Source organism: Humulus lupulus, chromosome 9 (assembly GCF_963169125.1).
Source record: "Humulus lupulus chromosome 9, drHumLupu1.1, whole genome shotgun sequence".
In the NCBI taxonomy this organism is placed as follows: domain Eukaryota; kingdom Viridiplantae; phylum Streptophyta; class Magnoliopsida; order Rosales; family Cannabaceae; genus Humulus; species Humulus lupulus.
The window spans coordinates 177,335,404-177,407,492 of NC_084801.1; the positions used below are offsets into that span (position 1 = coordinate 177,335,404).

Sequence of the window (72,089 nt, forward strand, 5' to 3'; positions counted from 1 at the left end):
CTTTGTCCCCCGCGTTCGGTTTGAATCACATTAACCCCTCTGACCTCATGGGAAAGTTTCAGTCTCCAGAGGCCGAACCCGTTCCGATCAGACCACTATAAAACTCCCTACGCATAAGAAGGTCTGCCACTCAACAATAATGACAACGTCGCAGAAGTACAACACTTTTATCACTGTAACTTAAATTGGAAGATGCTAAGCATGGGCACACATGTTTGCTCAATTCCTTTCTTAATAAAGAAAAATGAATATTTGTACTATGCACGATCAGAAGGCGACGTGTACTCAAAAATGGCAATAAATCAGAAGTTGTTATTTATAAATTATGTTACATTAACGACAATATTAATTCCTGATTTCATAATTGATCTATTCTCTATGCACAAATATTTTCTTGCCCATAATTATTCCCATTCAATACGACGCATGTACTCTGCCATCGCACTCTCTAGCTTCGGATGGCCTAACCCATAGTGTTCACACGATATATAGTACGGGATGCCACTTCTGATAAGCTCTTCCATAGCCCACGTTGAGTACAGGCACTATGGGTTATCAAAGATTCTCCTCAAAAAGGGAACCTTCGTCCACTCACGGTGCTCACCTGCAACAACAATGTTGTCAGCTCCAACCCATCACCAAAACACTAAGACGGACCGTTCACACAACACTTAACTGGGCATTCTCTCCCACCATCTGTATGATCTTTCGCAGTATCTCGCACACAATGGCCTAAAGGGTCTATGAAGCTTCTGATCCAAATAAACCATATGACTCTCACCTGTCATCACGCCTTCAATTAAGTCCTAAACAAAAACGAACACATCCAATACACACACCAAGACAGCCAACAGGAAACAAAGCTCAATTTGTATTAATAATTTGCTCTATTACAATCATCTACTTACTAGCGGCCAAAAAAGCCCAAAGAATGCATATAAAAAAATTAATTCAAAGCAAAACATAATAGAATTTAACAAAATGATAGTGTTTCTTTCATTCTACGGCATCTCTTTCACCATCTGGCTTGGCCTCTGCACCAGGCGCAAGTTCTGCTGCCTTCTGATCAGAAGCCTCATTGACAACACTGTCTTCAACAGCTGCCCCGTTGGCATTATACATCGACCCCAGCGCGTCACCCCTCAACTTCAACTTCTCCAGATGACACGGCGAATAGGAAATCTGCAGATCCCCAAGTTCATTCAAATACTTGTCGACATCATACTCTCCTATTTTCACATCGACGCTTTTACAATACATCTCCAGTTTTACCCATTTCTCCTCTGGGGCCTGCTTCTTATTGTGTAATGCAAGATCCAGATACTTCGCAGTATCTACCTCAACCATCCTCACAAGTTTGCGTTCAGTGATCTCGCGATCTCGAATGCCCTGCCTTGTGGCTTCAATCGCCGCCTCTGCTGCCCTCTGCAAAACCAAAACCATTATGAAATCAACACACATGTGTTATGGGCCCATTAATTTTCCAATACATAAATAACAAAAGAAGAGTCGCATACCTCTGCCATCCCCTCCAACTGCTTCTTGGCTTCGGTCACCGCCTCTTCTGCTTTCTTCAACTTCTTCCCTAGATGAAGTTCAGCCTCCAACATCTGCTTCCTGGCATCCGCTGCGCTAGCCTCAAGATCTTTTGAATTTCGCTCCAGCTCATTTTTCTCTTTTTCTAAGATCTCCTTATCCGTCTGCAACGACACTATATCCTCTTCAAGGTCGTTCGTCATACTGCTAAGCTTCTCCATGCGGGCTTCATGCTGAACGCAGACTTGATTTTTCTCCGTCCACTTATTGGTCATATCCACCAAGTCAGCTTTCAGTTTGTCTCGCTCTACTTCGAGTCCGACAGTGCCTACCAGCTTCTCCTCTGTGGCAGTCACCCTCCTTTTTGCCTCTGCCAGCTCTGCCTCTAACTTCTTGATAGCTTCCACAAGCACGTCCCGATTTGCCTCGGCCATCATTCTCCCCGCCCGCTCCTCTTCTAATTTCGCCATCTACTCCAATAGTTTAGAGTCATTCTATATAGCCGCCGCATATTCCCGCCTTGCAGCAGACGTGCATACATAGCTCTGTGACAAATCAATTACGCCCATTAAAAATAACATCATACACATATCACGAAATATACACAAGGCCTGATTTTTTAACTAACTTACCATCCAGATGTGGTCTGATACTTGCTGCAGCAAATCACCTTGCCCGCTCAAGGATCCAATTGCTTCTGTAGGTAGATGGGGCCTGCTTATGCGTAGCATTTCATCCATAACTTCAGTAGACGCAGAAGGGCCATATTCTGACACTACCCCTGCTCTGCCAATTGCTTCTCCCCCTGCAAATACAGCCGCAGAAGCAACGGGGGCAACTGGCTTCCCACCTTCTGCTAACGTCAATACCATAATGTTATCAGACGCCACCGCAATTGTCCCAACGCCAGAAGAATACGTCTTCGAAGGGCGTATAAATAAGCTATCATCTTCACCCAAATCACTTGGGAGGTACACCGGTGTCTGTACAGCAGAAGACGTTAGTTGCTCCAAAAAAGCACTAGGAGATTCAAAAGTGCTAGTACCCTTCGGACACACAACAATGACATCTCCTAGATGAGACTCAGAAGCAGCAGGCGATAATAAGGAAATGTCAACACTGAGAGTGTCAACACCTGTTGCTTCGACAGCCCCTGATTCCTGACACCTAGGGGTAGTTTTAGATACAATGGTCTTACTTGGCTCAACTGGCAGAGGAGGGGCATCCGCAGACTCAAAACCCTCTCCGAAGGCATCCTCTAGAAGCTTATTCTTATGAGAGGCAGAAGAAGGGCGTCTCCCCTCTGAGCCATGCTTATGACCAATGTCAGACCCTTCAGCCAAAGCAAAAGCAGAGGGTAATGCCTCTGATGGCTTCATACAGACAACAGGAGACTTCGCCTCAACTGGTAAGCCACCCTGCACTCTATCTCCAGTCACCACTCCTGATAATTTGGGCGGAGAAGAGGAAACGCCCTCTGCGTGAGCCACCCCTTCTGAGCCTGCCGCCAAGGAAGACCCAATTGCGTGTGGAGTAGGAGACACCCCAGGTAAATGTCCAACGGGGGTAGATCCTCGTGGCTTCTTGCACAACGAGAGAGCCTGGCCCGTTGGTAATTTTCCTGGGGTAAGTTTGGGGATTGCGAAGGGAGATCCTTGAGCAGTGGAGACATAACCTTTTGGGATCCGAAGCTTGGACGAAATGCACTTCCCGTCGTCCGAATCTTCGCCAGAGGATTCCTCACGCTCCTTTCTTTTTCCTAAGGCATCTGCAGGCAAAGGCACTTGTTGGAGAGGCTGAATTGGGAGAGCGTCAGAAGGCGTGGACGATCGCCCTTGAATGCGAGAAGATCTGCGCGATAAGCTAGACTTATCAGGGGATGACTCTGCAGCAGGAGCTAGACCAGAACCCTCTTTCTTTTTGCCTTCTGGGACCCCTTGACGTTTGGTACATGCGGCGTAAGTCTCGAAACACACCCTTTCACACTCGGTCTTCGACAGAGACAGAGTTGAGGGAGTGGGAGGAGATTTCTTCATAAAAGCCCCCAGCTGCTTCGCACATGCTGCTGTGATTTTGCTAAGGGCCATATCCCCCTATTGTGATCTAACTCGCACAGCGCCAGGATCGACTCGATCCACGAAGCAAAGTCGAGTCATAAATTGCATGCAGTAGGAGTTCGGCACACCCCTGATACTAATGGTGTTCTCCTTAGATTCATGCAGAAGCCCCTTCTCTGTCAACATGCCCTGCCGTTCAGGACTCATGCTAACCTGAGGCCAAGAAAAATCTGATGCAAAGAACCAAAACAGTAATACATAGAGTTAGACTAACAGATAATCATCCAGATATGATTGATTCACATTAAAGCTAATAATGAACAGAATGAAAAATGTGACTCACCTTTTATAAACACCCTGGCCAAAGGAAAAATTTCCTGAGGCAGGTATTCAGGATACCACGCTCCTCCAACAGCAAAGAAATATTTATCCCAATTTCGATGGGAGCTGTCGAAATCGGTGAAGATTGTCCGAACCTTTTTGAGAGAGAGGTAGAAGGTTTTCCAAAGCTTTCCCTCTATCGCCTTGTTCGTAGACTTGGTGAAGCATGCATAAATGTCGTCTGATTGAATGTTGACATTCCTGAGGCTCCCTATCATCTGAGCCCCGACTATTGACTGAATAACATTTGGGAGAAATTGAGAAATGTGAGCCCCGGAGTTTGAAATTATCTGAACAAGCAGAGCCGGGAGAGGGAAGCGGAGCCATTCGATATGTCTCAGACTCATGACGATCTCGGAAGGCTTCACTACGTCCTTAAATCGCCATTCTCAAAGCTCAGTTTCTGAGAGCATCCTCACTGTGACATTGTCAGGAATGTCGAATGATTTGCGCATGTGTTCATACGCATTCTTGTATCCATCGCGATCCAAAGGCTCGGGAGATGAACAAGAAGACATTACTACACAGAATGAGATGATTTTCGAAGGATTGAACTGAAGGAAATCTCTAGGGTTTCTTCGGAACTTCTCTCTGGAAGTTGGAATAAAGTTTGGAAATTTGAATGAAAATTATTTTAAAATAAAACTATTTAAGTGAAAGGAAAAATTCTGAACCAAATGCTTCACTCGATAACTGTGCTTGCATTAAGTGTAGCTTGTCAGGAAATCAAATGATCATGCACCTACGGATTACCTCGGTTTACGGAGAGTGACGGCTCTAGGCGAAATTTTTGGTGTTGAAGAGTCGGCCCAAGATTCGAACAGATTGGCACGCCTCGCCTGTTCGAAGCTTGGGCCAGGGGGAATCTGTTAGGCCCAAAATGTTCGGCCCAAAAACCCTTTCCTCATTTATCGAATATTCAAAACAGAATGTTTTGGCGTATAGAGGCTCCGAAGGCAGAAGCTGTGGGTCAGAGGCGGTCCGCACCTCTGACCCTTTAACGAGACATTCAAAGTCGGTGTTTTTGGAGGGAAATTCAGTTATTTCTTCCCCCCATTCCAGGGTTCGCTTGAACCAACTAACTGCTTTATATATTTTGTCCTATAAATATAAGATCCATAGGAGGGAAATGGGATCGAACTTTGAACTGACTTAAGCATAGGAGTGTCTTTCTTGCAGGTGATCCCGACAAGTCAAAGGCAAATTTCATCACCGAAATAGTGACTGAGCATCGTCCATTGTTGAAAGGAGCCTCCAGATATAGAATGACAAATTGTTGCTCCAACAATAACCATAAGCCCCTAGTTTGAAGTAACCTCGCCATGCCTCTTAACTGGATAAGGTTACTCTGAACTACAGGGCTTATGGATAACGTCAAAATTCAAGGCAAGCATTCAAGATGGAAAATGGATTAACATGGGTTCTACTGTAATTGGAGAATAACATGATTATGCTTATCTGCTATGTAACCGTTACAAATTTTAGTTATAAATTGAATGTCAACAGGTTTGAGTAATCCTATTTATAGGGGAAATTCTGCTAAATATTTTGAAAAATATTTAATACTTGAGAAATTTCAATATTTTAAATTATTACTTAGGTGAACTTCACATGTTTAGTTGTATGAACACTTTAGATATTTATGTGGTACCTAAGTTTTATTTATGTATGAATGTGTATATATATGTACATTAAGTCTATATAGTTTGTGAATTTTATTTAATTTTAAATTTATTGGAATGTTTAAATATATTTATTAATAATAAAATAATAGCAAATTAGAATTAAAAAATAATTGTTAAAATATTTTATAAAAAACCAAAATAATAATACAAATAAAATAAATATATTTTTTTTAGGAAAAAATACATTTAACTTCTGTTATTATGTAAAAATCGAGGTTAAATACCCTTTAACTTCAATTTTTGCATAATAATCGAAGTTAAAGGGTAACATTTAACTTCAGTTTTTAAATACTTTTAACTTCGCTCGGATTGACTTCGATTAATATTTTCCCGAGATTCAAAGAATAACAAGCGAAAAAATCGAAGTTAAAGTTTATGTTTATAGTAGTGGCAGTAGAGACTTCTACATAATTTAATCATAATTAGGATTTAAACAACTTTGAGTCCCACTATTTTTTAATATTGGTTTGTACATTTGGTTTTAAAAAATTACAAACATATTTGTTTTGTAAATTGAAAAAATAGTTGTCTCAGCTCGAAATTGGTCAGCAATAAACTTAAAATTAGGGGAATTTTAAAAAATATATGGCTTTTATGCCATCACTGTGCAAAAATATGGGGATTATACTTTTGATAATTTGTATGAGAAAATTTATTAAAGAAAAAAAAAACTATGGGAAACACAATTACAAGCTAACTAAATATGGAAACTAAATTTAAAACCAAAACACATCAGCCAAACAGGGATACTATTGTAAAATTAGCATTCCACTCTTCTCTCTCTCAAACCCCAACCACACAAACCCTTTCTCTCTCCAAACCCATCCACACAAACCCTTTCTCTCTCCAAACCCATGCACACAAACCCATTCTCTCTCCAAAATCGAGCTACACCATCCTCTCCAGCTCCAGTTGGCGCAATCCCTTCCAACTTCGGCGACCTCATCCAGCACCAGCGACCCTTCGTTCGAGAGCTCCAACCGTTCGAGACCCCAGCTTCACCCGAGCCCCACCATTCGAACCCAGGTGCGAATTCGAACCTCCTTCGCAGTGTAACTCTGAGCCCATCTCCACGGAAACCCACACCTAGATGTGAACGACCCTCCTCATATCCATCTTCGTCGTCGATCCCGAGATCCATCACCACCCCTTTGCAACCTGACCTCGAACCCAACACTCCAAGCCGACCTCGACCTCGAAAGCTCCACCTTTGCCTCGTCGCATCCAGGCAAGTCCCAGCCCTGACTGCCGACCATTTTTAGATATGATTTTTTTTTTCAAATCTAAATATTTTTTCTATTTTCGAAGTGATGCAAGGAGGTGATCGAAGTGGAGGGTCGAAAATGAGAAGCAGGCGACGACTAGGGTTCATGATGAGGGAAGAGAAAAAGATGGGAGAGAGAGAAATGGCGTGGATCTGTTTTTTTCTTCTTTTATCTTTAGGTCTGTGGTAACTGGTTACATTCCTGTTCTTTTTGTGTATATTTATGGGAGTAACTGGTTACTTTCCCGTTCTTTGTGTGTATATTTATGGGGGTAATTGATTATCTTTACATTCTGATGTGTGTGTATATTTATGGGTTCTTTATGGTAACTGGTTACCTTCACGTTTTGATGTATGTGTATATTTCGAGTTTCTTTATGGTAACTGGTTACCTATGTTACTAAAATCATAGTTACTTCTTCTTCCTTTTTTAATGAAGTGTTCTTCCTCTTTTTCCTTGAAATTTGGTGTTTCTTTTCATATTTAATATGAGTAATACATCACCCCTATTATGGTATCTGGCTACTCCTCTCATGGCAGGAGGTTACTTTTCTCACGGTAACTAGTTACTCCTCCTGGTACATGTTATTTAACCTAACTCTAGGATTTTATTTTACATAACTGTCAAAAATCAATCAAGTAACTGGTTACTTTGCCCAAGATTTGAAAAAAGAAACGTACAATCTAAAAAAAGAAAAAAAATGTTTATAATAAATAAAAAATAATAATAAACGAAATTCATATTACAAAAAGAAAAAGGAAAAAAAATTGCAAAACAACCAAAGAAAAATTTAATATAAAATTAGTTATATAAAAAATAATAATCAAATTACAAACATACTCTTCCAGATTAATAACACTTGATTACGAGTAAAACTATGGTATAAACCACTTTTATACAAAAATATGAGAAAATAAACTCATAAAAGTAAAAATTCTTAAAAAAACCATAGATTTTTTTTTTTTAAAAAAGGACATTTTTGCACACTCTATTAAAAACCTTATATAAAATGTAATTTTCTCTAAAAAAATAATATAGATTTTTATTGAAAAACATCATAATAAATCCATAAAAAGAAAAAGTGAAAAATAAGAGTCCAAATTGATGGGCTGACAATATTATTTTTCTATTTTATAAAACAAAAAGTGTTATTTAAAATTATTTATAATTGAGAGTATAATTTTTTATTAAAAAAAATACCCAAAATTCTATAAAATCATTGTTAGGAGTAAAAAACTTAGAAATATTATAAACCCTCAACTTAATTTCCTCGAGTTGGTTCTTGCCCAAATATTTGGGTCGGCCAAAACTTTTAGGCCCTAAATCTTAAGAGTTGTTTCTTTGATCAAAGAAGAAATTATATCAATTATGAGATTTTTTTTTAAATTTTTTTTCTTAAGTTTCTTATGACATGTTTTTTTTTGTTTACATTATGGGATTTTTTTTACCATATATTTGTATACCATATTTTAGTTTTTTATAAAGTTTTAGTAGCTAGTTTAAATATGTTTTTAGGGTTTTTTTTATATAATTTTAATCAATTTGTATTATTTTTTATCATTCATATTTTATAAAACATTATTTTACATTATTTTTTGAAAAAAAAATTGAGACTTTTATCACCATACTTTTTATTTCCATTTCTTTTTCTTTTCTTCCATTTTTTATCTTCTTCAATCTATTGGAGTATGGTGTATCACATGAAATAAGTGTAAGAATATTGAGTTATTAATAAGAACATGAGTAACTCCACTAATCAGCGATTAGTTTTTAGATGGAGCCACATGATTCTTGTCACAATCAACATTTTCTCTGCAGTAACGGATTTTTTTTGTGGTAGTAATCATATGTCATTGTCAAATTTTTTAGTGATGTGTGGTAACTAGTTACAACTATAAAAATTGGTTTTATTTTTTAAGTGGTGTTGTAGCAACTAGTTACAACTATAAAATTAATTTTGATTTTTTTTAATAATGTATCATTATCAAAATACCAACTGAATTGTAACTAGTTACTTAGTGATATTTGGGGAAAAAAATTGATATAAGAAAAATAAACTAAATTGATCGTGAAGGTAACTGGTTACAGCTAGGTCTGAAAAAAAAAAGAACTAGTTGCGATGGTAAACGGTTACTTAGCCAGACCTGGAAACAAATACGATCCAAATAAAAAAAATATATAAACTTATTATAATCGTAATTGGTTACAACTAGGTTTGAAAAAAAAAATCAGATAAAAAAAAAATAATCAATTGCCATGGTACTTGGATACTTAGTCAGGTGTGAAAAAAAAATCAAATCTAAACAAAAAAATATAAATTAATCATTATTGTAACTAGTTCCAGCTAGGTCTAAACAAATCATATTTGAATAAAAAGAACCAGATGCCATTGTACCCTGTTATTTAAACCGATCTATAAAAAAACCCAGAAATCATAATAGATCGTGACTGTAATCGGTTACAGTTAGGTTTAGAAAAAAAAAATATATGAAGTGCAAAATCAGATTTGGAATGGAAAAATTAGATGTCAAAAAGAAGAACAACAAAGAGAATAAGAATAAAACCATATATGAAGAAGAAGAACAAGAAGAAGAACTAGAGGGGCAGTGGTACGACGCCGTTAGGGGCAAGGACGGAGGTGCGTCATTGCCGGGGGCGGGGGCGGAGGTAGCATCGTTGGCAGAGGGCTAAGATGAGGGAACCAAATGGGAGAGGAGAGAGGAAGAAAGGAGAAGAGAGAGAGAGATATCGTGAGAGAGAAAGGAGAGAGTGAGAAAGAATTTTGTGTATTTATTATAATAGTAATCTATTTTTCATATTCTATGGAATTACTATATTACAAAACTAAAAAAATTCGAAACTTACAATATTTTCTATAATTATTATTTTTCCCATAAATGTAGAAAGTGTGTTTATTTTTCCTATATATATATATATATATATGTGTGTAAACTTCACTTAATTGAATTATGGCCCACTGGGCCTAGTATAGTCGCCTTTGGAGTGTTTAACTTCATAAATGCCATTTATTTTTCTCAGCGATGAATTTACCATCAAGCTTAGTTTTAAATATTTGTACCACCTTTCAGTTGTTTACGTTAAAGGTAGAAAACTATACAAAAGGGGTCATATAGTTTAGATAATTAATTTTGCTGTTTTTTTTATATATTTTTTAAAATATTAAAATTTTCCAGTTGTTTGGTTATTAATTTAGTTTTTCTCATATCACCTCTCACCTAACCTGAACTTTTAGGTTACAAAATTTATGACCTTATGTCACATAATTTATAACTCTTGAATTTTCATCATATGTTTTATTCCCTTTGGTCATGTGTTCATAATATTTTGATTAGTTTGAGAAAAAAAAAAGAAACCTACCTTGATTAGTACTCCATTTCGTATATATATATATACATATATATATATAATTAAATAAACCTACTTTTACTACCAACAGCTGCATTTAATCAATTACAACTACTCAATAACTATTTCATAAATGAAAAAAAGAAAGAAAAAAAAACCAATGAATAAATGTCCAATAGCACAATATTCAAAATATTGTTGCTTCGAGCTATAAATTTGTAGGAAAATTATTTTGTTTTACAAAATATTTTTGACACCTTTCAAAAAGTCTCCATAATACTCTTTGAAAAGTTGTTTTTAAAAGTACTTGTGGCGTGTTTGGTAGACTTGAATGGGTGTTAGAAAATAATAACCATTCTTAAACATATAAGATTCCTTTATTTGGTTTGCATTTTAAAAATAAAAACATTTTTCCAATGGAATGAGAATTCCAACGAATAGTGGAAGAAGAATTCCACTCTTCAACCTATGGAAACATTTCTCTGTTACCAAACTAGTTTTAAAGATAAATAAAAGGGAATTTTTCACTTTTATGGCTTTATACAAAAAATTTACTAAAACATGGGAATTTTTTTTCCCCATAATTTATAGGAAAAATTCAAGCTCAAAACTTATAAGGGAAACAATGCAACTAACCAAATGGGAAGCAAATCCTCCAAACCCAAAGTTCAATCTTAAAAAACAATGGCAAATCAAATTGATCACTTCATGATCACCCTAGCTCCTCTTGATTACCTCCGACTAGCTTTGGTGATTTTTGACTAAAGCTCTGGTGACAATGATCACCTTCAACCAGTTGCCTCACCTTTGTGACAACGTTCATTCATAGCTCTGGTGTCGACGACATCTCTATTGATCTTCTTTTTTTGTTGCTACTGCAATCTACAGATCTGATCTTTTTTTTCTCTCTAGATTTGAACCCTTTTCTTTTTAGATCTAGAAAGTAACCACTAATACTTCTAAATTTTATGTTTTTTAGGTTAACCATTACTTAAATTATTGCAAATATAGTTTATTCTTCTGTTAAATAGTTTTTTTTATTTTTTCTATATTGTATTGCGGATCAGTTCTAGTTTATTTGTTTGTATTTTTTAGATTTTTTTTTTCTCTCTTCAAATCAAATCTGAGTGTACGTTATGATATATGTGTATATCAATGAGTTTTTTATGTTACTAAAAATATAGAGGTTGTTTGACACCTTAACTAAAAAACTGTTTTTTGTTTTTAAAAACTAAAAATTATTTTTTAAAAACAAAGGTGTTTGGCGTTGTTTTCAAAAAATAATTTTTAAAAACAAAGTTACAAAAAACAGAAAATTTTGAGAACATCAAAAAGTTGTTTTCTGTTGTTCTCAAATTTTTTTTTGTCTATCTTTTTTTTTATCACATCACTTTTTTAATTATTATTATCTAACATCATTTATTATCACATCATTTTCTCTGTCATTAGTTTCTCTCTCTTCACTTTCTCTCACATCACTTTCTCTCTCTCCCCATTTCCTCTCTCATCACTTTCTCTCTACTTACTTCTCTCTCTCCACTTTCTTTCTCATCACATTCTCTCTCATTTTTTCTTGGATCAATTTCTCTCTTCTCATTTACATTTCTTCAAATTTTCTCTCTTTACTTTCTCACTTCTTATTTTTCATCATTTTTTTTCAAATTATTTTATCTCATTATTTATTACAAATTTTTAAAATATTTTTTACTTTGTAAATATATTTGTTAATTTTTTATTTAAAATTTTAAAAAAATAAAACTAAAAAATTATTTTTAGAAAACATTAACCAAACACCTCTTGTTTTTTGAAAACTACAAAAACAGCTTTTTGTTCTCAATTCTGATAACACAACTTTGAAAACAAAAAACTGAAAACAATGTCAAACAGACCTAGTTTCTTATTCGTTTTTCCATGCAGTTTTTTTAATGATTACTTTTAACATCATATCAAATTTATTTATTTTTCATCAAATTTGATGTTTCTTAGGTTAGAAAAACTGACATGTGCCCATTCTTTTTATTTCACGTGAGTAACTCAAATATTGTAAGTCTTTGACAGTTTTATTCGTATGAACACTGGACAACTTCAAGGCTCTCATCATGGGAATGCTACAACTAACTATATAGAGTGCATGTGTGGAAGACACATTTGTTGGTAATTGAAATTATTTTTTTTCTTCATATTTTCTACATATTGTTAACTTTCATCTACAATTTCAGTTGATTTCTCAATATCAATATTAGTTCATTTACAATTCCATTAAAACAATCAAGACTAACAATTGAATTTCTGAGTTGAATTTTAATAATGAAGTTATCTTTTTTTATTCAAAATCTTGAAATCTCGTCAAAAAAATCAGTTACAGTAAGAAAAGTGGTAACCAATAACAACTTTTTTCTGTTTTAGAGTGGTAACTTGTTACAAGTCTGCAAAAACTTTGTCCTTTTGGTTCCAGACTTGTAACTAATTATCACTCTCAAATTGAGAAAAAATGTAATTGACTACCTTCTTATTGTTACTAATTACTATGATGAGAGTACTATATATTAGTAGAAAAAAATTAGATCCAAGATTCAACCCATATGTCTTTCATAACTCTATACATATATATATATATATTGTTGGAATTGCATATCCATTAATTTTGTTATTTATCAAATAATAACTCAAAATGGAGAATAGTAAAAAAAACAAAGGCAAAAATGGAAGAAGAAGAAGATGATGAAGAGAGAAGATAATAAAAACGAGAGAAATGAAAGAAAAAAAACTTTATTAATTCATTTATTTTTCTAAATTCAAAATATAAAAATGCTTAGAAAAATATGAAAAAACGTGTAAGAAACATTTAACAAAAACAAATAATATTAAATTAAAAGAATTAATAACAACAAAATTGTAAAAATACTATTAAAAATAATACAACTTAGTTAAAGTATTAACTATTTATATGAGACTAAAAAAGTCATAAAAAATAATAATAAATTAGAATTTTCATATTAATCAAAATATGAAATGTATATTTATATACGATGTAAATTCCACTTAAAAGACCTACAAATCTTAATGCCAAAAAAATGAATAGTTTCGTTAAGGGAGCTCGAACTCATATATGTTAAATATTTCTATTTAGAATATGAGGAAATTATATGAAATATGAATGATTTTTTGTTAAGTTTGATAACTATGGAGTTTTCAATTTTGGTATTTTTTTGATGATTTTTTTTGTTTTTATACGGGGTTTTCCCCATATTTTGGTAATTTTATTTTTGTTTGCCATATTTTTTTTCAAATACATTTTTTTAAAAAAAATTATGTGGTAGTAATCAGTTACCACTATCAATTTTTTATATATTTTTTTAGTGACCACCATCAAAATAATATTTATTTGTTAGAGATGTGATGGTAACTAGTTATTTAGTCAAGTCTGAAAAAATAAAAAAATATATGAAAAAAATAAACTACATTGATCGTGATGGTAACTAATTACTTAACCAAGTTTAGAAAAGAAAAAAAAACTTCAATCGATCGTGATGGTAACAAGTTACCAAGACAAGTCTAAAAAAAGAAAAATAGATCTTAAAAAAGAAAAGGAACAAAAAACTTAAATCAATCGTGATGGTACCTGGTCACTTAGCCAGGTGTGAAAAAAAAATTTAATATATATATATAAACTAATTGTGATTGTAATGGACTACATCTAGGTTTGAAAAAAAAAAATCAGATTTGAAAAAAAAAAAAGTTTCCAATTGCCATGTGTTATCCCCATTTCCTGCATGGGCTCTGGGCCTTCGTCTCGGCCCGCCGTCAGAAGGCCAATTCAGCACGTGGCCCCGGCCCAAGGTCTCTTGGTATGGAGAGTGTCCAAAGGGACGAGTATGGACCGGGGACTCAAGACTGGGCCCATTGGAGGGGTCCGGGATGTCCCTTCGGGTCTGCCCTCAGCGAAGATAGCCCTGGCGATGCCCAGAGCGCTCGAATCATCACGGCTACGCGTCCTGGTCCCGGACCCTGATACGGTCCGGGCCTGTGGTAAATGGAGCGGGACAACGGTAAACGGACCTGGATCACCTCATCCCCAGTCGAAGGGGCCAAGCGTTCAGGACCCTGAGGCCGCCTCATTCCGCGTGGGCGTAGTCCCCACTTTTCGCCTGCAGAAAAGGTCACCTCGGGATTACACACTGATGTGTCAGGACTGCGCAGCCAAGTACTCTGACTGGTCTTGTCTCCTAAATCAGCCTCGTGACTCGAAGTGATCAGAACCAAAGCGTCGTTTTGTCGGGCGAGGTGTAGTTCTAAGGTCAACCTATTGGGCCTTAGCTGGTTTGAATTTCGTGTATTTTATATCTTTTTGTATTGGGCCTCCACTAGAGAGGTCGTTGGTATCCGTTTCCCCGATGGACCTGGGACTGATCTGGCCCAGATCCGGTATTCCCATCAGCTTATAAATATAAGCTTCAGAGCACTGTAAACTCTCTCTGGATTTGGGATGGAAAAAAGAAAAACTCTATTCAGATACTGAGAGAAAACTCTATTGTAAAAGCTTCTTCAAGCTCTAATAATATAGACTCGTGGACTAAGGCTAGTTAACGCCCCAACCACGTAAAAACCCCGTGTCAATCTTCTATTTTCATTATTATTATCAGTAAATATTATTCATTAATAGAGTTACCGAAAATCTCTGTTAACAGTTTGGTGCTTTCATTGAGAGCTGAAGGAAGCTAGTGCTAACGTCAAGCCTTTACTACGATAATGAACACACGACAGACCACCTTTGACCCTACAAATCCCGAGCAAGGCATCGGAGACCCGCTGCCTTCTCAGCATATTCCTCAGGACCTGCCTGAAGACGTGCCTCCTCAGACATCTCACCAAGATGAGTCGCAAGACTACGAGGGTGGGACAGAGTACGAAGTGGAAAACGAGGAAGAGTACTATGAGGAGTACCACGACGAAGCTGCGGATCCCAGGACCCCCCGCGACGATCAGCAGGATTTGGAGGTGACTAGACTAAGGCAGCAAGTCCTGGATCAGGAAACCAGGATCGCTAAGCAGGCGGAGGCGTATCGCCGGATGCAAGAGTCTCTCCCAGCCCTGCAGGCGCTCATGGCCGCGCAGGGTCCAGCAGCCAACCCTGCAGCTGGCCCGCTTCCAGAAACGCAGCAACCCACTCCCCAAGAGCAGGCTGGGGCCCCTAGGGGTGCTAGCCCGGTCCGTCACCCAGAGCCTTTCTCCGAGCCGGCTCAAGGATTCCCAGACAAGGAACGACGAAAGACCCGGGAGAAGACCACCCCCGTCGAAAAAGCCAGGGCACGTTCACGGCCTTTACCTAGGAAAGAGAAGGTGCGCCCCGTCCCAGGACGGGGCCACCCGATCGATCCTCAGGGGACGCGGCCACGAAATGGACAGCCCCGACACGCCCCAGGGCCAAACGGGCAGGAAAGGTCTTTGCACCCAAGTGCCTCGGTCAACAAGAACCGTCGAGAACGGCCTCGCTGCGAGGATCGTCACGCTCTCAGTTCAGGGGACGACACTTCCCGGATAGATTTACGCGATGGACTGAACGCTCGGAAAGAGCGGGCCCGCAAGGAAAAAATCCTCCCTCGAGACGGGGACCTCAGGAACGACATCAACGACAGGAGGAACGAAAGAATCCCCCTGGAGGATAGCACGGCCAAGCTGCTCATGGAACAGATGGCTGCTTTAAAAAAGGTCACTGATCGCTTGGTCCGCAAACAGGAAGGCGCGGACACTGACTCCGATGAAGAGGATAAAGAGCCTTGCGCAAGGCACATCCTGGACGCCGTACTGCCCAAGGGGTTCAAGATGCCGAGCCTCACCGCCTATACTGGAAATACCGATCCTAGGAATCATCTGTCCCGGTACAACTGACTCATGACAGTGGCTCACGTCAGCGACGACGGCAAATGCCTCTGCTTCTCCATCACTTTGGGCAGTCCCGCCGAAGAGTGGTGGAAAAGGCTTAAACCAGGGTCCATCCAATCCTGGTCTGGGCTGCAATCAGCGTTTCGGAAGCAGTTCATGGCCGCCATGAGGATGAACATGCAAATCAGCGCCCTCGCCAACATTAAGCAACTACACGCGGAGACATTGAGAGCCTATATCCAGCGCTTTACTGAGGAAGCCTCCAAGACAAAAGTCGATGACGGACAGCGCCTGGTGGCACTGTAGTCCGGGATCCGGGCCGGGTCCCCCCTTTGGGATGACATGCAGCGCAGCAAAGCTGCCACCTTGGAAGAATTCATCAGGAGGGCCCAAGGATTCATCAACTGGGAGGAAGCTCAGATCCAGGCCTTCGGATGGCCCCCAGCTCCTCACCCCATCCCTCAGACGATTCCGGGAGGTGCGGGACAGTTCCCTGCGCAGTCATACGCCACGCCCCCCATAGTCCCGGGGTCGGCCGTCACGCCCGGCATCAGTTGCACCCCTACGGTATACGGCCCTGCCACGTCAGGGTACGCCCCGGCCCAGTCAACCCACTTCTCCGGTTATGGCGTCGCGCCGGCAGGCCACAGCATGGCCCCCGTCGTGGCCCCGCAGTCACAAACAGGAGTGACTGAGGCAAGCGTGAATCTCTCCCGGGGGAAGCGATCGGGCAAAGGCCAGAACCGGCCCGAGCAAGCCAAAAAGGGGAAGAGGGGCTACGAGCCCCAATATTCGGAATACACCAACTTGGTGGACACCCGGGAAAACATATATTTGGCGACAGAAAGGGCAGTCCACTACCGGAAGCCTAGCCCCATGTTTAAGGGGGGAAGGAATCCGAGAGACACCAGTAAAAGGTGTGCCTATCATAAAGACGTGGGCCACACCACCGACGAGTGTCGACAGCTCAAAGATGAGATTGAAAATCTCATCAAGCTGGGGCACCTCCACCAGTGGGTAAGAATGCCCGTGGGAGTCCCGGGCGTGTCAGCAAGCCCCGGGCAATCCACGGCTCCGATAATGACTCGAACATTCCCACCCCAGGGAGGGTATGCACAGGGACCCCCAATGCAGGCCCCTTAGGGAGCCCTCGCATCGCAGGCTCCCGGCCCCGGAATGCCCTATCCCTCCGGGGCAGCGCCCCCTCGAGTGGACGAACACGTGGCGACCATCTCGGGCGGACCTCACCTAGGAGGACCTTCAAGAAATGACCAAAAGCGCTATCTGAGCGAGTTGGACCACGACCAGGAAGTTTGCGCCCTTGTCCAGGCTCCGGCTCAGCGCCCTAAACTGATGAACCTCCCCATCACCTTCACGGAGGACGACGCCCGCAACGTCCATTTCCCGCACCATGACCCGCTGGTCATAGATGCACAAATCGCCAACAAGTTGGTGTCCCGCGTGCTGGTGGATGACGGAAGCTCCGTCAACCTGTTGTTCAAAACTACCTTCGCTGCCATTGGCTTGACGAAAGCAGATCTGGCGCCCTGCCCGACCCAAATTTACAGCTTCAATGGAGATGCGCTTCTCCCCATGGGAAAGATCCAGCTGCCGGTTACGCTGGGGAGGGAATTGCAGCACTCGTTCAAATTATGTACCTTTGTTGTGGTGGATTGCCCCACCGCTTACAACGTCATCTTTGGCCGGCCCGCGCTGGTCGAATTCGGGGCCATCACCTCCATCCGCCACCTTTGCATGAAGTTCCCATGCGACAACGGAGGGGTAGGAACTGTCCGGGGAGACCAAAAGAGCGCCCGAAAGTGTTACCATGTCTCCGCCCGGCCCATATACATGGTCCGGGAGGAGCGCGTCGAACAAGCTCCCCTCCCTCTTGCTGAGCAAGCGACCCGGGAAGAAGATGATCTGGACCCGCGAATAGGGGACGATCGCGTCCTGGAACCAATGGATGAAATAGAAGAGGTTTGCATCAGCGAAACCGACCCGGCCAGGATCATCCAAGTAGGAAAGAGCCTGCCGGCAGACATTCGGGCCGCCATTATCGCCCAAGTCCAGGAAAACCAGGACCTTCTGGCCTGGTCCCACTCTGATATGACCGGGATCGACCGCAATATCATCTGCCACGCATTAAGTATAGACCCAAACGCGACCCCGGTCCGCCAGAAGCGCAGACCTTTGGGGACGGAGAGGGCCGAGGCCCTTAAGCTGGAGGTGGAGAAGTTGTCTTCCATCAACTTCATATGCGAGGTTGTATATCCCGTGTGGCTGGCCAATCCCGTCTTGGTGCTGAAACCTAACGGGACCTGGAGAACATGCATTGACTTCACGGACCTCAATAAAGCGTGTCCGAAGGACTGTTTCCCGCTACCCTGAATCGACCAAATGGTGGATGCTACGTCTGGCTACGAGATCCTGAGTTTCATGGATGCTTACTCCGGCTACAACCAGATCTCCATGCACGTGGCGGATCAGGAGCATACCAATTTCCAAACCGACAAGGGCATCTATTGCTACATAGTCATGCCTTTCAGACTCAAGAATGCCGGAGCAACGTACCAAAGGCTCGTCAATCAAATGTTTCGGGCCCAGCTAGGGCGAAACATGGAGGTGTACATCGATGATATGCTGTTCAAGTCCAAGACGTCCCGGAACCATTCGGACGATTTGGCGGAAGCTTTCGCAGTTATCCGAAAGTACGGGATGAAGCTGAACCCTAAAAAGTGCACCTTCGGCGTGGCCTCCGGGAAGTTCCTGGGTTTCATAGTGAGCTTCCGGGGAATAGAAGCCAATCCGGATAAGATCAAGGCCCTGATCGACATGGCCTCTCCCCGGAAGCACAAGGACGTGCAAAGCCTGACGGGGCGAGTGGCCGCCCTGAGCCGTTTCGTTTCTAAAGCTACGGACAAGTGCGTCCCTTTTTTCAACGTCCTTCGGGGGGGCCAGCGTTTCGAGTGGTCGCCCGAATGCGAAGAGGCCTTCTGGAAGCTGAAAGAACACATGGCCAAAGGCCCAATCCTGGCGATATGCGGAGTCAGTATCCCGAGCTGTTCAGGTAAATTTCGGGGATGAAATTTCAGTAAGGAGGGGATAGTTGTAATGCCCCGAATTCTCCGATGTATTTAACGGCGTGAACAGTAGGCCGGGAGGGCCATACTTGCTCAATTATGTTATTAAATGATTGAATGCATGTATATATTTATTATATTATGATATGATGTGAAATGCATGCATGTGAGTCCATATTTGCAATTACAGGGGTGTGATGGTAATTTGACCCGTTGAGGGTAAATTGATTATTTGTTCACATGTTGGTGATATATCTTGAGACCACATTATGATGTGGGTTTGTTTGAGCCATTTGGCATGAGACGATCAAGGAATGTTAAATATCAGTTTGGTCATAACGGGTTTAAGCTCGGGGCTCGGGGTGAGTCTCGGGGTGTTTTAATGATTAGAATGTTACCGGGTATTAAAGGGTAACGGGAGGTGAAATATTGGAGTTTGAGGATATTGAGATTAGCGGGAAAAGGGAAGTGTTAATTATGATTAACGGTGTAGGTGGAAAAGTCAAAATTGCCCTTGAGTGGTTTTAGAAGCTTTATTATGCCTAAGGGTATAATGGTCTTTTGGTATTTGGATATATATGATGTATGGATGGCTGTGAAATAGAACCCAAAACAGAGTTTGCTTCATCTTCTCCTTCCCGTACATTCATCTCCATAGTTTCTCTTCTTTGGAATTTTGAGCTCAAGTGTGGAGCTAAGCTAGGAAATCAAGGGGCTAAGGTTGTGGTTTTAGTTCAGTCATTGGAGAGGGTTCAATACCAAGTTTGAGGTAAGCTTTGATCATTACTTTTCTGGTTTTGCCATGTTTTAATAATAAGTTTCAGCTTGTGTTTTTATGGAGGATTGTTGGAATTGATGGAGGTTTTAGGGGGTTGTCTTGGGTTATGATAAGGGAGAGTTTTGAGTGTTGTTTAGGGGTTTAAATGGGTGTTTGAGAGAGGTTTGGGTGGTGTTTAAGTAGGGTTTGAAGGGTTGGTTCTAAGTGAAATCGTAGAGGAAGAAAAACAGGGGTTTTGGCTGAACTGGGCGTTGCACCGCGGCATGGCCAGGGTGAGCCGCGGCCCTTGGTGAAGGCTGGGTTTAGGCACCTCTGTTTGAGGGGCGGGCCGCGGCATGGCCAAGGAGGGCCGCGGCCCTTAAGGCATTTTTGGGCAAAGTGAGCTTTTTAGCCTGAGGATTCAAGTCTAAGGCCTCGGGGTTGAACCTACTACCCGTTTGGGTAGTGTTTGAGGTCCCGGAGGTTAGGTTTTGGTTTGGGAACCTTTTATTATTTATTTTATTGATGGAATCCCGTAATTTTGGTTATGGCCAGGTAACCGCTAAAGGACCAAAAGGTCGATCGTTCTCAGGGTCACTCTTCTATTTGTTCTTGCTCGAACCGGAGGTAAGAAAACTGCACCCCAAGTGTGACATGCATGGATATTTGTAAGGCATGTTGATTGTGTAATATGGACATGGATTGAACATGGAATGCTTAGCATATGTTGTTCGTTTGTACATAGCACTGACTAATTAGTCAGGTTTGGCAAAGGTGCTAGTATCAACTGTCAAGCTGTGACTGATTAGTCAGGTTCGGCAGTGGTACTGGGCACTGGTCACGTTGCACTGACTTGTCAGTCAGAGTTGTCAAAGGTGTTAGTGTCAGCTGTGAAGCTGTGACTTATTAGTCAGGTTCGGCGGTGATACTGGACACTGGTCCCTTAGCGCTGACTTATTAGTCAAGGATGGACTTAGCGTGGTTCACGCTAGCCAATAGAGATTAGATCTAATCGATTATTAGCATTGAATGACTCAAGGAGCATTAATGCCTGACCAACCCTGAGGGTCGATGAACAAACAGAGCTTGGAGGCTAGTGGCTTACTTAACAGCCACTCTCCCGCTAGAAAAGAGAGCTTGGAGGCTAGTGGCTTACTTAACAGCCACTCTCCCGCTAAAATCATGTGATGTTCATTTGCTTGTTGAAAGCTTTATGTTCAGTATGATTATAATGATAATCATTTGATAATGTTATTGAAAAATGTTATGTTTTCTTGCTGGGCTTGGGCTCATGGGTGCTATGTGGTGCAGGTAAAGGGAAAGAAAAGCTCACCTAGCCTTGAGTGGAGAGCTGATGTGGTGGTGTGTACATACGCGGCCGCTTGACCGCCACGGTCATGGTGTTCTCAGAGGAACTAGGGGGTTTACCCTATTTTTGCCGCTTAGGTCGGCGGGATTGTAAATTTAAAACTGTAATGACCATTTTGTACTGAGAACCACTTGTAAATGTTTTGTTTAGCTCTGCATAGCTGTTTGTAATAAATCTTCATTTCCTTTTTATTGGTTTTATACCTTAACCTGTTAATTACACCTAGAGCACGTTTTTGACCAAATGACTCAGGTAACGAGTCAAATTTCCGGTCCACCGTTCACCGTAACTGTTCTGGGGTAGCCAGGGCGCTACAACTTGGTATCAGAGCAATGCCAAGGTTAAGGTTCCTGTAGACTGGCTGGGCATGTACACACATCACTGAAGTCAAGCTCGACTCTTGGTTTGGTAACTCTTTATGTAGTTATGTGCATAACTGCCTAAATGTGGTGCAAATGCTTTACCTGTATGCATGAGATATTATGAACTGTTATGTGATACATGCTGAGTGCTTAGTGCCATAAATATGTATCTGTTTGAGCATATTGAATGACTGTGGAATATGATAATTGTCTGCTTGTTCTTGGACCGTGATGCGGCAAGAGGTTTAGTTATTACTACCTGACTGGCCGTATTGGTTGTTGTTTCAGTAAGGTATCAGTGACAGAATGAACCCAGAACAGACAGACACTACAGCTGGCCAGAGTGGTCAGGGTCAGAATAATGACAATAGTCAGGGTCAAGAGAATGACCAATCCCAGATTCCACAGCCAGCACCTGCAAACTGGCAGCAGTTGTTTAGTGATTTGCAGGCTATAGTGTTGAAACAAGGGGAGGAGCTTCGTCTCCTGAGGCAGCAACAAGTGCCTGCAGTGGTTAATGTACCAGAGGCACCTTCTATGTCAGTGCCAGTTATTGGGCAGCAGCCTGGGGTTGAAAACAGATTGGAACCTCTTTATGAGCGGTTCAGGAAACAACAACCTCCTATTTTTGAAGGCAGCACTGATCCTATCAAAGCTGAACAATGGATGAGCATGCTTAACACTATCCTTGACTTTATGAAGGTAGTGGGTAGTGAGAGGGTGGCCTGTGCTGCCTATATGTTTCGGGAAGATGCCCGGATATGGTGGGAAGTGGTTGGTCAGACCAAAGATGTTAATCTCCTGAGCTGGGAGGAGTTTCAGACCTTGTTTAATGAGAAGTACTATAACGATGCTATAAGAGCGGCGAAGGCCGATGAGTTTATGAGGCTACTTCAGGGAAGCTTATCAGTTACTGAGTATGCCTTAAGGTTTGACCGTTTGGCAAAGTTTGCCAAAGAGCTGGTGCCCACTGATGGGACCAGGAGAGAGAGATTCCTCCAGGGGCTACAGCCCAGGTTGGCTCGTGACGTTCGCATCACCACTGTGGCAGGAGTCACTACTTATGCACAGGTGGTGGAGAAGGCACTCATAGCTGAGAGTGCAGAGATTAAGATCTGGCGTGACAATGCAGCCAGAAGGGATTTCAGGAGGCCAGGTCCTCCATTTGTTGGTTCTGGTAGGGGTGTTGGCCCCAGTGATCAGAAGAGGAAGGCTCCTGATACCTTCCCAGTTCCAGGTCCTGACAGGAGACCTCGTGGTGTTACAATAGGTCGTCCTAGGAGCAATGAAGCCTGGAAGGCTCGTCCTGAATGCCCTAGGTGCAAGAGGGGCCATTTGGGAGAGTGTAGGGCAAAGGCCTGCTTTTTGTGTGGAGTAATGGGTCACCTTAAGAAAGATTGCCCTCAGATAGGGAAGCGGATGCCAGAAAGGTGGATAGCTCGACCCCAGCTCGAGTGTTCACGTTGACTCAAGCAGAAGCTGAGGCTTCCCCCTCAGTTTTTACAGGTCAGCTTCTTAGTGCAGGAACCCCTTATCATGTGTTAATTGATTCTGGTGCTACACATTCCTTTGTTGCTAGTAGCATTATTGATAGGTTGTGTAGACCTTGTGATTTCTATGCTGTGGGGTTTGGTACTTTGTTACCCACTGGGGAGATAGTGGTATCCAGAAGATGGGTCAGATCTTTGCCAGTGACAGTAGAGGGCAGAGCGTTGTCAGTGGATTTGATAGAGTTAGTTATGACTGACTTTGATATGATACTGGGTATGGATTGGTTGGCAAATTATGGGGAAACTATTGACTGCAGAAGGAAGATGGTCACCTTTGAGCCTAAAGGTGAGGATCCTTTTGTATTTGTTGGTACTGTGCATGGACCTCGTGTTCCTATGATTTCTGTGTTGAGGGCCAGGGATCTTTTGCAGAGAGGATGCATTGGATTCTTAGCCAGTGTGGTTGACACCACTCAGGTCATGCCAGTGAGACCAGAGGATACTAGACTTGTATGTGAGTTTCTGGATGTGTTTCCAGAAGATTTGCCAGGGTTGCCACAACACAGAGAGATTGAGTTCGTTATAGAACTGGCACCAAGGACGGAGCCAGTGTCTAGAGCACCATACAGAATGGCCCCAGCTGAGTTGAAAGAATTGAAAGTGCAGTTGCAAGAGCTGCTGGATATGGGTTTCATCAGACCTAGTTTCTCACCCTGGGGTGCGCCAATTCTGTTTGTAAAGAAGAAAGATGGTTCTCTGAGAATGTGTATAGATTACAGGGAACTGAATAAGTTGACAATTAAGAATCGATATCCTTTGCCAAGGATAGATGATCTGTTCGATCAGCTGCAAGGTATGAAGGTATTCTCTAAGATCGACCTTCGTTCTGGTTTTCGTCAGTTGAGGGTCAAGGAGGGAGATATACCGAAGACTGCTTTTCGTACCAGGTATGGGCATTATGAGTTTCTGGTTATGTCATTTGGGTTGACTAATGCTCCTGCTGCTTTCATGGATATGATGAACAGAGTGTTCAAAGATTACTTAGATCAGTTTGTGATCGTCTTCATCGATGATATTCTGGTGTATTCTCAGACTGAGTTGGAACATGAGCAGCATCTGAGGTTGGTTCTGCAGAGACTGAGAGAGCACAGGTTGTTTGCTAAGTTTAAGAAGTGTGAATTCTGGTTGTCTCAGGTATCCTTTCTTGGACATATTGTCGGTAAGGAGGGGATTAAGGTAGATCCAGCAAAGATCGAAGCGGTCAGAGATTGGCCAAGGCCAAAGAATGCTTCTGAGGTTAGAAGTTTCCTTGGATTGGCAAGTTATTACAGACGGTTCGTGGAAGGGTTCTCAAAGATTGCTAGTGCTTTGACTGAGCTGACACGCAAGAGCCAGAGATTTGTGTGGTCAGATAAGTGTGAGAACAGCTTCCAGGAACTAAAGCAGAGATTGATTACAGCTCCGATTCTGAGTCTTCCTACAGACCAGGAGAAGTTTGTGATTTACTGTGACGCTTCTCATCAAGGTTTGGGCTGTGTTTTGATGCAATCAGAGAGGGTTATTTCCTATGCTTCTCATCAGCTGAAGGAGTATGAAAAGAGGTATCCTACTCATGATCTGGAGTTGGCAGCGGTGGTTTTTGCTTTACAGATATGGAGGCATTATCTCTATGGAGAGAAATGTTAGATCTATACAGACCACAAGAGCCTGAAATACTTCTTCACCTAGAAAGACCTGAATATGAGGCAAATGCGTTGGCTGGAGTTAGTGAAGGACTATGATTGTGAGATTTTGTATCACCCAGGGAAAGCCAACGTGGTAGCTGATGCCTTGAGCCGGAAGGGTCCGGGGCAGATTCATGGTATGAGGCTGATAGCCAAAGAGTTAGCAGATGATATGACCAGAGCTGGTATAGAGTTGCTGGTGGGCCAGTTGGCTAACATTACGCTACAGTCTACACTGTTAGAGAGGATCAAAGAAGGTCAGTTAAGTGATCCTCAGCTGATTAAGATCAGGGAAGATGTTTTGGCTGGAGCATCCCGGGATTATACAGTGTCTGAGGTAGGCTTGTTGAGATACAAAGGGCGGATATGTGTTCCGTTAGACACTGCATTGAGGCGAGAGATTCTGGATGAATCTCATACTATACCTTACTCTTTGCATCAAGGCACCACGAAGATGTACCAGGATGTGAGATCGTTATATTGGTGGCCGGGGATGAAGAGAGATGTAGTAGAGTATGTGGCTAAGTGCTTGACATGTCAACAAGTCAAGGCTGAGCATCAGAGGCCGGCAGGGTCACTGCAGCCTCTAGATATTCCTGAGTGGAAGTGGGAAGACATCACGATGGATTTTGTGGTGGGCTTGCCCAGGACTACTGGTCAGCATGATTCTATTTGGGTGATAGTGGATCGCTACACCAAATCAGCTCACTTTTTGCCAGTGAGGACTACATATACAGTTGATCAGTATGCAGATCTCTATGTGAGAGAGATCGTGCGGCTCCATGGTGCACCTAGGTCGATCGTGTTAGATCGGGACCCCACTTTTACTTCTAAGTTCTGGCGAAGTTTCCAGAAAGCCATGGGGACAAAATTGAAGTTCAGTACAGCTTATCATTCTCAGACAGATGGGCAATCTGAGAGGACGATCCAGATTTTGGAGGACATGCTGAGAGCATGTGTACTGGATTTCGGTGGGTCTTGGAGTAAGTATCTGCCTTTGGTAGAATTCTCCTACAACAACAGTTACCAGTCTACCATTGGAGTAGCACCTTATGAGATGCTATATGGTAGGAAGTGCAGATCTCCCATCCATTGGGATGAGACAGGAGAAAGGAGGTACTTAGGTCCTGATGCAGTTCAGAGGACCAGTGAGGCTATAGAGAAGATTAGAGCTAGAATGCTTGCTTCTCAGAGTAGACAGAAGAGCTATGCTGATCCCAAGCGCAGGAACGTGGAGTTCCAGGTAGGAGACTATGTTTTCCTCAGAGTCTCACCATGGAAAGGGGTGAGAAGGTTTGGGAAGAAAGGCAAGCTGAGTCCTAGATTTGTAGGTCCATTTGAGATCCTGGAGAGGATTGGTCAGGTGGCTTACAGATTGGCTTTGCCTCCGGCGTTGTCTGCCGTGCATAATGTGTTTCATGTATCAGCTCTTCGGAGGTATGTTTCTGATGTGGGCCATATTCTGAGTTATGAAGATCTGGAGCTTGAGCCAGATCTCTCCTTTGAGGAGCAGCCAGTTCAGATACTTGATAGAAAGGACAAGGTCCTCAGGAATAAGACAATACCATTGGTTAAGGTGTTGTGGAGGAAAAGCAGGGTCGAGGAGGCGACCTGGGAGCTGGAGTCAGATATGCGGAGTTAGTATCCCGAGCTGTTCAGGTAAATTTCGGGGACGAAATTTCAGTAAGGAGGGGATAGTTGTAATGCCCTGAATTCTCCGATGTATTTAACGGCGTGAACAGTAGGCCGGGAGGGCCATACTTGCTCAATTATGTTATTAAATGATTGAATGCATGTATATATTGATTATATTATGATATGATGTGAAATGCATGCATGTGAGTCCATATTTGCAATTACAGGGGTGTGATGGTAATTTGACCCGTTGAGGGTAAATTGATTATTTGTTCACATGTTGGTGATATATCTTGAGACCACATTATGATGTGGGTTTGTTTGAGCCATTTGGCATTAGACGATCAAGGAATGTTAAATATCAGTTTGGTCATAACGGGTTTAAGCTCGGGGCTCGGGGTGAGTCTCGGGGTGTTTTAATGATTAGAATGTTACCGGGTATTAAAGGGTAACGGGAGGTGAAATATTGGAGTTTGAGGATATTGAGATTAGCGGGAAAAGGGAAGCGTTAATTATGATTAACGGTGTAGGTGGAAAATGTCAAAATTGCCCTTGAGTGGTTTTAGAAGCTTTATTATGCCTAGGGGTATAATGGTCTTTTGGTATTTGGATATATATGATGTATGGATGGCTGTGAAATAGAACCCAAAACAGAGTTTGCTTCATCTTCTCCTTCCCGTACATTCATCTCCATAGTTTCTCTTCTTTGGAATTTTGAGCTCAAGTGTGGAGCTAAGCTAGGAAATCAAGGGGCTAAGGTTGTGGTTTTAGTTCAGTCATTGGAGAGGGTTCAATACCAAGTTTGAGGTAAGCTTTGATCATTACTTTTCTGGTTTTGCCATGTTTTAATGATAAGTTTCAGCTTGTGTTTTTATGGAGGATTGTTGGAATTGATGGAGGTTTTAGGGGGTTGTCTTGGGTTATGATTGGGGAGAGTTTTGAGTGTTGTTTAGGGGTTTAAATGGGTGTTTGAGAGAGGTTTGGGTGGTGTTTAAGTAGGGTTTGAAGGGTTGGTTCTAAGTGAAATCGTAGAGGAAGAAAAACAGGGGTTTTGGCTGAACTGGGCGTTGCACCGCGGCATGGCCAGGGTGAGCCGCGGCCCTTGGTGAAGGCTGGGTTTAGGCACCTCTGTTTGAGGGGCGGGCTGCGGCATGGCCAAGGAGGGCCGCGACCCTGAAGGCATTTTTGGGCAAAGTGAGCTTTTTAGCCTGGGGATTCAAGTCTAAGGCCTCGGGGTTGAACCTACTACCCGTTTGGGTAGTGTTTGAGGTCCCGGAGGTTAGGTTTTGGTTTGGGAACCTTTTATTATTTATTTTATTGATGGAATCCCGTAATTTTGGTTATGGCCAGGTAACCGCTAAAGGACCAAAAGGTCGATCGTTCTCAGGGTCACTCTTCTATTTGTTCTTGCTCGAACCGGAGGTAAGAAAACTGCACCCCAAGTGTGACATGCATGGATATTTGTAAGGCATGTTGATTGTGTAATATGGACATGGATTGAACATGGAATGCTTAGCATATGTTGTTCGTTTGTGCATAGCACTGACTAATTAGTCAGGTTTGGCAAAGGTGCTAGTATCAACTGTCAAGCTGTGACTGATTAGTCAGGTTCGGCAGTGGTACTGGGCACTGGTCACGTTGCACTGACTTGTCAGTCAGAGTTGGCAAAGGTGTTAGTGTCAGCTGTGAAGCTGTGACTTATTAGTCAGGTTCGGCGGTGATACTGGACACTGGTCACTTAGCGCTGACTTATTAGTCAAGGATGGACTTAGCGTGGTTCACGCTAGCCAATAGAGATTAGATCTAATCGATTATTAGCATTGAATGACTCAAGGAGCATTAATGCCTGACCGACCTTGAGGGTCGATGAACAAACAGAGCTTGGAGGCTAGTGGCTTACTTAACAGCCACTCTCCCGCTAGAAAAGAGAGCTTGGAGGCTAGTGGCTTACTTAACAGCCACTCTCCCGCTAAAATCATGTGATGTTCATTTGCTTGTTGAAAGCTTTATGTTCAGTATGATTATAATGATAATCATTTGATAATGTTATTGAAAAATGTTATGTTTTCTTGCTGGGCCTGGGCTCATGGGTGCTATGTGGTGCAGGTAAAGGGAAAGAAAAGCTCACCTAGCCTTGAGTGGAGAGCTGATGTGGTGGTGTGTACATACGCGGCCGCTTGACCGCCACGGTCATGGTGTTCTCAGAGGAACTAGGGGGTTTACCCTATTTTTGCCGCTTAGGTCGGCGGGATTGTAAATTTAAAACTGTAATGACCATTTTGTACTGAGAACCACTTGTAAATGTTTTGTTTAGCTCTGCATAGCTGTTTGTAATAAATCTTCATTTCCTTTTTATTGGTTTTATACCTTAACCTGTTAATTACACCTAGAGCACGTTTTTGACCAAATGACTCAGGTAACGAGTCAAATTTCCGGTCCACCGTTCACCGTAACTGTTCTGGGGTAGCCAGGGCGTTACAACGAAGCTGTCCTCGCCGGGTTACGCCTGGCCCGGGAGGTAGGGGCAGCTAACCTGGAAATTTACAGCGATTCCCAGCTGGTCGTTAGACAAATTTCAAGGGAGTATCAGACCAAGGGAGAGAAAATGGCGGCATACGTGACTCAAGCAAGGGAAATGCTCCAAACGTTCACAGCGCATTCCATCCGCCAGATCCCCTGGGAGAAAAATGTCTTCGCGGATACACTGGCAAAGCTGGCGACAGACGCAGAGGCCGAGCTAGCCAGACTGGTTCCCGAAAACCATCTCCCTGTACCGAGCATCAGGGCCTCCACAGTCCACACCACCAACCACTTCGCTTCCTGGATGGGCCCGCTGATCAGATACCTGTCCACCAGAGAAGTTCCGAGTGACCGAGCCGCAGCTAGGAAACTCCTGTACCAGGCACACCCGTACGTCATGATGGACGGAAAACTCTACCGCCGGGGGCTGTCTATGCCTTACCTCAGGTGCGTGTCCGGAACCGAGCTTGGTGCCATCATGCATGAGGTGCATGAGGGTTGTTGCGGAGATCACACGGCCGAGCCCAGTTTGTCCAAGAAGATCCTGCGCCAAGGATACTTCTGGCCCATCATGAAGAAAGACTGTATAGACTACGTCCGCAAGTGCGAACAATGCCAGAGGTACGCGAAGATCCCGCAGGGCCCCCCGACTGAGATAACCTTGATGAGTAGTCCCTGGCCCTTCGCAGTATGGGGGATCGACCTTGTTGGATCCCTCTCGACCGGGAAGGGAGGGGTTAAGTATGCCATTGTGGCTGTGGACTATTACACAAAATGGGTTGAGGCAGAGCCCATGAACACAATCACTTCCAAAAAGGCCCTAAATTTCGTCATCAACAACATAGTGTGTCGGTATGGCCTCCCCTACAAAATCGTGTCCGACAATGGGAAGCAGTTCGACAACGCCCACTTCACGGATTTTTGCGAAAGGCACAGTGTAGTAAAGAGTTTCTCCGCAGTTTCCAGGCCTCAGGCAGACGGGCAGGCAGAAGCCGTGAACAAAATCTTAAAGGGGACACTAAAGAAAAAACTCCAGGCCTGTAAGAGAAAATGGCCCGAGGAACTCCCACGCGTACTGTGGGCCTACCGGACGACCGAGAGGACGTCAACCGGGCACACCCCCTACTTGATGGTTTATGGATGCGAAGCCGTCATCCCCATTGAAACGACCATCCCGTCCCATCGACGCGACACATATGATCCCACCCAGAACCACACCTTACTCCAGGAATCGCTGGATCTCATCGAAGAGATCCGGGAAGAGTCGCAAGTGCAATTGAAGATGTACCAAGGCAAGATCGCGCGACATTTCAACTCCACAGTCAAGAGCCGTAAGTTTGAAACCGGTGATCTAGTCCTACGGAGAGTCTTCCCTGCCACTCAAGATCCAGGAGTAGGGGTTCTAGGCCCTAATTAGGAGGGGCCATATGAGATCCAGCATGAGGTGTGCCTCGGAACGTACCGCTTGAAGCGGCTCGATGGTTCGGAAGTCCCGCGATCCTGGAATGCGGAGCACCTCCGTAAATACTGTCATTAGTCCTGGAACTTGTCCCAGTTTAATGTTTTCGCTGTAAACAGTGTACGCCTCAGGGCGAATTTTCTTTCAAACAATGAAAATGACGTGTGCAAAACGTCATAAAAGGGCCATTGTCGCAATGGAAATGTACGCCTCAGGCCGAATTTCTTTCGATTTTCTTTCTCAAGTGAACCCAGACCCATCTCCGCTCACTTGCGGGGGGTGTCATCCCAGGTATAAACGAAATACCTGGCGGGGCGTAAGCTAAGGCCGGTCCTACCCCGGACGAACGTTGTCCGGGGGTATAAATTAAAGAGGACCGCGCTCAAGGCCGGTCCCGCCCCGAACGAACGATGTCCGGGGGTATAATAAAGAGGACCGCGCCTACGGCCGGTCCCGCCCCGGACGAACGATGTCCGGGGGTATAAATTAAAGAGGACCGCGCTCAAGGCCGGTTCCGCCCCGGACGAACGATGTCCGGGGGTATAATAAAGAGAACCGAGCTCAAGGCCGATCCCGCCCCGGACGAACGGTGTCCGGGGGTATAAAATAAAGAGGACCGCGCCTACGGCCGGTCCCACCCCGGACGAACGATGTCCGGGGGTATAAATTAAAGAGGACCGCGCTCAAGGCCGGTCCCGCCCCGGACGAACGATGTCCGGGGGTATAACAAAGAGGACCGAGCTCAAGGCCGGTCCTGCCCCGAATGAACGGTGTCCGGGGTATAAAATAAAGAGGACCGCGCCTACGGCCGGTCCCGCCCCGGACGAACGATGTCCGGGGGTATAAATTAAAGAGGACCGGCCCGCGCTCAAGGCCGGTCCCGCCCCGGACGAACGATGTCCGGGGGTATAACAAAGAGGACCGAGCTCAAGGCCGGTCCTGCCCCGGATAAACGGTGTCCGGGGTATAAAATAAAGAGGACCACGCCTACGGCCGGTCCCGCCCCGGACGAACGATGTCCGGGGGTATAAATTAAAGAGGACCGCGCCTACGGCCGGTCCCGCCCCGGATGAACGATGTCCGGGGGTATAAATTAAAGAGGACCGTGCTCAAGGCCGGTCCCGCCCCGGACGAACGATGTCCGGGGGTATAACAAAGAGGACCGAGCTCAAGGCCGGTCCTGCCTCGGATGAACGGTGTCCGGGGGTATAAAATAAAGAGGATCGCGCCTACGGCCGGTCCCGCCCCGGACAAACGGTGTCCGGGGGTATAAAATAAAGAGGACCGCGCCTACGGCCGGTCCCGCCCCGGACGAACGATGTCCGGGGGTATAAATTAAAGAGGACCGCGCTCAAGGCCTGTCCCGCCCCGGACGAACGATGTCCGGGGGTATATATTAAAGAGGACCGCGCTCAAGGCCGGTCCCGCCCCGGACGAACGATGTCCGGGGGTATAACAAAGAGGAGCGAGCTCAAGGCCGGTCCTGCCCCGGACGAACGATGTCCGGGGGTATAAATAAAGAGGACCGAGCCCAAGGCCGGGTCCACCCCTGACGAACAATGTCCGGGGGTATAATAAAGAGAGGACCTGCCTGAGGCCAGTCCAATCCGGGCGAACGACGTCCACTCCAGAAAAATTAACTTCCGGAATACGAAAACATCCGGCTTGCCCCAGGGCAAAGACAGGGCCTAACAACTGGTGTAAGGAGAGCAAATTTTCGGGTTAAACTGAGCCTCGAGGGCCCTGGACTGAGTGCCAAGTCTAGAGACTTGGAAAATTAAGTCGTTGGGACTAGTCCCGGCCGTTGGAACCGGAACTAATACTCCTGCATTCAGTTGGTCGCGACAACTAGACGAAATTTCTACTGAACAATAAAAGGAAGCTTTCGTAAAAACCAAAGAAAGTAGCAGTGTGTTAAATATGATTACAAACCAAAAACACTAACAAAAATACAAGGCCGGTGTTCGGGCCTACAGTGCATCCGCCCGGAGGTCCGCGTCCTCCGTCTCCTTGGCCTCGTACTCGGCCCGCTTTGATTCAGGATCAGGAAAGACGAGAAGGTTCATATTATTATCCTTGCACCAGGCCATGTAGATGGCCTCATCAAAGGTGACATCTAGTAGACCCTCAGCCTCCTCATTTTCCTTGCGGGTCGTCTCATGCGCTGCCTTCTCCTGAAGCAGTGAGTCGCCCAATTCGCAGACTCGGGCTTTCAAGGCCAGGATCTCCTCCTTGTCCAGGGCGGATTGCGCTGCGGCCATCTCCAAGAGCGTCGCCCGTTCGTCGGCATCCTTTGTCTTCTGGGACAACTCCTCTTCCAACCCGGCCTTGGCGCGGCCGAGCTCCTCGCGCTCTGCCTTCACGCGGGCCACTTCTTCCTGGAGATGGGCCGTCTCCCGGCCAAGGGTCGCCTTGACGGCTTCCCTCTGGTTCACGGCCGCCTCCAGCTCCAGCTTGGCCGTCTCCATCTTTATGGCCAGCTCGGCCACCAGATCAACACTCCTCTGGGACAACAGATCAACCTGTAGCAAAGAAAAGTTAGAAAATAAAACCACCATCAACAAATGCTGGAAAGAGTATAAGAGAAGTGAAAATTACCGCGGTGGCCTGGTGGCGGAGAGCCTGAGAGATGAATAGCACGTCTGGGTTGGCTATCGTGGCGTACCTCTTCAGCTGAAGGTTGGACATAGTGCTCCCAACCTGATCCAGTAGATCAGCCGCCATGGGGACAATGTCCTGACCGAGCTTTGGGCGGAAGCCCGCTTCGGCGACTAGCCGGTCCACGATCGGCTGGGGAACGCTAAACTCGGCAGGACGATCCGAGAACTCGACCTGACGACGAATCGTCAGGGCCTTATAAGCGTCGTCCCTCCAGCACCGGTCGTTTTCCCAGGTCCGGTTGACCAGCCGGGAGTGCTCGTCCCACAAGGCGGACTCCCTCTCCTCGAGAAGAGTTGGGCGGAGGGGAAGAACTGGCGGTGCAGGGATTTCCTTCGCGATCAGCCGACTCTCCCCGTGCGACTCCTCAGTTGAGCCCGCCCGCGTCGTCCGGGGCCTCTTCCCGAGGTTGCCTTCCCCGGCGTGGACTTCCGGGCCCCTCTTCCCGGAGCTCTGGCTGACGGCTTTGCCCGCCTCCAAATCGATCACGGGGGGCTGGTCAGAAGCGACGTCTGCAGCAGGCTCCACGGCCTAGAATGGAACCACGGCCAGAGTTTCGCCTGGACAGGGCCCAGTCCCGGGTGCTTCACTGGTGGGGGTGGGCTCTGTGCCCATCACTTCGTTTGTTTTCCGGGCCGCCTTCTTGGCCGCCCGGTCCTTGATGAGTCTCCTCATTTCGCTGGCCAGGTTAGACATGTCGAAATCCTCTGCCAAAGTACAAAAAAAGGAGTTAGGACGATTAGCCGAACAGATGAAAAAACACAAAGCAGTAAAAAACGCCTTGGGACGAACCCTCATCTAGGCCCCGGGCGAGACTCAATTCCCTTAAAGCGAACGAATGGATCCGATCTCCTACGTCGTCCGGGTTCAGAAACCCCCCGTACTGGAGGAACCCGGATAAGAACATTAGGATCTCTGATTCTACAGGGACGGGAGATGAAGGCCTCATCTCCCCATCGGCCCCAAACGCGGGGCCCGGCGGTACTAGCCTATCCCTAGCTAAGTCCCCGACTTGGGGAGCATAAGTGAAGATTAAAGGGGAGTTACCTCGCCCCGATACGCTAGCCCCGGGAGTCCCAGCGTTTGGTAGGGCATCTTCAAAAAGCTCCTCCAGCTCTTCCGAGGTGGCCGCTTCCGCCGGGAGATGGTTCTTCTTACGCTGGGCCGCGTCGGCCCGCACCGTTCTCACCACCGTGGCAATGTGGTCGAGGGCCAACTGCTCCCAAACATCGGCGTTCTTCTCACATGGGATGCCCCGAAGGCTCGGGATAACAATGGTTTGGGTGGCCGCGAGCATCCCAACTAGCTGGAGGTTGTCGTCCATGACGTAGCCCCCTACGTCCAGCTCCTCCGCGGTCAACTTAGCATAATACCTCCTCCTTTCCAGGAGGAACTCGGTAAGGGGGGTTTGAACGAAGGGCCCTGCGACCCGGAAGGCATGGTAAGAGACGAGTAGAAAAAATGAATAAAAGGGAGAGGTCCGGAGGATACTTACCCACTCGCTAGAAGTCCAACAGCATTGTGGGGTTCTTGTCAATGAGGAACCCGGATGTCATTAACCAGTAATGCCTGACGTCCAAGGGGTGCCTCCAGGAGCTGGTAGGAGCAGAATAGCCGCTCCGTGACTGCATCTTGTAAAAGCCGTCCAGGATCTTGTTTTTGACGTTGACCTGCGGCACCAGCTTGTAGAAGTACAAGACTTCCGCATGGGTAGGCTCTGCGATCTCCTTCGCGACGCAAAACACCCTCCACCCAGCAAGCAGGCGGTACGCTTGCGGCAACAGCTGGAACGGTGCGATCCCCACGTATGTCAGGAACCGCACGAAATAGTCATGAAGCGGGAGCGTAGCTCCCGCGCTGATGTGACCAGCGCTCCAGGTTCCGAATCCGTCCATGGACGTATGCGCCCGCTCCTCGAGCCTGGCCAGGCGGTTATGAAAGAGGCCCGGAGTTGACTCGATGCCCAGTCGCTGCTCCAGGAGCAGCATCATCTGGTAGTTCTGGAACGAGTTGGCCGTTACGTCCATTTCTCACCTGTTGTTCTTGGGCGTCTGGGATCCGGGAACGACGACAGGGGCCCTATTGACCTCTTCTTCAGAGTGGAGCGTAACGCCCGTTGCCATAACTAACGATCTGGGAACAAAGAAAGAAAGACCAAGAAGTCAGTACCTAAACCAAAGAAAGTCGGTCAAGGTACGGGGAGTCTCCTAAGGACTGCTTGGAGTCCCGTCGGATCAGGTCCGGGACTCCGGGGAGCCCCGGGGCCCTGATCGAGAGAGGAGACTACTAAGGCCCGCCCCTCGTCCGGGAGGCATCCGGATACGGAGCAACCCGAACCAGGCAGCCTTCCTAACGATTTCTAAAGCATAGCCTAAACGCACGCATCAAAAGAACACAAGTTCACAAAGTTGGCAAAAGAGTTAAAAAAGACTTACTGTATGGTGTCGACCGTTGAAGATGATGGCTGTTCGACTGTAAGGATGGCAGAACCTCGTTCTTGAAGTAGCGCAGCCGGTGCAGTAGTTCGTCGACGGGACAAACCCGAGGAGTGTTGTCAGGTAGAAGAACAGAAGCTGGGGTTCTGGGGAACAGGCGGCGGCGCAGAACTAGTAGGCGGCGGTGTATGTCGTCGGCGATGTCGGACATATAAAGCTCGAAGAGTGTTTGCATTTTCTTGAGCTGGTTAGAGGAGGTAAAAGTGCCAAATGTGGTTTTCTTGGGGTATTTATACTGGCCCCAAATTCTGGCCCACGATCCAACGGACAGGTGCCTCTTCATCAGACGGTCGGGAGTCGCGCAGGGGCATTTATGAGTCCTTTCAGGTCGGATCCTCGCCATCTCAGATCCGACGGCCCAGGAGTGGCGGACGCCAAAGGTCGCCCCATCCTACGGTCCACCTTGTTCCAGGGACATTAATGATGGCCCCCCCGTGCGGATATGACGCCTCGAGACGTGCACTGACACCCTAGTCTAGACCTAGCGACCCTTGGGAAGTCTAGGCGACCCTTCAAGGACCGTGCAGCAATCACCCGGCGACACGTGTATCGTTGCCATAAAGCGGGCCGAAGGTAAACGGTCCGGGCTAAGCATCCAACCAATGCCACGGCCTTTTGACCAGACCCCCGAACTCAGACAAGAACTGGGGAGGCAACCTGGCGAGCGCCGCGGGGACAATGCAACCCTCCTCCCGGCAAGCCCGGGCGAAGGCTTGGGGGGTAAATGTTATCCCCATTTCCGCATGGGCTCTGGGCCTTCATCTCGGCCCGCTGTCAGAAGGCCAATTCAGCACGTGGCCCCGGCCCAAGGTCTCTTGGCATGGAGAGTGCCCAAAGGGACGAGTATGGACCGGGGACTCAAGACTGGGCCCATTGGAGGGGTCCCGGATGTCCCTCCGGGTCTGTCCTCAACGAAGGTAGTCCGGGCGATGCCCAGAGCGCTCGGATCATCACGGCTACGCGTCCTGGTCCCGGACCCTGATACGGTCCGGGCCTGTGGTAAATGGAGCGAGACAACGGTAAACGGACTTGGATCACCTCATCCCCAGTCGAAGGGGCCAAGCGTTCAGGACCCTGAGGCCGCCTCATTCCGCGTGGGCGTTGTCCCCACTTTTCGCCTGCAAAAAAGGTCACCTCGGGATTACACACTGATGTGTCAGGACTGCGCAGCCAAGTACTCTGACTGGTCTTGTCTCCTGAATCAGCCTTGTGACTCGAAGTGATCAGAACCAAAGCACCGTTTTGTCGGGCGAGGCGTAGTTCTAAGGTCAACCTATTGGGCCTTAGCTGGTTTGAATTTCGTGTATTTTATATCTTTTTGTATTGGGCCTCCACTAGAGAGGTCGCTGGTATCCATTTCCCCAATGGACCTGGGTCTGATCCGGCCCAGATCCGGCATTCCCATCAGCTTATAAATATAAGCTACAGAGCACTGTAAACTCTCTCTAGATTTTGGAAGGAAAAAAGAAAAACTCTATTCAGATATTGAGAGAAAACTCCATTGTAAAAGCTTCTTCAAGCTCTAATAATATAGACTCGTGGACTAAGGGTAGTTGACGCCCCAACCACGTAAAAACCCCGTGTCAATCTTCTATTTTCATTATTATTATCAGTAAATATTATTCATTAATAGAGTTGCCGAAAATCTCGGTTAACACCATGGTACTTGGTTATTCAGTTAGGTGTGAAAAGAAAAATCATATCTAAAATATATATATAAACTGGTTGTAATGGTAATGGTAATATAAAGTGATCTTTTTTTTATAGATTAATTTAATTAAAATATCAAGATAATTGTGTGTATGTAATTCATGCATTTATTAACTGGCCCAAAGGTAAGCTAATATTTGGCCAAGTTTCATGCATACATGTGGTGATACATATGTGACAATTATAGGGTATTTTGTGTGAGCAATATGTCAGTCAAAAGATTGATTTATTGTTTGACATAATTTATTGTCAATGTTTGACTGCTACAATAAGAGTACCACTTACAGTTTATATTATTGTCCAAAGACTTAATATTAATGTTGTGCTTAGTATCTTGAGATGGGATAACCCAATTTTTGAATTTATTGTTTGATTATGCATATTGATGTGAGCTTGTTTTGTTCTATATTCAGCTCGTTCATCTTCTGCTGCTTCAATATCTGCTAATATTAATTATATTCCTATGCTTAATGGGACCAATTTCAAGGATTGGAAAAAGAACTTACTTATAGTTCTGGGATGTATGGATTTAGACCATGCATTAAGGGATGAACAACCTGCACCTCTCACTAAGGAAAGCACCCATGATGAGTAAACAGATTTTGAGAGGTGGGATCGTTCAAATCGCATGAGTTTAATGATTATGAAACACGGCATTCCAGAAGCCTTTTGGGGCACAGAATCTGAAGGGATTACTAAGGCAAATAATTTCCTTGAAAAAATTGAGGAACGTTTTGCTAAAAACGATAAGGTTGAAATGACAACACTTCTAAGTTCTTTGATGACCATGAAGTATAAGGGTCAAGGAAATGTAAGGGAGTGCATTATGGAAATGCATCATATTGTGATGGACCCAAAACGGGTATGTTTTAAAAATTTATACTCGCAAGCGTACGAATCGTATATGGAATATAGTGTTCGTGTAAGCACGAGATCGAACCCAAAGGAGTTGTCTAAAATAAAAAAGAAAACTATTTTAAATTAAAAGTAATAAATTCTAACCTAGCTCCAAAGATTGATGAGTTTTAATATTATGAACGTTAAATAAAAGATTGAAAAATAAAGCTATTTAAGAGAATAAAAATAAAGCGATAATGATTTGAAAATAAGTGTTAAAAGAAAAGATTATTAAGATACTAGAATCCACAAAATGTAAGTTTAATAATATTTATTAGTATATTGATTCCCAAGTTTTAGTGATAGTTAAAATAAATCAAACTATCATTTTCAAAATAGATTTATAATTTTAAGCACAAATTACTTCTAAAAATATAGGATTTTTCTTCACTTTTCAAAATTATAATTTCAAAGCATTTAGTGTAAATCAATCTAATGAAATAACAAATAAATCATTGAACATTATTTATAAGGCAAAACATAATGTTTTTGTTCTAAGCATGGATGTGTACAATTTAATGACACATCTGACACAAAGAATATTATGTTTATGCACTAATGAAGAACAAAGTGTAAATATGTTCTAACAATCTAAAATACAAGATATTTAAGATGAAAGAAATATATGAAGAAGAAAAACCCATAAACTTTGTTGCATTACAAGGGAAATCAACATACACATAAATATTACATAGTTACAAGTTGCTTCATCATGATCTTAATAATCTTATGAAAAAGATTAGAAGCACATAACTAGAGTAGAAATTACAAAATAAATGACATACATACTTGCAAAATGCTCTTGAAAAACCCAAAATGGAAGAGAGGATTGTAGAGAGAAAATGGGAGAAAGGAAGATAGTAACCAAAAATTAAGCACCCTAAATGTTTTTGAAATACCATATTTATAGCCAAAATGAGATTGTTAAAATAATCAATTTAAATTAATTAAATTGATTAGATTAATTAAATAAAATAAATATGGTAAGTAGAGGTAAATTATAGGGTGTAATGATGATGTTGTGGTGAAAATGTGTAGACAAAAGGGTAAAAAGTTAGCATTTTTGTCATAGGGGACAAATGAGCAAGTTGATGGGCTCAAGGGTATTTTGGTGAAGGCAGTGTACGGCTGGGGAGTTGGAGGCTGTTGGGGACAGTTGGCTGGGGACTTGGGCCGGTTGGGCTGTGGGCTGGGCAGGAGGACAGGCCCACGGTGGTGAGTGCTGGGCATTGGTGGAGAGCTGAGCATGGCTGGCCAGCTTGTGGAATGAATTTGCTTAGTGGAGTCACGCTGGGAGGAGCTTCTTGAAGAGGTTGGGAGGTGCTGATTCGGGTGATAGCTGGCGACCTGGGAAGCATGCAGCCTTGGTGGTGCGCTGGAGAGAAGCTGCTGAGAAGGGCACGCCTGGGCCTGGGCAGGAGGCGCGGGCCTAGGCCGAGAAGGAAGGCTGGCTTGGGCCTTTGCTCAAAAACATCAATTTTTCTTTCTTTTCTTTCAAAACTAACATTTTTTCTTCTCTTTTCAAGAGCATTAAAATGCAACAATTTATCTACAAAATAAGTAAACATTAAATTAGAATCAAATATTTTCTATTGTAAAATAACTCAAATTAAGTCCATGAAAATACTAATTGAAATTTAATTTACTTTGGCAATTAAGATCAATAAAATAACATTTTTTAAACTTATAATCTAACAACACAAATTTTAAATAATTAAATTACAACATATTATAATAAAGTATCTATAAAAACATATAAAAACCAAGAAAACTACAATAAGACTAATAAATTAAAAATTACATAAAAAACTAAATAAGCTAATTAAAAACTCAAGAACTAAGCAATAATTAGCACATAAAAAGTGGCAAAATAACTCTATTTTGTAGAGTTATCATATTGTCTCAAGGCTTAAGACACTTAAGATTGAGCTTTCTGATGATGTGCTTGTGCTTATGGTTTTGTTAACTCTTCCTCTACAGTTTAACCAATTTAAAATTAGTTACAACTGTCAAAAAGAGAGATAGACTCTTAATGAGCTCATTTCTCACTGTGTGCAAGAGGAAGAAAGGTTAAAAAATGACAAGACTGAAAGTGCTCACTTGGCCACTGCCTCTAAGGATAAGGGCAAGAAAAGGAAATATGAAAATGAAGTTGCTAAGGGTTCAGCCAAAAAGAAACAACAGAAGGATTCAGAAGGTTGTTACTTTTGCAATAAGCATGGACGTGTGAAGAAATATTGTGCCAAGTATCATGCATGGCGTGCAAAGAAAAGTATGATTCTTACTTTGGTTTTTTCTAAGGCTAATTTAGCTTCAGTACCTAGGAACACTTGGTGGATAGATTCTGGTGCTACTACTCCCATAAGTGTTTCTATGCAGGGTTGCCTGAGCTACCAACAGCCAAGTAATGGTGAAAGACACATCTTTGTGGGCGATGGAAAATCGGTCGAAGTGGAAGCAATTGGGCATTTTAGGTTGTTGTTAGGAACTGGTTTTTATTTGGATTTGAAAGACATTTTTTTGTACCGTCTTTTAGACGGAATTTAGTTTATGTTTCTCTGATGGACAAATTTGGATATTGTTGTTCTTTTGGAAGCAATCAATTTAGTTTGTCTTTAAATTCAAATGTTGTTGGAACTGGTTACTTGAATGCTTATGACAACCTTTATTTGCTAGAAACAATTGCATCCTATAATGAAACCTTGCATGTGGAATCATGTGGTACTAAATGCAAATTAAATAAGGACAATTCAGCGTCATTATGGCATAAGCGCTTAGGTCATATCTCAAAAAGTAGAGTTGAGCGCCTTTTGTTTGATGGCATTTTAGAGTCTCTTGACTTCACAGACTTTGATGTTTGTGTCGATTGTATCAAGGGAAAATAGACCAAAACTAAGAGATTAGGTGCCAACAGATCTTAAGATGTCTTAGAATTGATTCATACAAATATTTGTGGGTCATTCCCTACAGCATCATGGAATGGTCAACAATATTTCATATCATTCATAAACGATTACTCACGTTATGGGTACCTATATCTCATTCATGAAAAGTCTCAGTCACTGGATGTGTTCAAAGCTTATAAAGCTGAAGTTGAGAATCAACTCAACAAAAGGATTAAAAATGTTAGATTTGATCGTGGTGGTGAGTACTATGGTAGATATGATGGATTAGACGAACAACATCCATGACTGTTTGCTAAATTCCTAAAGGAATGCGATATTGTCCCACAATACACCATGTCAGGATCACCTAGCATGAATGGCGTTGCTGAAAGACGCAATAGGACTCTTAAGGATATGGTAAGAAGTATGATAGTTCATTCTACCTTACTTGAGCCCCTGTGGGGAGAAGCATGAAAGACAGCAGCTTACATTCTGAATAGAGTACCAACTAAAGCAGTTGTAAAAACACATTATGAGCTTTGGACAGGTCAAAAGCCTAGTCTAAAACACTTTCACATTTGGGGATGTCCAGCTAAGGCAAGGCCTTGTAAGCCACATGAAAAGAAATTGGACTCCAAAACAGTGAGCATCTACTTTATTGGTTATTCTGAGTGATCTAGGGGCTATAAGTTTTATGATCCCACAATTAAAAATATTTTTGAGATGGGAACTGCAACATTTTTTTAGGATGTTGAGTTTGGGGGGAGAAATAAGGTTAGAGACATTGATTTTGAGGAGGAATTGAGTTAAAACTCAGTTCCTACTATCATTTTTGACAATGTTTAGGCTTCTACACCTATCATTGTTCAAGAAATGAATCCAGAACCTCAACAAGGCAATGTTGAACAAACCCCAATTCAAGATGAGGTAATTGTTCCAGAAGAACAAACTCAACAACCTCAAGAACCAGAGCCATTAAGAAGGTCCACAAGAGAAAGAAGAAATGCTATTTCGAATGATTATGTTGTATTTCTTCAAGAACATGAGGATGATAATGGAATGATGGAAGATGATCCAATCAATTTTCATCAGGCCATTAAAAGTTCTAACTCTCAAAAGTGGATTGATGCCATGAAAGAAGAGTACAAGTCTATGCAAGACAATAAAGTTTGGGAACTTGTCCCATTACCAGACGGTGCAAAACCAATTGGTTGTATATGGATATTTAAAACCAAGAGGGATGCAAATGGTAATGTTGAGAGGTATAAAATGCGTCTTGTAGCTAAAGGCTATACTAAAAAAGAAGGCATTGACTATACAGAGACTTTCTCTTCAATTTCATTGAAAGACTCTTTTAGAATAATAATGGCACTTGTTGCTCACCTTGATCTTGAGCTACATTAGATGGATGTTAAAACTGCGTTTCTCAATGAAGACATTGACGAGAAAATTTATATGGTGCAACCAGAAAACTTTGTGTCAGGAGACCCAAAGAATATGGTTTGCAAATTGACAAAATCCATCTATGGACTCAAGCAAGCTTCTCGTCAATGGTATCACAAATTTCACCAAGTAATTATCTCATTCGATTTTGAGATGAATGTTGTTGATGATTGTGTATATCACAAGTTTAGTGGGAGTAAGTATATATTCCTGGTTCTATATGTCGATAACATATTGCTTGCCACTAATGATATAGGCTTATTGCACGAAACCAAGAGATTTCTATCTAAGAATTTTGAGATGAACGACCTTGGGGATGCCTCTTTTGTATTAGGAATTCGGATACATCGAGATCATTCTCGAGGTTTTCTTGGATTATCACAAAAGAGCTATATCGATAAAGTACTCAAAAGATTTGGCATGCAAGATTGTAGACCAGGTGATACCCTTATTGCTAAAGGAAACAAATTCAGCCTTAGTCAGTTCCCTAAAAGTAACCTTGAAATTAAGGAAATTCAAAAGATTCCCTATGCATCAGCTGTTGGGAGTCTGATGTATGCTCAAGTTTGTACGCGTCTGGATATTGTGTACAAAACGCCCTGGTTTTGCCACGGGCTGTTTAGCAGGGCGAGCCCCGGACTAAACCTGGTTTAGTCCGAGGCTCCCGCAGGCCGGAGGCTCTATTTCCAGGACGGGCCCTTGTCAGCTCGAGGGGGTCCTGTTTCCAGCTCGCATTTGTTGCCCCAGGAGCTGAGAATGACATCCGAAGGCCACGGACGGAGAAGCTCGGGTTATGAACTGCTCCGGTCGCGAGCTTCTCAGGAAGCTCCGACCCTGTGGGAAGTCAACACGCAAGATAAACGTGCATATTCCTGCCATCACGTGTCCGATATCCCCCTGTCTTCTCGGACACGCAGCAGGAACGTGCGTATTCAGACACCCACGGACGGGTTGGGCCGTGCGGCCCATTATCTCCTTCCATACTGATTAGACCACACTTGTGTGTCAGGTTTAGGAATTAATCATGAATGTCACAGATTTGATATGACAAATGGTAAGGTCACGGGATGACCTCCCTACCAACTTCCAGGTGCCCTCTCCTATAAATAAGGAGACCCTGGGAGTTGATAGGGGTTGGAAAAAATAGTCTTTGAAGAACTATATACTTTGTAAACCAAATACCCAGAGAATATCAATAATATTGACTAGTGGAGTAGAGGGATTTTAACCTTCGAACCACTTAAAAACGTGTCTTGAGTCACCTAGTTCTTTCTCAAAGATTTCATATCTGTGACGGTTCTACTTTTAGTACTAATCTCTTTCTCTTCTTCTCTTAATTATCTGTTGCCGAAGAACCGCGTCAACATGTACATTGTTGGAATAATAGGCAGATATTTAAGCAACCTTGGTATGGACCATTGAATAGCATCCAAGAGGGTTATGAGGTATCTTCATAGAACAAAATGTTACATGCACATATAAGAAATCAGATAGTTTGGAGGTCGTAGGGTATTCTGATTCTGATTTCGCTGAGTGCCAAGATAGCAGAAAGTTTACATCAGGCTATATTTACATGTTAGCTGGAGGAGCTATTTCTTGGAAAAGTGCCAAACAGACACTTGTAGCTTCTTCCACTATGGCAGCAGAATTTGTAGCATGCTATGAGGCATCGTATCATGGAATATGGCTGCAAAACTTTGTCACTAGGCTGCGCATTTTGGAGAATGTAGAAAGACCACTCAAGTTATTTTGTGGCAATAGTTCAGCAGTATTGTATACCAACAACAATATGAGCTCATCCAAGTCAAAGCATATTGGCATAAAGTTCCTAGTTGAGAAAGAAAGAGTGTAGAGTGGACAAATATCCATAGAGCACATTGGGACACACTCCATGATAGCGGATCCGCTCACAAAGGGTTACCAGCCAAGGTCTTTCATGAGCACATTGCTCATATGGGTGTTGTATTGTTTGAGGATATCATGATTTAGTGGGAGTTTGTATTTTATTTATTTTATGTTTATTTCAGACATTTATGTATTTGGTTATTTAGTCTGATCAGAAATGAATTTTTTCAATTCATTTACTCTGTTTTTTGTTATTCTGACCTCACTAAAGTTTAAGTATGACCAATTTGAAATAGACATGTTTGGTTCACATTGCATATAATTTCCATGCTATGCATCCATGATTGATCTATGTCATTTGACTGTATTTGTATATGTGACCACTGATGGGTTTAGTCATGATTAATATGAAAAAGACCACTTTGATCCTATATGGATATGGTTGATAGACGAGATTGTTAAAGGATACCTTTATATGATAGCAAATTTTGAGCTCATAAGGTTGTACATTTATAAGGAAACTTATGTTGCCCAAGTGGGAGATTGTTGGATTAAAATCCTATTTTATGGGCACATATGTATAATGTATAATGCTATTATAAAGTGTGATATAAAATTAAGTGACCAATTATGTTATAAATATCAAAGGATATTAAAGTGTCATGGATTTAATGTGTAGAAACAGGAAAGTGGATTTTTAATTTTATAATGGGCAAAATTGGAAATCATTAATTATAAATTAGGGTTGTGGTCCCCTATATATATGTATCATTATATTATGTCTGTCATCCCATTAACAGAAAAGAAAGAGAGACTCTTCTCTCATAGGGATACATATTATATAGGAAGATCTAAACCATTTGTGCAATTTCCAATAATGGCCCCAGGTTAGTGCTTCCGCTCTCATGTTTATCTTATTATTTAATTTAGCAAGGGGTCTATAGAGTCATGATTTAGGATTTCTCATATATGGATATTCTTGTTTGTTCATTTTATTTGACTGTATTAGAAATTCTAACACAAAAAACTTAAATCAATCGTGATGGTACCTGGTCACTTAGCTAGGTGTGAAAAAAAAAAGATTTAAATATATATATATAAACTAACTGTGATCGTAACTGACTACATCAAGATTTGAAAAAAAAAAAGTTTCCAATTGCCATGGTACTTGGTTACTTAGTCATGTGTGAAAAGAAAAATCATATCTAAACAAAAAAATATATAAATTGGTTGTAATGGTAACTAATTACTTAGCCAGGTGTTAAAAGAAAAATCAGATCTGAACAAAAAATTCTAAACTGATTGTGATGGTAACTGACTATAACTAGGTCTGAAGAAAAAAAACCAGATGTAAAAAAACAAAAACCAATCGCGATGGTAACTGATTACTTAGCCAGATCTAGAAAAAAAAAATATTTGAAAAAACAAAATCAAATCTGAAAGATAAAATCATATAAATTTGGAAAAAGAATCATAGAGATCTGAAAAACAAAGAAAAAGAAGAAGAAGCACCAAAGCCTTGTTGAGAGATGGTGTCGTTGAAGGTGGCCGAATTATATTTATGGTAATCTATTTTTTTTATTTTTATAAAATGGTCATATTTTAAATACTTTTTTTTGCAAAACTTACCACATTTTGTGACATTTCTTTTTAGGAAAAATTACACATAGCACTGCAAATTTAAAAAAAAATGTTGAAAAACACAAAATTTTACAAAAATACAGTTAACAGTTTGTTACAGTTCCGTGATAACATGGTACAATTTTCTAGTTAGTCTATAAATGTTGTTTACAAAATTATAACATTTGGTTACAAAAAAAAACTGTATTGTTACAAATTCGTAAATTTTGTTAAAAAAAAAACTTCGTATTTACGATTATATCACTCCGTATTTTTGTAATTTTTTTACAGATTCCGTACTTTTAGTATTTTTTTTAAAAAAACCTTAGGTATTTTTTTGAATTTTCCTTTATTTTAATCCACAAATATATAAACTAGCTTAATTTTTACCATAATTTTGTAAACTTTTCTTAGAACATCTCCAACCATCTTAATTGTACATTAAAATGCCAAAATTGCTAACCATGTAACATTTTTCCAATTCCAACTACTTTTTATACCACTCGCAAAAAAAAAATCATATTCAACAAAGTTTTTATATAATTTGATATAAAGTAAAAGAATTACTGGAAAATGAAAACCTTTAGTTATGATGTATATTGATTCAAAATAAAGAGGGAGTTGTATTAACTTACTATTTTATTTACGATTTAGCAAATATTTGAAGTGTTTCTTGGAAAATTTAAAGATGTATGATTAATATGTTATAAAACTTTTACAACAGATAATATTCAACCCTTTTTTCCAATTACAATATATTTTGTTGCCTAAGATCATCTCATGACAATCTTCAAAACTAATAAATAGGAGTGGATTTTATTCCGTGAAGGAATCAATTCCACTAATAAATCTGAGCTATTAATAATATTTTTTTATAATAAATAGGATTATCATATTTATTGCTGCTAAGTTATCAAAATATAATATAAGTCTATTATTATTATTATTTATATATATATATATAATTAAGCAGGTCCATAAACTCTACTCAATACTTTCACAAACAAAAATTGATGCTAGATATAAACACCCACCTATATATTACTTCATTTCCCCAAAAAGCTCCACATAAACCAATAGCTCTTGTAACTTGTAATTATACCAATATACACAAAAAGAGCTACTAGTTTCTATGTAATAATAATCTTTAATTGACCAGTAAATATACTGGTACTTATATATATTATCGTATAGATATTATATATACATGTACAGCATCACAAAAACAAAAGGAGAACATTTTCATTGATAATTTTGTTTCCAAGGAAGGCATTGGACTTTGGAGCAAGAGTTGGTCCAGCTACTTGTGCATTCTCCCTTAGGGCCATCACAACACTTGCAAACAAGTCCCAAAGTTGCAAAAACATTCGCATATCCTAAGAAAAAAGAGTTCATAATTTTTATCAGAATTAAATTTTAATACATACATATATATGTATAATCTATTCAGGAAAGAGAAATAAAAAAAGGATTGTTTATGAAATTACTTACTTTGTTGAGTAGTGGAAAGAAACCTAGCTTGAACAGCCAATGATTTCTCTGAAGCAAGAACAACAAAAAGAACCAAAACAAAGAGCAAAGAAGGCTTCAAAAGACCCATTAATCTCTTCTTCTTCTTCACATCAAGTTTTATTGAGACACAAACTTCAATTGAGCTTAGCTGAAGAAGCTACTAATAAACACAAGTCAACCTCTAAAACCCAATTGGGGTTTTTTAAGTCTTCCTTTCCCACTATTTAAAGAGCATCATTATTGGTTTATTAGAAAAATTTGTACGATATGATATAATGATAGCTTAGTTCATCTAGAAGAAATGGTGGGCTTTTATTTTATTATTATTTGTTCTACTAATTTTCACACATTAAATTCTAAATAAAATTTCTAGAAAAAACAAAAAGTGAGGTGGCACACGTTTTCCAATTCTTTACGTCTCTAGTGGGTATGTAATTGCAAGGACGTTTCCTAATTTTGGGTTCCAGTGGGTTAATGGGCCTAGTGGGCCCAACTTTTTTCACAAACAAACAAAATGTTTTTTCAGAGGAAATTATTTTTCTTAGTTTTCACATTACTCAATTATGGATTTTTATAATTGGAAGTAGTGGTTTAAATTTTCCGGGAAAGTTTGATCCGCTTGTGCTCTCACTTTCTAAGCTATTTTATTGCTCTTGCCAAAATTTTGATAATAAAATTGGTAAATTGACAAGTGACTACGTTAATTACATAATAATTAAATTAATACAATGTTTGGTGTGATCAAATGATGAAGTCATTTGAGTAACAGGATAGTACTAATTTAACAATTGCAAATTAATACTGGAATTATTAAAAGACTAGAGAGTTGAGATTTGAGAAGACAAAACAAGCATATCTCTAAAGCTAAATCCATTAATAAAGAAAAGGGTTCCAAGCCAAATATACTAAAACAAAGACTTTCTTTTTTGGAGGCATTTTTTTAAACTTTTTTCTAATCATATACTCCCAAATTAAAAGAATCACTACACGATTTCTTACCAAATTCTTATACGGGTGCACTTTTAATATATTATGTTTATAGTTTTACACGTAAATAGTCTTTATTAAGTGTTTCTCTAACTGCACTATGGAAAGAATTATTAGACTCCATCGAAAAATCAATTAGTGATTAGTGGAATTACACATGTTCTTATTAATGGTTCAATATTCTTACACTTATTTCATGTGGGACACCATAGTCTAATATCCCCTCAAAATGGTGGCGATTTTTCGCTCACCAATCTTGAAGTACCTTATCACAAGTGGCTCTTTTTTTTAGCTCGCTTATTGATCTCAAGTGTCTTTTCGCACTATGCAGATCCTTTTTTTAGCTCTCTTGGCTCACTCTTTGGATTGGTATGGATCGAATGCCCGTCTAAAAATCAATTGGTGATTAGTGGAGTTACACATGTTCTTATTAATGATTCAATATTCTTACACTTATTCCATGTGGGACACCATAGTCTAATACACTACAAAACAATAAAATGAGATTGGTTTTCTACAAAAAAATCTATTTTTTTACTTTTAATATTAATATTTTTGAATATATATAACAATTGTTATGATTTAATATAATAATATATATTTTTATGTAATTTTTAGTATTGTGGCTGTAATAGAAAACAAAATATAGTGCTAAAATTCTACTATTATTCTGTGTTGGTTCAACACCAAAATAATTTTTATAATTGGAGTTGCTCTAACTATTCATAAAAATTTATCTAAAAAAAACTATGATATTATTGTGTAATTTTATATTGATTGTATAAATAACACTATTTTATTATTATTGATGAATCTCATACATATAATTTGTAACGCTAAGTAAAATTGAAATAAAAAAGGAAAAATGGAGCCGTGAGCGGCAGGATTCGAACCTGCGCGGGCAAAGCCCACATGATTTCTAGTCATGCCCGATAACCACTCCGGCACGCTCACCGGATATTGTTAGTTAGACTCTATTTCTTATTTATTACATTAATATGTTTTATTATAAAATATAAAAATATAAAAGTGAGATAATAAAGTGGAGATGCGGGGTATCGATCCCCGTACATCTCGCATGCTAAGCGAGCGCTCTACCATCTGAGCTACATCCCCTTTGAGAATTCACTTTCTAAATTATATATAAATCTAAAATAGATTTAAATGTTTTCTTAGATTTAGTCACTATTTCTCTAGAAATTAGATCAAAACAAAAATTACACTGTGAAGGATTACATGCCAACATTTATGACATTAAATTATATATGAAACCCATAAAATCTTATAAAAATAGAATAGAAATTTTATACCTGTGAATTGTTGTTCCCAGGATTGAAGTTTTAACAATCTCAACCCTATATAAACAAAAAGTACAGCAAATTATAATGGCTATTAAAGAAAATGATTCATATGTGCACAATAGAAAATATATTACATAATCGAAATCCAAAAAAAAAAAGTAGTAAGGTGGATATTTGTGAAATTAGTACGTATAAACTGAATACAAAAAATATGAAAATAAAATTACACCACATCACAAATACAAGATCAACTGTTTTTTTTAGTAAAATATTGATGCATTGGAAAATTGACATATCAACAATATTAAAAAAACAAGTCGTAAAATAAAAAATAAAAAAAAAGTTAAAAATAATTGTAAAGAAGCTATATATATTTTCATTATCACAAATATTAAAGCAAGATAGAAGACAATGAGACTTGTTCAAAATTATATGTATGTATTGTAGTTGGTGAACTACTGTTGTTGTTGAAGATGTGAAAGAAGCTCAAGTTTTGTCATTATCAGGCTTATGTTAAAATTATTTGTTACATACAAAGTAGTTTACCTTTCATTTTCATGTAGTCTGAATATTTATTTTGGTTTTGACTATATTCTTATCACGCTTGTTTCACAAGATGTTCAGTATTTTCCAAGTGAAATTAAATTCGTAGCATTTAAAATCAGTTCATGGGTTTTTCCTTCTGCCATATTTGTTCAAGAGAGATTTATATATAACTAATACAAGAGAAATAATGTAATATACCCAACCTTGACCACATCAAATCTACACAAATGCACTAAAAGTTTAAAAAAAATCTGAAAAATATAGAATTTTTGGATAAAAACATTGAATGACAAAAGTGTAAATTTAGAGTGGCAATATCATAAATAAAAGCTGTAAAACACAATTTTCTATGATCAATGTTTACAAACTAGTAAATATCTGTTACAAATTTATAAATATCTGTTACATGTTTGTAGATAATATTTACAAAAACCAGTTATAAAACTTACAAACAAGTTCGTAACTATTTTTTTTTTTAAACAATAGTTAACAAATCTAGTTTTACAACTGAGAAATATATTTTTGTAACTAACATTTACGAAAATATGTTATAGTTAAAAAATCATAACCAAAATATACATAAAAATATTATATTTTTTCATATTGTTACAATATTGTACCAAAAAATTACAGAAACATTTATATTTGTGCTATACAACTTAAAAATATAAATTTAAGATATTCATTATTTATAAAACACTTTATTAAATATATATATATAGTGGTGAAATACAATATATTTTTTTAAACAAGTTTTATATTTTTGTAACAAGAGTCTACAAAACTAATTTCACAACAAAAAAAATTAGTTTTGTAACTAACATTTACATAAATATTTATAAATTTATTTAACATGATTGTTACAAAAATTTATAAGATTAAGTTGTGAATTTAGTACATGTTTATAACAAAATTTATACAACTAAATTTCTTACTAAAAGACACTATTTTATTTTGTAACTAATATATACAAAAATATTACATTGCATAAAACAAGTACCAAATATTAGAAAAAATATATAACTAATATAGAAATAGATAATATTTATTAAAAATATTATAATTTATGCGAGAATAAAAATTTGTATCTATTTTTAGGAGTACAAGATAAAATAAAAGTTTATCATGACATAAAAAAAAGTTCTTCATTATTTATTAAAGACCAAATTTATACATTAGTAAGTTATATTTTTGTTTTATTGCTTTTTACTATTCTCCGTCATTTTTTTTTTAAAGGAACTGAATATTTATAATTATTTGTATTCACCATATATTTCAAATTTTTTCTAAATATACAGAGTGTTATGTAATTAATCCTGTGTAATTTTTAAGAAATTAAAAATATCGTTCACTTCCAACGAGAGAGTTTGAATAATTAAAATCCAATTTATTCAGAAAATGACAACATTCTCAAGGGGAAATGAGTAACAAAAATAATCTCACACCCCAAATATAATTTTTTAAAAAGAAAAAAAAAATTGGTTTACATGAGAAGCATATACAAACAGCCAAAAACAATTCAAGCAAATTCGATTTCTGGCTTAACTACAGTAATAGCATTATATTTTATCTTTAACCCCATGACCATGAGCAAACACAACAAAATGTTCAAAAAGGTCTGGTGCTGCTGCTACTACTAACCCTGCTCTATTTATTACAGTTCTATAATATAGCTATATATTCTCTCAGGAAAAAGTAGAGACAGATACTGAGAAAGAGTTTTCATGACATCTCTAAATGAAATCAGAGCCACCACCAAAATGTTCCAGGTCCGGGTGAGTCCCACCCCTCCCTGGCCTCTGCGGACCCCTGTACCAAAGATAAAGCCAATGTTTACTAATCACATCTAGGCATGAGTTCCTAATGTAAAACAGTTGGAAAGAATAAACTTATTGAATTAATCATTTTTTATCTCATTCAAACACTGTTAGAAATGATACCTAGAACCAAAATTAGATGTTAGCAGTACTTAGTCATATAGTAATTTGGTTAAATATTTCTACTATGTACCTTGTAAACCGGTTAGGTTCGAAGCCAGGAACACCAGGCGGGCCATAAGGATCGAAACGAGCACCTGGAGGTACACCCCTGTTTCAATGGACCGAACTGGTTTTAGAACTACACAAGGAATGGCATATATGTAAGAAAGGAGAAATAAAGAGAGTAATCTAAAACTCACGGGAGTCCACCAGGGAAGCCAGGCTCTCCACCTCCACCAAACCAACGGGGGTCATTAGGCCCTGCTTACACATGATGCACAAACTGTAAGTATCCGAAAACCATATGATACGAATTTGCAGGCACACGTAGATAGAAAAGAATGTTACTAACCTAGAAGCATGCTCCCGCTGCCAAAATCACCCCTAAAAAGACATGATGCAAACATAAGACATCCTTATATGTGGAAACTGACGAATAAACACAAAACTAAATAACTAGCAAATTACAGAATACCTGGGTGGGTACATTCCAGCGCCGGGGCCAGGATAGAGATCACTACCACCAACTGGATAAACAGGAGGATATACAAATCTGCAAGCAAATAAGGATTCAATTTAATTATTAAAAAAGAATGGATCCCATGATGCGTGTTATTACTAGGACTGGGCAAGAAAACAAATACAGCAATAGCAGACAATAATACATGAACAATCTACGGTGTTTCTTAAACCAAGACCAATGATGTGCCTCTGCAGAAGCAATGTTTGCTTCTTAATAAACTATACTAGAGCAGCACATTAAATGGCTCAAAAAAATTTTTGGGAAAAAGTATGTAATTTGTAAAGATATGTAAAACTTCCTAATACCCTTTATTGACAATTTTGTCTCAGACAATCTCAATTTCTGACCTACCATCAATTAACGTTATTAATTTTGATAAACATTTAGAACTTATGGCTTATCCTAGATTTCCAAAACACACCCCACCATCATGGAATTGTACATGGCATAAGTAAAGTCAAAAGTTTGAAGCTTTTATACTTGAGCTTTCAAACAGCCGATAATAAAAGTTAATCCAATAACTAGGTTCTTTGCACCACAACTTTCTAGCCTCTGTCAACAAAGAGAACACTTCTTTCTCCGTTCATGTTTATTTGAAAAAACTAATAAAGAATTCATGTAATTCATATTATTTTGCTTCCAAACAGAGTAACAGAACTATTAAAAAACCCCAAAGACAAAGTGTCAACAAATCTTTATTCCTTTTATGCAACCATAAAAGTCGTACAGCAAACAAAAGAGGAGGTTTTGAGAACAATATACTTTCAATAAAAAAAATATTTCAACAAAACTATACTCATTGCTGGCTCATTGTCTTCTCTTTCCTTGCTTTGTGATTAATGATCAACTAGAAATCCCATATAATAAGAAATAAGAAACTTAAAAGATACTAAAACAAGAACTCACAAACGTCATTTCTAACTTCCTTAAGCCTATCACCATTATTTTTGGACATTAAACTCACATAACACTTGAATTTTACTTGATCAAAACAATGTACATAGCGCCTAACATTCTGTGACTGTCATTAACCGTATTAAGAGAATCAAACAATAATCTACCCAACAAGATTGGGTTTATTAGTGATTCTAAGGTCATTAACAGAAAGCAACAACTTAAACTGAACATGGGTCTCTTGGGGTTAGCCCAATAAACGACGAGTGTGTTATGTGAAAACTGGTTTAGCTGAAAACTGGTTTGGGTAGTTTTAACAAGAGTTTTTAACCCTGTCATAAATAATAATCTGATCTGGGGTATTTCCAAAGATAAACAACCAAACTACCCAAACCAGTTTTCAGCTAAATTATTTTATTAAAACTACAGAACAATTGTTGGAAAAGACTTCAAGACTATTACAACTTACAACTTCTCCTGGGTTATGACCAAAGAAGGAGGACAAGAGAAGGATTCTGTTATTGTTATTTACTAACACTGAAGTGTTCAAATGTGTGCAAAAGAGGGTGGGGGCCAGTGGGTGTGTGGGAAGAAGGAAGAGAGAGTGTACCCTGAAGGATGTATTTGATCTCTGGAAAATTCAGGAACTCTAGCACCCGGTTCATTTACATAATTTCTTGCCTCTTCCCTAGTATCTGAGCTGCAAATCACACCAATAAAAAAAACAATCGGTGAGAAGCAAATATAAGATGACTATCTTTAAAATGCAGCATTCTACTGCACAGCTCCAGCTTCAAAATCATACGAAACTAACTCAATTCAGAACTTTGACAGTGAATTCTTATTCTGTTACTCTGTTTAAATACTATACCCGTGGAGGCACAACAACAAAAATCACCAAAAAAAAAACATTTTTTTATCTACATTTAAAGATCAAAGCTCAAAACTAGAATCTTCGAGAAGTTATTGAGTGGTGAATATAAAAATTCCGAAGGATGCACATCTTAAAAAAATTGCTCAATATGGGGAATACACAGTCAGTAATCTTTAGATGTATTACTAAATATAATATCAGAATGGAGAATGCCCTGATGTAGAATACTAAGAAAAAAAGTATTCATATTATAAGTAAAGGCAAAGAGTTTAATAACAAGAATGAACAATTAATAGCCAATCAAATTAGCAACTTATCTCCCACTGCACTAAAGTTGGTACTCAATTTCAGCTTCGACAAAAAAGAAAAATTAAATTAAAAAAATCAATAAATTAGTTTGGGCAGCTAGTGATTAAACAGCAAATGCAACTGAAATGATTTTGCTCTCAGTGAAAAGGCAATTTTGATATGGTACCTTCGAAGATTAGTGGATGAGCTAGCTTTCGAAGAGCCATCTAATTTGGAGAAAATTTCTGAGTCCAGGCTATTGACCAGCTTATCCAATTTCTTGAACTGGGTGGAATAATTGTTATTCCCGTTTTCTCCAATATAGTCTCCAACACTGAAATTACCCATTTCTCCAATCAGAAATATGTTATAAATAACTATATAAGATAAACTCGATTTCTCAGAAATAGCGAAAGTAAGAGAAGAAGAAGAAATCCCACTTGATTTCGAGATGAACAGGTTCAGAGCTCCCATTTGCCAAAGCGTCGACAAGCAACTTATCGTTCATCACAAGACATTTCACCAAGACTTTTTGAGAACCCTTCTCAGGGTTTGTGTAGACAAACGCGTACTCACCATCAACATCGTTCCAGCCATCGATACCCACCTCATCTTCAACCCCAAAAACAAACCCAAATGTTTGAGACTAAAAAAACAATCAACAAAAATTAAAAAGAAAACTGAAAAAGAAGAAATGGGAAATTATTACCGGAGGAGGAGGAGGAGGAAGAAGAGTGAGTCGTATCGGAAAGTGCAGGGGTTCCGGTAGCGGTGAGAACGAAACCGGAAGAAAGAAAAGAGGCGTGGACAGCAAAAGCAAGCTTGTCGTAGTCGTTACGGAATGATGGCCTGGAGGCCCTGATCACCGCTATAACAGACTTATCAGTTGCCATTACTGGTTCCAAATTCCGAACAGGAAAGCTCTTCGTTACTCGAATGGAGTTTCTTGCGAGAGGGGTTTTCGAGGAAGTGGAATGGAATGGAATGGAATGGAAGAGAATAGCTTTTTGAGGAAACTGGTGAGGGAAGGGTTTTTCTGGACCCAATAAATATATATATATATATATTATACACGTATACATGCAATGCATAGGCCACGTGGGCTTTCCAGAAAAGTAGTGTCGTTTCCCCTTGCTGTCGTTGATGTTTAACAATGGTTTCTTTTTTCACTAATGGCATCCACTTGCCTATTAATGACTCTAGGAATTACATTAATCGTTCTAATTTATTTATTTATTTTTATTTAGTAATAAGAATAATTTATGAGTCTATGTGAATTTAAGAGAAAGTCTCATTTTTTTAGTTAATGATATTACTAATAATTAATTTTTATTTATTTTATTTTATTATTAAAAATTAAAAGATAAATTTACTCTAAAAAACATTCTCTTTAAAAATATATATATTTTCTATAATGGGCAATTTAGTTAAATCAAAGTAATCTAGTTACATTTCTTCATTTTGTAAATAAAATAAAATACTTTTGATTCTTTTTCCACACAGTTTTTAATATTTTATTTTTATTTATTTCTCTCATTAATTTATTATAATTATAATTACAGTTTAATAAACGTCGTCCAATTACAAAGATCAAACATTTTAACATGGACAAAATAAAATTTAGTCGACCTTCAAATAAGGGATAGGTGTAAGACTAATAAATCGTTTACAAAATTGTTATCAGAAATCAAATACAAAAATAAATAGAAATATAACAAAATTAGAAAATATTATATTATTTAGTAAATTTGACTACAAAATTTTGAATTATTTTATTTTGTTTATATTGTTAATAAATATAATTAGAATATTAAATTGTTAATATAAAGTAGTATTTTTTGAATTGTTAATATAAAGTATTTTGGTGGAATAGATTTTTATTTAAAAAATTAAAAATAAAAGTCATTCCCTTCATTATATTTCTTAAGTAGATGAAAATTATTTATACCAAAATAAATAAAAAAAATTGTTTCTTTCCCAATTACTTAAGAAATATAATAAAGGGTATGACTTTTACTTAATAAATAATTTTAATCTACTTTGAATAAACATATCAAGAAAGATACAAGAATTTATATCTATCAATTTATCTATATATTTATATAAATAAGAGTTTCAAAGAGATAATGTGTTACTGTAAAATTGTTTAAAATTACTTTATCTATTTTTTCATTTTTTCTTCTTCATATTTTTGTATTCCTCTTTTAAAAATTAAAGATAAAAAAACAAAAATATCTTTCTAAAAAATCTCTCCCAACTAAAAACCACAAAATCACTTGATCTATTTTCTCATTTTTTTTATTTACTTATTCTAATTTGTGGTTAATAATTAATTAACGTTTTCCTCTCATTAATATATATATATATATATATTTATAGGGTAATGCTTAAGTGAGCACTCATTTTACCCCTACATGTGAGGGCATTTTTTTAGCCATTGATTTTGTATCTTATGGCTGTGATTTGTTTGGTTATAATAGAGTTGGGTGCATTTAATTTTTGTGTATTTTATTATAAATCCACTCCACGTGTATCATGTAACATGCACCATTTTTAAATGACATAACTGTCTTTTCTCATTCTTTCTTCATCCCGCACCCTCACCCTCGTCTTCTCCGGCTCACCCTCGACTTCACTGACTGCCAAACCTTTTGACTAGTGCGTGCCTATTACATGCTATGTTCTTTTTTTTAGAAGAATATGAATGTTGTTTTATTTGTGAGGAGTGCATACTCAAGGAATTGCATGAGATGTGCTTAGCAAGTCGGCAAGACACTACAAAAAATGAGTCTTTTTGCGACGCATTCTCTCGTCGCTAAAAGTGCCAAAAGTGGGTCGCAAATCTTTTCGCAACGCAAACAATCGTCACCATGCATCGTCGCCGAAAAATCGTAGCCAAAGGCCATGTATGTCATTTCGCGACGTCAACAGTGATGCGTCGCAAAAAGTAACATTCAACGACGAATTTATGCGTCGCCAAAATTCTAGATTCTTTTTAAAAAATTCACTAATTTTGTAAAATTTTGAACTTTTAGTGACGCAAACCGCGTCGCAAAAAAAGCATCTCTTGTTTTAAAAACAATAATCTATATTGTATTTGGCGACGCAGAATGCGTCCCTAATGTTATTCGCATGTGTCCTGTTGCAACGCCATATTGCGTCGCCAAAAATAAAATATATATTTTTTCTTTTATTTTTTGTTAATAAAATTATTATAATATAAATTATATTTTTACTTAATATTTTAAATAAGAACATTATCAAATATAACACTTTTTAAAAAACTAAAAATATTATAATAGGGATAAAATATTTTATACAAGTAACCATTATATACAATGTTAGTAACCAAAAGTATCTACAAACGATATTACAACCACAAAGTCCATACAAAATCCAAGATGGAGTAACTTAAGACATGAAATCTTCAAAAGAAACTATATTATGAACCAACTTGAGATGATCAATCCTAAAAAAAAGTCTAGAATGAACCAACTTAAGACAAGCAACCCTTAAAAGAAAATCTAGGATAGACCAATAAAACAAAGCCTAAGATGGACCAACTTGAGACGAGGGATCCTCAAAAGAAAATCCAGGAAAGAAATGAGAAAGACACTGGAACAAAATATCCACTCTCTTTGTCTGATTCTGAAGAGCCAAGTTGTTCCTAGCTAGCTCATCTTTGTTTCTAGCCAACTCCTCTTTGTTTTTAGTTAGCTCCTCTTTGGTAGAATTTAACTCATCTTTGGTAGAAGTCAGCTCCTCTTGAAGTTCAACAATGGTCTCTGCATTAACATGATGATATGAACTACTACTAGTCGCTCTAGTACCTCCTGCTACAGATAATTTAGGCAATGGACCTAAGCCCTTAATGTATCGAGATCGTGAGCCCATGACCTGTGTCATAATATCCATGTCCTTAGGCTGGCTTATAGGCTCCATAGTTGAGGCAGAACCAGACAAATCAACCCCTTCTGTAGGCTGCACTGGTTGAGTGGCTTTAAGTTGTATCATTGCTTCCTTTATAGATAAGAAAAATCAGTATTAATACATAATAAATTTAATATATAAAATTAGATTTATAAAATACAAGTACTTAAACTTACATGTTTCTTTTCAGCTTATTCATTCCTCCAGTTATTACCTTTACGGTGGAGTTGCTCGAAGGTATCAATCAAACTCGGAAGCTCACCAGTCTCAAGATTTATCTTGAAAATAAAATACCAAATTAAAATTACTAACATATTTGTATTAATGAATAAGCAAATAACTTTTAATAAATGTCACCTACCCCATCATGAATAATTTGGACCAGCGTTTTTGAGCCATGACCGCCCTCAAGTGGCCTTAAGGACCGATTGATCGTATTCTTCTTTGATATTTTCTGCCAAACATAAATCTAAACATTAGTTTTATAAGTAATAATATATTTATACTAAAGTATAAAAATTACTCACCAATTGATCTTCTTTGCCAAAGTAATCACAGAGAAAATCCCAATCATTCTGACTCACTTTTTTATAAGGTTTACTCTTTGGTGCATCTTTGTTTTTAAACCCTCCAAGTCTTTTCCAGTGAGCCCTCATGTGATATCTATTATCACGTAATGCTTTCTTCGCAAGCTGCTCCACTTCATCTTTAATAATAGTTGTCTTAGCATAATTGAACTTGGTCTGCAAAATTATAATAATGATAAATAAATAATTTTGAAAGAATTAAATCAAGTCATTAATTACTCACGTCTAGACGATCAAAAATAAGTTGTCTGTCCTCCTTTGGCACATCATCCCAACATGTGATACGAGGAGATATTGTATCTCGAACAAGTTGAGCTATCAAATTATTAAAATAAACTCCATGTGTCCCAATACTCCTCCCTGTAAAGTCATCAAATTGGACATCTATTTTGGCTGTCTTCTTCTTTTTCAGATGTTTTTCTAATGCTCTACTTCGAGATGCATGTCTACATCTTTTTTTCTTTAGATCGCTTCTGCTTTCTCCAACTCCACTATCTCCAATTCCTCCACTACTAGTGGCAGTATTAGACATCCTACAATATTAAAATTTTATTAATAAAAAGCATAATAAAACAAGAAAATAAATAATGACTTTTTTTAATTAAAAAGCATAATGAAGCAAGAATATAAATCATGAAACATTTTTATTAAAAAGCATAATAAACCAAGAAAATAAATATAACAATATATGTATACATATTACTTGCTCAGATAATTTATCATCAATTTTCATTATCACTACTATCATCACTCTCATAATCTTCATCATATTCTTTTAAGGTATCATCTTCAACATCTTCATCATCAACTATAAAGTCATCTATGCCTCTAACAAGATCTTCACATTGCAAATGATCAATATTATTAATCTCAATTGCTTCAACATCATCACGTTGAAAGACCATATTCTCTAATCACTACAACAAATATGACTAAATATTACGGTAAAATATTACATAATTTTTAAAACGTTATAGTTGAATAAGTAAATAAAGACCCGGAGTAAAACAACAAATGAAATTCAGGCGCCAAATAAATTAGTAATATCACGCCTTTACTTCGTCCCCTCCTTTTAATTCACATTCTGATTCTATAAAATCAGAAAACAAAAGAAAAACAAAAAGCTCTCTTTCTGAAATGGAACCTCTCTGCCCTAACCGTTCCGCCTCTCTCCTATGTCCAGTCTCTCTCTCTCGATCTCTTTTCTCTCTGTTCTTCTCCCTCTATTTCTTTCACATGGTCGACGGGTGAATGGAAGTGTGCAGGGGCTTCTCTCGGAAACTAGCTTTGGAGAGGGACAGTGTGACGACATCATTCTTCAACGGTAACTCTCTCTCGCTCTATCTTTCTCTCTGAGCTACTCTATCGTTCAATCTTTCTTTCTTTCTCTCTATTTGTTGCAGGTGTGTAACAAGGCAGTGGAGGCCCACGGCTTGGGTCGTGTGACAGGGAGGCTTGACTCGTGGGTCTACGGCGTGGCTCGCTCATGGGTGCGATGGTGCTTGCGGCAGTGGTTTATTCGACGGGTTTGACTTTAGTGAGGTTATTCTACAACATTTATGAGTTTGATAATTGTTTTGAGTTTTGTATTGATTTAATTTGAGATTGAGTTTGAGGAAAAGTAATACATATATGGTTTTGAGTCGGTCATGTGATGCTCAAGGCATGATGACAGAGTTTTCTGAAGGAGATGTTTTTGTCGGTGGGGCTGAGATTCATGGGTTGAAATGACAGAAAATTGGGTCTTGGCTACCAAAGTTGGAGTATCAAGTGCTTCCTTTGCAGCTTAAAGATGTGAAACGTGGTATTAGTCATCAAGGTGGTCTTGTACCAGGTTAGTTCCAAGTTAATAGTCTATAATGTATATTGATAATCTTTTCTCAACCAATAATCAATGTATGAAGTTTCTTGTTTTTTTTTTTGGCCGTAAGACCTTAAATATGATGGACTTATTGGGCACCATGTTTCATCAATGATAAAAGGTAGAACTAATGAAAATAATTTGTGGGCAAATTATGGCCTAACTTTGAAAAACATGTCAGGTGTTTGATATGATGTTATTTCCTTTGTTGCATTTAATTTTGATAATGATGTGCATTTTGAAAACTCCATTTTTGATAATTTCTTATATGTATATATATATATACAGATCATCAATGTATATGTATATATATATATGTGTATTCAAAATTGTGAGTTGATGCATTAATGCATTTTAAAATTAAATTCAGCTTTGCCTATTGCATTTTCATGCTGAGAAATCTCTTGCACGTTGATTCTACTCCTGACTTCAAACCATCTTTCTCTGCTAATTTAAGGTAAATCTAGGAACTTTGTCTGATACTGTTTTATGTTTGTTCGCTTATTGTTGCTGAATGCTCGCACATTTCTGTTAGAATACAGTAGGTTTCACAATGCATTTACATTCTTTATTCTAAAAAGGAAGTGCTTCCTCACAAGAAATGTTTAGAGACCGCAGTTCAACCTTATTGCTCTATCTCTATATTTATTATCATTTTTTGAATTTTGATTTTTTTTTCTTTTTTACTAACAGTCAGGGTTAGAAACTATTTCCATTTTCAACATAACAAAATAGATAATTGGATATGAAGTTTTGATTTTATTTTTTTTTGCTAAAGATGCGTTTTTTGTTTTGAGATTTTCAATGTGACCTCTTGTATTGAATTGTATTGACAGTATGAATTTGATTTTGGGTTCTTGAGTTTTTAGTATATTACATTTCTAGTTGTTAGTGTTCAATGACTAATTTTACCATCTGAGCTTGTTTTTTTTTATATAGTTTTACAATCAATAAATTAGTTTACACAAAAAAAAAATGAGAAGTTGTTGTCCCATTTCGTCTGGTCTAATATTTATGCTCATGCCCTGGGATTGATGTGTTTTTTTGGGTAAGCAGGGAATATCTGTTGAGTGTTTCTTTGCTGGAGTTTGTGGTGGTGGTTTGGTCACTCTTCCAATTCAGGTCAGTTCAACTCTTATTAAAATCCCATTGCATCAGATTGAATATATGAAATTTTGTTGAGTACTAATACACTATCTGGCGGGTCAATTAAATGAAGGCTATGACTAATTTATGTTTAACACCTTCAATAGAGAATTTCAAAACTGAGGGATCATTGAAATTTCAATTTCAGGCAGTTTTTTCTAATGTTCTGTTGTACATATTTGTCATGAATGGAGAACTAACAATCATTTATTCTCTTTCTGAGCACAGCTGGGGATAGGATTCTCGATGAGAGAGCGCCCATTGTTTGCCCTTGCTACTATCGCAACGGTTGTGGTATGGAAATATAATTTATCTCTTAAAAGCTAAAAACCATGTTGTTAAAAGTTTCAATTATGTGGATCTGACTTGTGTTGTGTAATCACACAGGGAATTTTGACTATATTTCCTTATGCAGTGGCTGCTTCAACAACATTATTCCTTTACCTGCAACGCCGGTACTCTAGCTAGACAAAACCTTATACAAATTTTTGGACTTCCTTGAATTTAGACAAAAGATATCATGATATAGAATACAAAGAAAATCAAACATGGTTTATATCTTTGGGTGGTATTGACAATCACTTGTTAGATAACCATCCACTATAGTTATAACTTTTTAATTTGGGAAAGCAAAGTTACTTTGATTGGATTTTATCTCATTTTATGTTTATGGCAAAGCCAAAACACATCTTCACTATGTGTCCGGTGTTACATTTTCAATATCACACAAATATTTTCTATAAATTTTCACATCTTAAGGGCATAGCTGAAAGTGCATTACAGAAAGATATAACTCTGGTTGTTGAGGGTTTGTTAGGAGTTGTCTTTACAGTGGCTGCATTAACAGATGAAGCAATGGATGTTGGTGAGGTATTGATTTGTTTTGCTATAAAATTTCTTCTGTATAATAAAGCAAGCAGTTCATCTGAGGGCTGACTAGCTTGTCTTGTGTACCAGCTTCAATCTCCGAGATGTGATTCTAATCCAACTATTATTAAGTCTACCGGGAAAACATCACATCTCTGTCTCTCAATGGTTGATTCATTTTGGTTGACCATACTTGATGCATTGTCTCTTATTTTGTCAAGGTTTGGTTAACTTTGTACCATTGCATTTGTAGTAGGATTATAAAAATAGTATTTTTTTTTTTAAAAAAAGTAAAAAATAGTATTCTAGTAGTGCTCACTTTCGTAGGTCACAAGGAGAGGCAATTGTGTTGGAAACACTAAAGGGATATCAGGCATTCACACAGGTAATCATTGTTAGACATTTCATCTCAGTATAGGTTCATGGTGTGGAATTATTTTCTGTAAATGTCTATTTGTTATTAGAAAAATATATACATATATAGGTCCTGGATGCAATTGCAGCCGGATAATAAATGGGTCTTATCATGCCACATAATATATTTTATGTGCTATATATGTCTGGCCACATATGTTGTTGCAAGATTTTTTCGGCTTAAACTATTTCCTCTTTCTGACATCCAGTCATGTGGGGTTCTTCACGCCATTGAACCTTTAAACTCCTTTTTAGCATCACTTTTCAAGTTTACTATAAATTTTACAAATGAAGCAAAGAAAAGGAGGTACTGAATTATTTTGCAAGTTTAATGTCTTTGAAATTCTTATATTCATGTTCAACTATCTTTATGATGAACAATGGTCAGATTTATTTTTTGAAGTACTATGGTGATCTTGTATTATTGTATCATTTGGGACTTTAGTTTTCTCATCTTCTTTTTAAAAAAAAAATATATTTTTTATAGATGCTGCTTACATAATTTTTGTTCTTAGACACATCATCAAACCTTTGACTAATTGAGGAGGTTGCTATAACCATTTTCTATTTTAAGAGGTGTCAGGGTCTTAATGTAGTTTTGGCTAAAGTAAAGGGTCATGGTGTATTTTTCATTTGGGTCCCAGTATCTTATCTTTTTCAGTGACCTGACAATATAGAAGTTTTTGGTTTAATTTGAGATTTTGGCAGTGCTTTACAATTTCCTGGTTCGAAATGCTCTGAATTATTAGTTGATCAAAGAGAAACATTGTCCTTACCCCCAAAAATATGCAGGTATTTTCTTTGGGTTTGTTATTGTGGTACTTGTATTCTGCCTTTATTTTGACCATCTTTATCTGCTTTAATGTTATTCTGAACATCTGCAAATAAATATTTGGTTTTCTTGATGATCTTTATTCTAATTCCATTTGTTTATGCTACCAGGCTTTAAGAACCCTCTTCAACATTTCTCATCGCTTGCATAATGTGTTAGGTCCATCTTGGGTCTTGGTATGTCATTTGATTTTTTATCTGTCTAAAAACCTGGAATTCTTGTCTTAATTCTTTACACTAAAAAATGGCAGGTCTTGGAAACCCTGGCAGCTCTAGACCGAGCAATCCACTCACCGCATGCCAGCACACATGTAATCTTGAAAAGACTAATGCAATATCATGTAGCTCAGAGTTGTAGCATATATGTTGTAACAGAGCTGTGGTATCATGTAATAATCTATTTGGTTTTAAGGGAAATTAAATTTAAAATTTGTACATTGGATTCCTTACCATGTCTGAGTAATTTTTAGGATCTTCTAGACGTCTACAATTTTCTAGGCTTTGAAAGTGCTTATAAATGAATGGTTGTTTGTCTTTTGGTCTCAAAATCAAATCCTAGGCTGCATAAGAAATGTCTTCCAAGGTTCAGTAAAAAAAAGAACATGATTATTGATCAAGTAGAGAGAAAAAAGGGAGGAATAATAGATTTGTCTTGTTAGAACTTATCAATGAGAAGTGGAAAAGAAGCATGAAGAGTTGATTTTGGTTGCTATTTGGTAACTAGAAACTAGTATTTTTGTTTGGGATTTTCTTGCAGCATTCTTATAGAGTTCAATTTGCATACTCAAATTACACACTATGATGTGTAATTAATCTCAACCATTAATATTTTTAAGTGTGGATCACATCATATTTAATTGTATGGTTAAGATTAATTACACATTATAGTGTGTAATTTAAGTGTGCAAATTGGGAGTGTCTCTAACATTACTCATAGGTTATATAGATGCATGATTCATTGTGGGGTTTTTATTTATTTATTTAAATGGCCATTAGAGCAGAGTTTCATTACAATTTCCTTCTTTCGAAATCCAATTGAACATTATAAAAATCGGGACAGGTTCTTGCATTACCACTTTCATGCATTTTTAATTAATACAAGGAAATTTGGTTATGTTTTTTTTTTTAAAAGCCCTAGAATTACCACTTTAAGTAATTGCTGGTGTGATTCCATTATTACACTCGAATATTACAGGTGTGTAGATGTGACTAGAGCTTACAGTGCTCAAAGTGCTCAAAAGATAGAGCTTAACATTAACTTGACGGCAATAGACCTTTTGTGGACTACAACTGACTTTATTGCAAAGGGGATTGCGCATGGACCTGTGGAAGAAATGGAAACAGGTATATGAATTCCTGTTATTGCAGATTACCATTGTAAATGTTGTGTAAATTATAATTTTTTTATGCTTTTCTTTTATAATGGTATACGAATTCTAGATGGGCACTCTGTTTCAGAGCAAATGGATGGTAAAAAACCAGAAGAAAAATCACTCAATGTTTTGGACCAAGCTTCCTTTGTTCAACATGACAAGTTTCTTTTCTCAATTTTCTCATTTAAATTTTGTTGTAGCTAAGCAAATGGACTCACAACAAAGACAAGTGCACAAAGGATGATGAATTGAAGGATGGAGCAAGTTTCATGCATGGTTTACTTTTTTGTGTATCTTGTAATGTTTCTGATTTTCATTTTTGAAGTAAAAAATGTTCAAGATTATAGAACTTTATTATGTTATGCTTTCAAACTTAAGTTAGAACTAAGATCTCATGAAGTAGACACATTCATGGTTTGAATTAGTTATTGTTTAATGTAATACTTATGGTTTATCAATCTATTGAGAATTACATTTTCTGATTAATTTTAATATTTTTTTTATCAAAATACAATAATGAAAATCTTTTAATTAAAAAAAAACTTATAAGTATCCTTATCACAATAAAAAAACCTTAATATGTTATGATTTAGAAACATATTATATGCGTAACAAATTGTTATGATTTATATAATATAACAAACAAAAAACGTTATCAAAATAATCAAATGTAACAGTTGAAAAGTGTTATGCAAATAATATAAGATTAAACTTCAAATTTATAACCAAATACTCTAACTAAATGTTATTATTTGAATATTATAGCAACTAAAAATGTGTTATTGAATAGTTTAAGATAACACCGAACATAATATTCGAATACTGTTATAGAAAAGACATGACTTTTAATAACATGGGCTATGTTAGCGTTTTTAGAAGTGTTATTAATACTCCCAGTTAGCAGTTTTTAAGTGTTATGAATACTATTTTTTCTTGTAGTGAATTGTGGAAATTCCACAACTAATTGAAATGGTTGTGAATTAGCTTCTTGTACTATATGCACATCCATAGATGCTTCAACTTCATTTGCCTCTTCAACATTTGGAAAATCCCACAAATTACGTGGAGTGTGAGTCTGCAACAATTTCCACAATGGCCCATTCTTGTCATCATTTAAGTAGTAAATTGATTTTGCTTGAGATGTCAATATAAATGGATCATTCTTATACCATTCTTCCCCAATATACACACTTGTGAATTTGTTGTCTTCTTTAATTCTTTTTTTTTTAGGATCAATGTCAGTTTTAAACCATTTGCACTTGAACAACAGAACTGTGCAATTCTTTAAATAGCACAATTCTATGACCTCTTGAAGGACACCATAGAAGTTTTGTTCATTCTCTCCAGGAACAAGAATTCCACTATTCTGAGTGGTTAGTCTTACATCTCGTTGCTCCACAAGAAATTTAACACCATTCACAATAGCACCAGAATATGAGTATGCATTAAAATTGCATCTATTAGCTAAGGCATATAATTCATCAGAAATCTCAAACGATCTATCTTCTCGCATTTCATTAACCTACAAAAGTATTATGTTATCATTAACCCAAAATTAAGATTCAATACAATTATAACATCTCACAATTGACTTAATGCATCTTATTTACTTGCTTTGTTTCTAAACCATGTTGGAAACTCAACTTCTTGTTGTTGGTCCAAATCTTGCACCCCTCTAGCACGTAATTCATCCATGTGTTCACTACATAAACATTTGGTTAATTAAATTATAATAAAAAACAAAGTTTATGTAAATAAAAAGTAAAAGATTAGATGAAAGCATGAAGGACTTACTAAAGATATTTCTCAACTTCTTGGCAATTGTTCAACAAATACCATTCTGCCTTACTTCATAGTGATGATTCAAGAACTTTATCCTCTTTTTTGCCCAATGGTCGACCAACATGCTTGAAAACAGAAATTTCTCGAGGTGGGCATATTTCCGTCCTTTCATCATTTCTTTCCAGTCTATTAAAACGAGTTTCGATATCTTGAAAATACATTGAGCAAAATGTTAAAGCCTCATTCACTATATAGGCTTCTACAATTGACCCTTCTGGACGTGCTCTATTGCGAACATATTGTTTGTATATACTCATGGCTCGTTCAATGGAATACATCCATCTAAAATGTACTGGACCACCCATTATTGCCTCATTAGGCAAATGAAGAGTTAAATGAACCATGATATCAAAGAACGCCAGAGGGAATATTCTTTCAAGCTTGCATAAAATAATGACAATGTTATCTTGCATCTTCTCAAGATATTTTATGTTTAAAGTCTTGGCACATATTTGTTGGAAGAAGTTACATAGCTCAATGATAGTTTCTCGAAGTTCTTTTTTCAAGAATGATCTTATTCCTGCTGGCAATAAACGTTGCAGCAAAACATGACAATCATGTGACTTAAGCCCTGATATTTTACTATCATCCTCATTCACATTCTTTGATAAGTTGGCAGCAAACCCATCTGGAAACTTCACTGATTTAATAAATTGACAAAACAAACGTCTCTCTTCATTACTTAGAACGTATGAAGCTGGTGGTTTCTTCCATTTCTGGCCATCTTTGTAAAGATACAACTCCTTCTTAATCCCTATGTCTTCAAGATCAAGTCTAGCCATATCTGTGTCTTTTTTTTTGCCTTCTATGTTCAATAAAGTGCCAAGAATACTATCACAAACATTTTTCTCAATATGCATTACATCTAAAATATGTCTGAGTGGTAAATGTTGCCAGTACTCTAGTTGGAAAAAGATACTATTCTTTGCCCAGTTAAGCTCGTCTGGTGAACGTTTGCGTTTAACACTTCCGTATTCTTTATGTTTACCAGGAAGTCTATCTTGCAAATGTTATAACTGTGCAAAAATATTTTCAGTAGTTAACTTCCTTGGAGGCCCTCTTCGTTCAATTTTTCCATCAAATTTTTTGCTATTTCTCATTTCATCATCCATGGGAAGAAAACGCCTATGTCCAATATAAGCAATCTTACTCCTTATTTTTTTGGAAGGAGTTTCTTCATTGCAAGTTGGACACGCTTTATATCATTTTGTACTCCACCCAAACATCATAGCATATGCATGGTAATCATTGATGGTCCACATGACTGCTGCACGCATTAAAAAATTATCACCAGTCACTGCATCTCGAGTATGTACTCCTTGTGTCCCATAGCTGTTTTAACTCCTCAACAAGTGGTCGTAGATATACATCTATGTCTTTTCCAGGAGATTTTGGTCCAGGTATTAATAGAGACAAGATCAAGTTGTTTGACTTCATGCACTTCCAAGGGGGCATATTGTATATTACCAACATTACAGGGCACATGTTGTATGTCGTGCTCATGTTTCCAAATGGATTAAAACCATCAGTTGCCAATCTCAATCGCACAATTCTAGGATCCATTGCAAATGCTGGATAATTCTTATCAAATGTTTTCCAAGCTTGACCATCAGCTGGATGCCTCAAAACACCATTCTCTTTTGGTCGCTCGAAATCATGCCATCTCATATCAAGTGCAGTGTGTCTTGAACTAAATAAACGTTTCAACCTATGAGTTAAAGGAAAGTAGCGCATCACCTCTTTTGGAACCCTTTTTCCTTTTGTGCTTTTGTTTACCCATCGAATTTCGCCACATATTGGACACCTGTTTAGATCAGCATTCTCCTTCAAAAACAGAGCACAATCATGTTGGCAGACATGTATTATCTCGTACCTGAGTCCAATATCACTCAACTTACTTTTTGCCTCATAGTGAGAGTTGGGCAATATTGTGATAGGAAATGCTTTCTTCATTAAGCCAAGTAACATATCAAAAGATTTTTCACTCCACTTGTTCAACACCTTCACATGCATTAATTTCACTAAAAAATTAAGCGCCGAGAAACTTTCACACCCTGGATACAATTCTTTCTCCATTTGCTTGAATATTTCATCGAGGTTCTTATTTTGATCATTTCCTTCTTGAATAGGCTCACTGGATTCTCCAATTTCTACATGCCCACTTATATCAGCCAAAATATCTACCATTTCATCATGCACACCACCATCTAATATAACTTATTGCTCCGCAGATGGATGGTCATGTTTTTCGCCATGGTAATCCCATACTTTGTATGATAATTGAATTCCATGTTGTACCAAGTGTAGCTCCAATAAAGGTAGTGGTTGGAGCAGATGATTCAAACAATTGTTACACGGACATCTAATCTCTCTATTTTCATTAGCATATTGAGCAGCTCGTTGGAGAAACAAGCGGACACCAACTCTATATTCACGAGAGAGTCGATTCCTCACAGTCATCCAACTTTTGTCAATTGTCATGTTGTAGAACTGACACAAATATATTTACAACATATAAGAACATGTCTTGAATTGTCCAAAATGGGACAATCCAGAGATCAATGACAAGTCCGCCATAGACTCATCCATTCCTAAAAGAATCTAAAATTTGAGCAAGTTATTAATTTTTTATTATGCAAAAGTAAATAGAATGTCTACTTTTTATGTCACAGTGAACTAAACTCATCAAAATGTGTCACCGTGGAATTTATCGAATGACAATAAATATTATAACAAAAACACAATGAAATGATTTAAACACAACAAGATAAGAGAATCGCATGCTTCCTCAGTTATAGTTAATTTCTGCATTAAAGGACTCAATTTAATTGCTGAAAACCAGAGAAAGAGTAATCTCTTTACAGCACAAAAGCTACAAAAATTGAAGATCAGAAAAAATATTTGATTAAACTACAATGCAATAAATCCAATTTGTTAATAATACTCCACAACTTAATTCTTTTATTTAGGAAAGAGAGCTAAGCACTAGTACAATTTTAACTAAATATATATAATCAAGAATGTGTAGATTTTTTTTATAATCAAAGACCAAAACAGAGTATTAGTGGCACCAAAGAGATGAGACCATATATATACACAAAAAGCACTATACAATTTTGACTAATTATATATAAATGTATCTTGCATTATACACAAAACCATGTGCTAAAGTTCCTAACAAGTATACACCAAAAATAGTTTTCGTTGAGTTGGAATAATTACCAGCCAAACTAAAAGTAAACACCCTTTCATTTTTTGTTCTTGAAAAACACAAAGAAGAAGAAAACAATGGTTCAAATACTCTCAAACAGATGAGACAACAAAAAGCTAATCACAATATTAATATATAAACCAAATGTGGAAATTCGTATTTCTTCAAAGTGATTTTACACATGGATAAAAGTTTTTTTCACAACTTAATCAATAGAGACAGAGATGTATATATATATATATATATATAAAAGCTAAACCCTTAACAGAGAAAAGAAATTAAATTAAAAGCAATAGAAGAAGCATAATTGCGTGCATTGAGATTAAATAAAAAACAAACAAACTACAAAAAATAAAAAGTAAAATCATAAGAGTATATGCCTCTTGAAGAGACACTGAATAAAACAATCTAACTAATATAGATTGTGCCTTATAAGAAATAATATAGAATCTTTACAAAATAAAAACTAGAAATGTATATAATTTGACAATCAAAATTATTTCAGAATATAATCAAAATAATTTAAGACATTTAACTTACCGTTTCAGTGAACCGTGAGAATCGTCCCGCGTCCCTGAGTTAGAAAGAGGGGTTGAGAAGAAAGCAGTCGATGGAGGGCTGGAACACAGTGAAAGGTTATCGAGATGAAAGTTGTCGATGAAGTAGAGTGAAAGGTTGTCACCGAAGACGAAGAGAGTCCTCAGACATTGTCGAGAGAGAGGCGGAAACGGGTCAAGCTGCTAATGGATAATGAATGAGAGTAGAGTTGCGGATGGAGCTGTCGATGGACAATGAATGAGAGGAAATTTGTTGAAGATAGTCGATTGAGAAAGAGAAAGTTGAGAGGAAGGGAGGAGGGTTCAGAGAGAGGTGAGGGGAAGGTTTTTCCAAGTTTTTTTATTTTATTGAGTGGAGATAAAATAAAAAAGGCGGAGAGATAAAACAATACATGTCAGTTTATTAAAACTTTATTTGTTATTAATAATATTTTAAATACA

General features: G+C 38.9%; 1 protein-coding gene, 1 long non-coding RNA gene and 2 other non-coding genes across 4 annotated transcripts; all 4 read right to left on the reverse strand.

Moving 5' to 3' along the window:
• Nucleotides 1–47,142: 47,142 nt before the first annotated feature.
• Nucleotides 47,143–47,946, reverse strand: LOC133801297 (uncharacterized). The gene is made up of 2 exons (XR_009876817.1): nt 47,617–47,946; nt 47,143–47,501 (listed from the first exon to the last, which is right to left on the reverse strand). It is a non-coding gene; the product is annotated as an uncharacterized LOC133801297 (long non-coding RNA).
• Nucleotides 47,947–49,496: 1,550 nt separating this feature from the next.
• On the reverse strand, nt 49,497–49,578 carry TRNAS-AGA (transfer RNA serine (anticodon AGA)). Its single transcript has one exon. It is a non-coding gene; the product is annotated as a tRNA-Ser (tRNA).
• Nucleotides 49,579–49,667: 89 nt separating this feature from the next.
• On the reverse strand, nt 49,668–49,740 carry TRNAA-AGC (transfer RNA alanine (anticodon AGC)). The gene has a single exon. It is a non-coding gene; the product is annotated as a tRNA-Ala (tRNA).
• Nucleotides 49,741–51,843: 2,103 nt separating this feature from the next.
• On the reverse strand, nt 51,844–56,056 carry LOC133801298 (probable proteasome inhibitor). Its single transcript, XM_062239466.1, has 9 exons — nt 55,739–56,056; nt 55,470–55,641; nt 55,217–55,363; nt 54,478–54,567; nt 52,926–53,003; nt 52,803–52,834; nt 52,651–52,711; nt 52,482–52,559; nt 51,844–52,280 (listed from the first exon to the last, which is right to left on the reverse strand). The coding sequence occupies exons 1-9, from the start codon at nt 55,920–55,922 to the stop codon at nt 52,205–52,207; spliced, it is 918 nt and encodes a 305-aa protein (XP_062095450.1). The 5' UTR covers nt 55,923–56,056; the 3' UTR covers nt 51,844–52,204.
• Between the last annotated feature and the right edge of the window lie 16,033 nt (nt 56,057–72,089).

Excerpts from the sequence above, each read along its gene's own strand:
- LOC133801298 (XM_062239466.1), bottom strand. The coding sequence starts at position 55,922 with ATGGCAACTGATAAGTCTGTTATAGCGGTGATCAGGGCCTCCAGGCCA. Across the intron at positions 55,364-55,469 it reads CCTGTTCATCTCGAAATCAA|TGTTGGAGACTATATTGGAG; the intron begins GTGGGATTTCTT and ends GGGTAATTTCAG. Across the intron at positions 53,004-54,477 it reads GATCAAATACATCCTTCAGG|ATTTGTATATCCTCCTGTTT; the intron begins GTACACTCTCTC and ends ATTTGCTTGCAG.